Source organism: Humulus lupulus, chromosome X, assembly GCF_963169125.1.
Source record: "Humulus lupulus chromosome X, drHumLupu1.1, whole genome shotgun sequence".
NCBI lineage: Eukaryota > Viridiplantae > Streptophyta > Magnoliopsida > Rosales > Cannabaceae > Humulus > Humulus lupulus.
In genome coordinates this window covers 188,028,160-188,100,248 of record NC_084802.1, presented here as the reverse complement: position 1 = coordinate 188,100,248, position 72,089 = coordinate 188,028,160, and the positions used below count along the sequence as shown (strand labels likewise).

The 72,089-nt window shown below is 35.7% G+C and overlaps 2 protein-coding genes across 2 annotated transcripts; both read left to right on the top strand.

The window, feature by feature from the left end:
- Positions 1-34,379: 34,379 nt before the first annotated feature.
- Positions 34,380-34,721, top strand: LOC133806521 (protein FAR1-RELATED SEQUENCE 5-like). The gene has a single exon (XM_062244612.1). It carries the CDS (start codon positions 34,380-34,382, stop codon positions 34,719-34,721), a length of 342 nt encoding a protein of 113 aa, XP_062100596.1.
- An 11,112-nt stretch (positions 34,722-45,833) lies between these two features.
- Positions 45,834-46,493, top strand: LOC133806520 (secreted RxLR effector protein 161-like). Its single transcript, XM_062244611.1, has one exon. It carries the CDS (start codon positions 45,834-45,836, stop codon positions 46,491-46,493), a length of 660 nt encoding a protein of 219 aa, XP_062100595.1.
- Positions 46,494-72,089: the final 25,596 nt, after the last annotated feature.

The window sequence follows — 72,089 nt, the reverse complement described above, 5'->3', positions numbered from 1 at the left end:
TCCAGCAAGAAAACCCAGAAGCAGATAACATATGCAAAACAAACATGTAGCATATAAACAGGCTATCAATAGGTTAAACACATACGGCCAAGCCGTCCCAGGCGCTTTACCAGGCCCTGGGTTTGCGGTCCACATTGTGAGGATATCCCAGGTATCCTTTAGGATCTTGCCCTGGCAGCTCGCACTCCATGTGCTCAATGCTGCTTCTGGCCCCTTGCCGTACTCGGCCTTGCACTCAACGTGTCCAACGCAGTTCTCGGCCCTTTGCCGTTCCCGGCCCCTACCGACCTCGGCCTGCGCCGTTCCCGGCTCTTGCCGAACATTTACACAATGGCATTCAAAGCATAATAAACATATACAGAACACCAACAAATTCAATCAAAGGGCTATGCCCTGCAACTCAACATATTGGGGCTCAACCCTGCATACAAGCTCTATGGGAACAGTGGTTTTCTTACCTGCGTCCCGAGCTCCCCGAGCACCGATATCCCGAGCACAGTCCTCTAACTTGAGCCTCGTCGAAACCCTAGTCACAACACATTAAAAATATCCATCCATCAAGTTATAATCCATTAAATAACTTTGAGCCATAATTATAATCTCCGGGACATGAATTTCATCAATCCGGGTGACAAAATCCATCCTGAGCCCTAACCTTTGAGTTCCCAAGCCTAAACACCCTTTAAAACCCAAAATGGCACTAAGAGTCGCGGCCCTACCCACAAGCGCCACGGCTAGCCTCGAAACAGAGGCTAGCACCTCCCTGAAGCACGCACGGGCCGCGGCGTGCCTCAAGCATCATGACCTCCCATGGCCGCGCACGCACACGGGCCGTGGCATGCCCCTCCTAAGGCCGCGACCCTCGCCTCCAAACCCATAAATCTCCATCTTTTCCTGCATTTTCCTCAAACCAATTCACCCAAAACCAAACTAGCAATTCCAGATTATCACCACAAAGGTTCTAACACAGTATTATCATCAAAACCCAGTAAAGTCTAGCCCCAAACTCAGCCAAGCATTCAAGAACAAATTTCAAACTTAGCTAACATGCAAACTCAGATATTCAACCTTAAAACCAGCTGATCAATTGACACAATTCAACATATTAGGAACTTACCTTTGCTAGATTATACTTCTGAGCCAATCCTCTAGATTCCAAGCTACAATTCTCCAAAGCCCTAACTTGAAACTCTGAATTTCCTAGCTCCCTTCCTCAAGATTTCCCCTTTAGTGCAGCTTTGGGAATAAAGAGAGAGTATGATAGAGTCTAAGGTCGGTTTCTCCAAGTTTCCCCACAGTTCCTTTATTTTGTTTTATTTAACTTAAATCTATAGGTTACCTCAAGGCCCGGGGTACCAGAAACGTCCCCGAGGGCAAAATGGTAAATTTCCCTAATATTCCTTCCTAGACATTCTAACCTCAAATATATCTCCAAATATTTATTTCCATAACCCAATAACCCCATAACACATCTAATACTCAAAATACCCCTCGACTCACCCTGAGTCGGATTCTCAACCCCGTTGTGACTTCCCGGCTAACCGTTTCCCAGGACTGTCTCGGTTCATGCTGCACAGACAAATCACATACATATCGCATTTATCACATTTATACCCTCAATGGGCTTAAATCATAAACATACCCCTAGTATCCAAACAGGGCCGACATGCATATTTATCACATATTCACATAAATTCACATATTAACATGTTAAATCACTTATTGCCCTCCGGACACGCTAATCAAGGCCTAAGCCCTATTAGCAAATTTGGGTCGTTACAGAGGGAGAGAAAAATCGGGGAGAGAGGTGAGAGGAAATAGGTTTTTTTGATTTTTAATTGATTTAATTATTTTTTTGTTATTTCTTAAATTTTAAATGTCTTTTAATTAATTTTTTCTATATGAAAATCAATTTAAATTTATTTTAAAAAATTATAAGTAGAGCAATCATAATGTTTTACGTATACACCACAGCTTTTACCATATTTGTTAAGGTGGGTAATAGTAGAACTTGACATTTGATACTTTTGTAAAAATAAAAAAAAATTGGATACCAATTTATATATTTTTTAAATATGGGGTACTTTTGCGGCTAATTCCTCTATACATTTTAATTAATTAATTAATTTATTTATATCTTTTTGCCTAATAATTGTATTAAAGATTTAAACTATATATATTTGAAATAAATAGGGGAAGATTAATAATATTAAAAAACTAAGTACCTAAATTTCAAAAGAAATCATAGCTTATTATTATTATTGTTAATTTTTATAATGGCAGCTTTATAAAAGATTAGGTGTGAATATAATGTACCAAAATTAAAGTTAATCTATCTTCAGTTTTATATTAAATTTGTTCTTATATATATATATGAGTGCATTTTTAATAGTTATTATGAATGAATAGTTACTTTAATATTAATCATTAAATTAAGATCAATAATTTATGTTTATAGTTGTTAATTAATATTTCTAAAAATAAAATTTGATTTTTTTAAATTTTTAAAAGGGTTACCTAATGAAAAATATGTATTTATTATGAAAATATAATATTATAAAATTTTCATTTTTCAAATGCATGTCAATTTCTAAATATAGTAACATTAATTATGACAAAAAAATAATAATTAAATTCAAAATTAATCTAGAATTTTTTTTTTTACTTATTGGTGACTTACTATACAAAATTACTATGTTATCACGTTATGATAATTGTTAGTAGATATATATGAGTAGTTACCATTTTAAAAATCAGGAATTTGCAAGGATTCCACGAATATTCTACAAGTAATATGGATTGACCACACTCATTTAAGAGAATAAATTTGACACATGAAGAAGACAGGAACATGATTAGACCACAATAACACTCTTTCTTTCTCGGAGGGAATAATGTTTGGAATAATTGGGTAATAAAATAAAATAACAACGAAAGATTAACAAGGGTCGGGTCGGGTCATTATCTATTAATTCCGTAACGAATGAAAATTTGGCACCAAACGTTTGAAATCATAACGAATTAATACCTAACAGAAGAATTATTGAACACGCGTCACTCTTTTGTACCAAAAAAAAAAAAAAAAGAAGAACAAAAGCAAAACATAAGCTGGTGGTTGGAGAAGCGTGTAAGTAGAAGCATTTTGGTAGTATAAATTTACTACCAATTATATCATTTTAGTATTTTGTTTTAATTCATAATGAAGTGAATTGCTTTGTTTTGATTGATCAAGATTAGTTTGTACTATTTGATATTGATTAGAGTTCAAGGATGTGATGCATTATCTTGGATTTAGACAATGACGTCTCATGCAATTGAATCATCACACTTCTTCAAGTTACAAAAAGAGAAAGACCAAGAAACTTGCTAAATATGTTATGCTTGTACGATCTATTTTTAGAAACGAAATAAAGTTAATACCGCACAGTTGGAGCCATTCAATTGGAGCTCTACTTTCTGCGAGTACAAAACCAAATCAAATCAAATCCTATCTAGAATCTCTTTTCTAATTTATCTTCTTCTTCTTTTTTTTCCTTTGTTTTGGAGCTATGAGAACACTTAAATGGCAGTTGTGTGTGAGTAGAGTAATGACGACAAATTTGATTATGTAGAGTGAATAAATTCAAGTGACTTTTTTTTATAAAGATAAGAGAATATGCAAAGCGGGGGCTTCTAAAGTATATCTATATATTTATATAAATGATAGTTTTGAGGTGGCACTATATTCTCTAATATTTTATTTTCTCATTTTTTTCTAATTTTCTATTAAACATTTATTAAAAGAAATAATTAATTAATAATTAAAAAAAATCTCTAAAGCTTACAAACCATTATGAGTATTATACATTTAGTATATTAATAGAGTATCATTGTATCATTTTAATTTGTCTCAACATTACTACTTTTTTTTCTTCTTATATTAATAATTGATTTAATTTAATCTTGCCCACATACCAAATAGTTATTTTTTTAGTTTATCAAATTTAATATATTATTTATATTATACATATTTAATTTTTGTAGTATATATATTTATATCATTTAAATTAGTAAATTTTATATTATATATTGAAGAAAAAAATGACATTATTTATCTATATTTCTATATCTATATATAAATATATTTAATTAAGAGAAAATATTTATAAAAGAGTAATAATACTATTATAAAATATCTCTAAAAAAATAATGCTATTATTCTTCATCCTAGTCTTCTAATCTTTTCTTTTTTTCTATTTCGTTATTTTTTCTAATTTTTATTTAACATTTATTAAATGAAATAACTAATTAACAATTAAAAACATCTTTATAGTCTTACAAACCATTATAGTATTATACATTTAGTCTATAAATAAAGTATCCTTGAATCACTTTAATTTGTCCAAACATTATTTTTTTTCTTATATGGGTGATTGATTTAATTGAATCTTGTTCAAATACCAAATAGTTATATATTTTTGAGTTTGTCAAATTTAATAAATTATTTATATTTTACATATTTAATTTTTGTAGTATGTGTTTTTATATCATTTAAATTTGTAAATTTTATTTTTTATATATTGAAAATTAAATAACATTATTCATCTATATTTCTAATCTATATATAAATATATTTAATTAAGAGAAAATATCTATTGAAAAGTAATACCACTATTATAAAATATCTATAAAAATAATAATAATACTATTATTCTTCTTGCTATTAATATTAATATTTTTATTGTTTTTTTACAATATGGAAAATAATTTTCTATATCTATATATCTATATAAATGATAGCTTTGAAGAGATGAGGTGACTCCCTTTTCTTCTAATCTTCTATTTTCTCTATTTTGTGATTTTTTTTTCTAATTTTTTATTAAACATTTATTAAAAGAAATAATTAATTAACAATTAAAAAAAAATCTCTATAGTCTACATGGTTTACAAAACCATTATGAGTATTATACATTTAGTTTGTAAACAAAGTATTATTGGATCACTTTGATTTGTCCCGACATTAGTATTTTTTTCTTCTTATATGGGTAATTGATTTAATTTAATCTTCTCCAAATACCAAATAGATATATATTTTTTTAGTTTATCAAATTCAATATATTATTTATATTTTACATATTTAATTTTTGTTGTGTATGTTGTTATATTATTCAAATTTGTAAATTTTATATTATATATTAAAAAATGACATTATCTATTTATATTTCTATATCTATATATAAATGGAAGACTTTTCAATGATTATTACCCATGGATGGTTACCATAAATCACTAAATAAATTTTTGATGATGAATGATTATAATGATGATGAAAATAAATATAAAATATATAAAATCAATAATTTCAAAATCTTTAGATTAATTAGGCAATAAACATTAGTTGGAAAGATAATTGTCACATTAATTATTCCCATTAAATTCCAAAATAATATTTTTTTCTCATGAAATGGATAAAAAAATGAATCAAGAAAGAAGAAAGAATATTAAATAAGATTCTTTTTTTTATTCTTTAATTAATTAATATATGACCGTTATGTCATCACGTAACCCTTCCAAAATTTGAAAAAAATCAAAATTTATTTTTTGAAATATTAATTAACAATTATAAATATTGACTATTGATCTTAATCCAATAGTTTATATTAAAGTAATCATCCATGGTTAGTACCATTAATAGTGCTCTCATATATAAATATATTTAATTTAGATAAAATTTTCATAAAAAAATAATATTGATATTATAAATTATCTATAAAAAACAATAATACTATTATTCTTCCTGCTATTACTATTATAACTTTCATTATTGTTTTTTACAATATGAAAAACAATTATAATAATAGATGATTTCACACTCTAAATTTATTCAAATCTACTCTTTTTTTCATTTTCTCATTTTTTTTTTGTTCTACTTTTTGTTATTTATAATTATTCATTAAGGGAAAAATATCTATAAAAATCTATATCATTATCTATCTATATGATTATTAATATCTATAAAAATAAAAGTTCCAAACGGCCAATTTCTTACTTTTTTTCTAATTTTACTCTATCTCTATTTTTCTATCATTTTTTATTTTACTTTTTCTAATTTATGGTTGATAATAATAATAATAATAATAATAAACAATTTTTCAAATTATTTATGTTTTTTTATTCAAACATAAATAAATTTACAAACATATACCTTAACGCCATATATAATTTAAATTTAAAATTGATTTATTTAAACTTTTTTATTTAAATAATAAATATAACATGTCCATATCTATATATATAAAAAAATTAGAGTCACAGGAGGTGATGTGACACTTTAAAATATCTCCAAACCACTCTATCTATTTTTTTATTTTCTCATTTTTTATTCAACTTTTTCTAATTATAGTTATTAATTAATATTTTATTATAATTTATCTTTTATGGTCAAATAAACTAACTACATAGACAAATTTATTTTGGAAACTATTGGACTTTGAAACGTGCAATTAAAAGTAAAATAAACTTGAGATCATATTACAAGAAAAAGGCTCTACAGCGACGACATCTATTGCAACGACATGTCGTCGCTGTAGGGTCGTCAACAACACACGATGTGGCCCTCCAAAATTCTTGATAGTCGTCGCTATAGAGTTCCAGGAATTTTGGAGGGAACAGGAGCCGGGAACTGACTATACAGCGACGACATGTCGTCGTTGTAGGGTATTCGTAGGAAAAAAAGAGGGAAATATGTTTGTCTATAGCGACGACATGTCGTCATTGTAGGATGCTCAGGGAACTCAACCGCCCATAGTTGGTTGCCTATTTGCACACACTATAGCGACGACATGTCGTCGCTGTAGAGTCCAATATAATCCACTGATCAGTTATTTTGTACTCTACAGCGACGACATGTCGTCGCTGTAGGGTCCAAAATAAAACGTGAGAACGTGAACCACCAAAAAATTTAAGTCAAATTTCACTGCCTACAGCGACGACACTCACCGTTTGAGTGAAATGGTACGTTCAACAATGGTGACGATATTGTATTCCCTATAGCGACGACATGTCGTCGCTATAGGTCCCAGTGTATAAACTCCTAGGCAGAGCCTTTCTTCCTCATTTCTGGCCATTTTTTCTCAAAACAGAGACGATTTCTCTGTTTTCCTCCGCCTCCCAACGCCGCCTAGAGCCATTTTTGGCCTCCTTTTGTTAATGTTAGTACTATTAAACCTTAATGCTTTAGTTTTTTCTTTTAAATTTAGTGTTTTTATGATTTTTTTGTGTATTTTTTATGAGTTAGTTAAATTTTGTATTTTTTTTTTGTTTTCAGATTGTATTGGAGCATTTAGAGCATCTCAAGCTTTTGAGTGTTGTTTTTAATTTTTAATATTTTGTTTTGTTTTGTGATTAATAGTGTTATCCAAAAAATAGACGTGGATGACGTGGCAGACAATTTTTAACACGTGGCTGACACCTGGCAGAGTTCTGTTCGACTACCGACCAGTAAGACACAACAGGTGCGGAGCTGAGTTTTGTCACGACCAGCGTGGTCGTACATTCCAGATATTTCAAGATAATCTTATAGGGATCATCGTCATATCCGAGATTATCTCCCATGATTTACTAAATATCCAATTAATTAGGAAAGAATATCTGTAACTAATTTGTGTAATCTTCCTTGAGCTATAAATAATGAGAAAAGAGCTCAAGGAAAGGACTTTTGGCTTTCTAATTACTGGAGATTAGAGATTTATGAGTGAATTAGAGCTATCACATTCGATATATTGTTTTGTTCTTCAGAGGTTGGTGAAACTCATTGAACCCTAGTTCTTTAATCACTCCTTTGGAATACTATATCAATAACAGTTCAAGTGGACGTAGGTTATTACCAGATTCTGGGGCCGAACCACTATAAATTCTTGTGTGCTTTACTGTTTTTGTCATTATTCTCATTCCAACATATTTGTCCACATCAAGCATTTTTGACTCCGTGTCAGTTGACCAAAATCAGAGTCAACATTCTGGTGCTTTCATTGAGAGCTTGATATAATATTGTTGAAGTATCAATGGCGAAAACCACAAAGAAAACTGGACAGGCGGCTAGCGCGGCGCAATCTCAACCGCATCCTCCTCCTCCAAACGTGGTAGAGAAAGAGCCACATCTGGAATTTGATGAGGAAGAATTGGATTCTGAGACGCTGAGGAATACCTTGGGGGTATTGCAGGATGAACTGGCCAATCTGAGGGCCAGTCAAGAAAATGCTGCTAAGATCATGGCGCGGCAGCAACAAGAGATTGAGAGACAGCACCTGGAGTTGAGCGAAAGGCAGGCGGAGATGGACCGTCGCCAGAGGGAGGCCATGGCAGCCCTCGAAGCAGCCTTACAGTTGGCTAGAAGTCAGGCTGCACCTGCATCACAACCTGATCAACCTGCAAATGGGCCACCCCAAAGGGGTCCCAATCCTAGCTCGCCTATCCAGCCCTCGAGCCCGCAAAGGCCCGAGCAGCCAACAATGCCTCAGGCTGATCTCCCACCGAGGGATCCTGAAGCATAGCCTCCCTCCCAGGCTGGTCGTGGAAATCCCCCGCAGTCAAGGCAGAATAGGACCGGGCAGCAACCCTGCAATCCTAGACGTCATAGGGGCGAAGAGCCGAACCCACCGAGCAGAGGGCAGCGTCCTTCTGGTAACAGAAGGAACTCGAAAATAGGCTCTGCGGTCTGGGGCCCCCCACGGCATGACAATGCACGGGGACCCACCGACCAACGCAGGCCACCCTCTAACGCTTAGGACGTTCCAGCCCGAGGAGGCAACCGAGGGAATAGTCAATCCCACCATGGCCAGTCGAGGTTCAGATATGGCCATGATTATAATGAGGCCGACTCAGGCAGAGGTAACGCCAGTCGAAGGAATGAAGGAAGAGGTGGGGGTAGAAGCCCACCACCTAGGGATGACCAACCCAAAAGACGTGACGCTGGGGGGCAGCTTAGGCAAAATAATGTTTTTAACCGTCTCGGAACTAGCGAGCAACGGAGAAGAGACGAGGATTTAAGAGATGTACTCAACGATCACAGGGAGCGGCATGATGAGTACATTCCTCCAGCGGCAGAGGCCCCAGCGATTCCTAGCGCCGTGCAAGCCCAGAAAGATGCCCTCAACCAGGCAATGCAACAGCTGGTCGGGGGAAGAACGTCTTACATCAATCTCGATAGGAGAAAAGGCACTCCTTTCGTTCAAAGGTTAGCTATGGCAGAAACTCCTAGCAAGTTTAAGATGCCTACGCTTCCAAACTTTGACGGGTATGGTGACCCAGTATCTCATGTCAACAAGTTTGAGATACAAATGGACATTCAGAAAGTGTCCGAAGACGCTCGGTGCAGGATCTTTCCTGCAACACTTTTTGATGCTGCACAGGAGTGGTTTTTCAAATTCCCTCCTGCAAGTATTGTTTCTTGGGAGATGTTCATGAAGGAATTTTATGGACAATTCTATGCGGGTCGTGTGCACCCAACTGAGGAAAATCAGCTGGTCGAAATACGCTAGCAGGACGGAGAACCACTGAAGGATTACGTCCAGCGTTTTATGCGAGTAGCTGCTGGAGCCAAAACAGTGGGAGACGAAGGCAAGATGATGGCCATAACTGCAGGAGTTAAGCGCCGCACGCCTCTTTGGAACAGCCTCAGAAAGCATGGGGTCAGGACTACCTAGGAATTTTTGGATCGAGTTGATCGATACATCAAGCTCAAAGATGCCATAGCCAGTGAAGGAAAGCCCCCAGTCAAGGATAAGGGGATTGCCAAGCCCGCCAAAGCCGCCAATGGGTCAAAACCCAACGACAACGGCAAAGGCAATGGGAACAGCAATGGAAATGGCAAGAATGGGGGGAAACGGCCACATAGTGAGCCTTCCACCTCTGACAATAAACGAGCCAAGGGTAATCGTTATGGACCTCGGTTCACTAACTACACTACCCTTATTGAGTCTCGGGGAGAGGTGTATCAGGCCACCAGTTCTACTGTGCCTTACAAAAAACCTGCTCCCATTCGAAAAGATATTTCGAAGAGAGACACTATCAAGTTCTGTCGTTACCATAACGACTACGAACATGATACAAATGAATGCAACCAGCTGAAGTACGAAATTGAGTTCCTTATTAGACAAGAACACTTGAGAAGATATGTACGGGCCTCGGGAAATTCCCAACGAGAAGCTCCAGGTGGCAACGAGCATGCGTCCACACGCTAACGCTCGCCACCTTTGCAGCCTGACCCCGTAGCTGGTACCTTACTCACCATCTGCGGAGGCCTGCACCTCACGGGAAGCAGTTGAAAGGCAAGGGAACGATATGCTCGGACCCTACGTCATGACCAGGACATCGAGATGATGACTGTGGAGGACAGGGCATCAAAGAAGGCTCGGTCAGAGGACGGTGAGATAACCTTCTCTGATGGCGACGCCCAGCATGTCTGATTCCCACATTCTGATCCGCTGGTCGTGGACGTTCAAATCGTCAACATGATGGTGAAGAGAGTATTGGTCGATACAGGAAGTTCAGTGAACATCCTGTACAAGTCTTCGCTGGAACGCATGAAGTTGTTCGTTAAGGACTTGGAACCTTGCAACCAGACAATTTACGGCTTCTCTGGTGAGGGACTCGCCCCTACGGGGTCAATCAGTCTGCCGATTACAATGGGTACAGCGCCTGCTACCAGGACATTACTCGCTACTTTCGTAGTAGTCGATTGTCCTTCGGCGTACAACGCTGTGATTGGTAGGCCCATATTGGTTGACCTTCGGGCCGTCACCTCAGTATGGCACTTGGCCATGAAATTCCCAACTGACGCAGGGGTAGGACGCGTGTTGGGAAATCAAAGGGAAGCAAGGGAGTGCTACAACGCCTTAGTCACAAAGGCAAAGAAAGGAACATCGAAGAGCACTTCCCCAGATAGGTTGCAAATGGCTATTGATACCCAAGCCCAATCCGGTGATGGAGTTACCAAATAGGGTGTTGCCCAAAGTGAGGCTAGGGATTTAGATCCTCGCTTTGGGGATTTTGAGGAAGATGTTGGACCCGTCGAGGACCTGGAAGAGGTCCAACTTGACGAAAAAGACCCGATCAGAGTTGTAAAGGTCGGGAAAAACTTAGAAGCAACAACGAAGCATGCACTGGTGGAATTTTTGAGAAAGAACCAGGAAGTTTTTGCCTGGTCACACAAAGACATGGCTGGGATAGATCCTGCAGTTATCAGCCATGTCTTGAACGTTGACAAGAGTTTTCCACCCGTGCAACAGAAGAGAAGGCAGCTCGATAAGGATAGATCGAAAGCCTTAAAAGAAGAAGTCAAAAGACTAAAGGAGAATGGGTTCATCAGGGTGGCATTTTATCCATCGTGGGTCTCTAATCCGGTACTGGTTCCCAAGCCTAACGGCAAATGGCGAACCTGTGTGGATTTCACAGACCTCAATAAAGCCTGCCCAAAGGATTGCTTCCCACTCCTAAGGATCGACCAGTTGGTCGATGCAACTGCAGGACATGAGATCCTCTCCTTCATGGATGCATACTCAGGATACAATCAGATCAGTATGCATCCCCCTAACGAGGATCACACTAGCTTTCGGACCGATACAGGGTTATACTGTTATAAAGTAATGCCCTTTGGACTGAAAAACGCTGGTGCGACTTACCAGCGACTGGTCAACCACATGTTTAAGGAGTTGATCGGAGTAAACATGGAGGTGTACGTGGACGACGTGCTGGTAAAGTCGAAAAGAGCAGAAGGACATGTGAAGGATTTACAAGAATGTTTCAACGTTTTGAACAAATATCAGATAAAGTTAAATCCACTCAAATGTTCCTTCGGAGTAGGATCAGGGAAATTTTTGGGGTTCATTGTCAATTCAAGAGGAATCGAGGCCAACCCTGACAAGATAAAAGCCCTGATCGATATGAAATCGCCAATGAGAATCAAGGATGTGCAAAGTTTAACTGGTAGAATTGCCGCACTAAGTAGATTCATTTCCAAGTCGACGGATAAATGCGTCCCTTTCTTCAATCTACTTAGGGGCGACAAGAAATTTGAATGGACAGGAGACTGCGAGCAAGCTTTCCAGGCCTTAAAGGCCCACATGGCACAGCCCCCTGTTTTATCAAAACCCATGGACGGAGAAACTTTGTACATTTACCTGGCGATCACCGAATTTGCTGCCAGTGCGGTGCTAGTGCGAGAGGAAGAAGGCGTACAAAAGGTGATTTACTATGTAAGCAAGAGGTTAATCGGGGCCAAATTGAGGTATCCTCCAATCGAAAGGTTAGCCTATTGTTTGATTCTGGCCTCAAGAAAGTTACGTCCTTACTTCCAAGCCCATCCCATCACAGTTTTAACTGACCAACCCCTTCGGCAAGTTCTGCAAAAGCCAGAGGCAGCTGGACGCTTGTTAAAATGGGCAGTCGAACTCGGGCAGTTCGATATCACATATTCACCGCAAGCAGCAGTAAAAGGACAAGTCTTGGCTGACCTGATCGCTGAATTCACTGAGCTCCCAGACGACGAGCAGTGCAAAGAACCTAGTGCGCCTGAGCCACAAGTCAAAGCTCCTTCGTAGAGGTTATTCACGGACAAATCATCCAACGAATCTCACGCAGGAGCAGGAGTGATATTGATAACGCCAAAAAGGCATCGATTTCACTGCGCTATTAGGTTCGATTTCACCGCATCGAACAATGAGGCCGAATATGAAGCATTCCTCGCAGGACTAAGGTTAGCCAAATACATGAATATAAAAGTGCTTGATATCTACAGTGACTCACAGCTGGTAGTGAATCAAGTCGTAGGGGAGTATCAAGCACGGGGCCTCAAAATGGTGGCCTACTTGAACAAAACTAGAGATATGTTGGCGCAATTTGAGAAGTATACCCTCCAACAAATTCCCTGAGATCAGAATTCAAACGCAGATGCCTTAGCCAAACTCGCAAGTGCGAAAGACGCTGACACTTTGAATATAGTGCCAGTAGAGAGATTATGTGAGCCGAGCATACGAGCAAACGAAACCAGTATGGAAATCTGGATGGAGGATACATGGATGGCAGTATACTTGGAATATCTCACAAATGGTGTACTACCAGCAGATAGAAACAAAGCCAGAACTCTTCAAAGGCAGGCTGCTAGGTATATACTGGTCGATAGTGTCCTTTACCGAAGAGGATACTCCATGCCTTTACTCAGATGCATTACACCGGAAAAGGCTAAAGAAATAATGAGGGAAGTACATGAAGGCTTCTGTGGGGACCACGCTGGGGGGCAGAGCTTGTCAAAAAAGAAACCGAGGCAGGGTTCTTTCTGGCCAACTATGAACGAGGACTCAATGAAGTTTGTGCGAAAATGCGATAAGTGTCAGAGGTTTTCCAAGATTTCGCGTGTAGCTCCCAACGAGTTAAAGCAGATGCAGAGTCCTTGGCCTTTCACAGTATGGGGTATAGACTTGATTGGATCCCTGCCAACAGGGAAGGGTGGAGTAAAATATGCAGTCGTAACCGTCGACTACTTCACCAAATGGGCCGAAGCTGAGCCGCTCGCTACCATAACGACCAAGAAAGTTCTTGACTTTGTCATCAAGAACATTGTTTGCCGATATGGTTTGCCCCGAAAAATTGTCTCAGACAATGGCACCCAGTTTGACAGCGATTTATTCACGGACTTTTGCGAAAGACATGGAATCGTCAAAAGCTTTTCTTCAGTCGCACACCCTCAAGAAAATGGAAAAGTCGAAGCAGTGAACAAAACACTCAAAGATACCCTGAAGAAAAGACTTGAAGACGCTAAAGGAGCATGGCCAGAACAACTACCTGAAGTCCTCTGGTCGTATAGAACTTCTCATCGAACAGCGACAGGTCATACCCCGTTCTCCTTAGCGTACGGGTATGAAGCTATGTTGCCCGTCGAGTTAGATCCGCCCTCACATCGACGAATCACATACGACCAGAACCAGAACAGCGAACTAATGATGGAATCCCTAGACTCACTTGAAGAGAAATGGGAAAAAGCCCAACTCCGAGTAGCTGCGTACTAGGAAAAAGTCGCCTGGTATTTTAACTCAAAGGTAAAAGAAAGAAAATTCAACGTCGGAGATCTAGTACTTCAACGACTTTTCTTAAACACCCGCGACCCAAATGCTGGAGTACTCGGACCAAACTGGGAAGGACCTTACCAAATTGAAGAAGTCCTTCATCCAGGCACCTATAAACTTGCACACTTAAATGTAGATCTCGTTCCATGCTATTGGAATGGAGAACACCTGCGCAAGTATTATCAATGAACAGTCCTTCTTAAAGGACTGGCTTGTATTAATTTTTACTTTTTACAAGTTTCGAAAAAAGGTTAGTCATGTGATATGACTAATCGCTTATAAGTGTAAGATCTTTTTAAGATCACTCGTAAAGACATGTTTAGTCCATTTTAATACGAGAATTATAAGGGACTGTGTGCAGCTAGTTATTCTTGCCAACCTTTGTAAATTTATTTTTACAAGTATTTGTTCATTACGTGTGTTGTTTTGCTGTATTATAAGTGTTGAATTTCCTAACGAGCAGTAATGTTCGCACAGGTCATGGTCAAGGCAAGTGACCAAGGACCTAAAGCTCCTCGATCACTTGGGGGGCATATAAGGTACATCGATAGCAAAGCATACCAAGAGGTATGTAAATACATGAACAAAATAAGTGAAAGTATGCTACGGTACTTAGAGTATTTTTCAAATTTTATATTTTGTTAAATCAAGCCAAAGTACTATGCTAAGTTCGGTCATGCGAACAGATGTTATAATAGGCAAAAATATTATAATATCAAAAGGCATTCTTTTACATCGCGAGCAATACTGCTCGGATGTAATTGTTCAAATAAAAGGAAAGTATGCTGCCCATGCAGCAAAATTAAAAAAGGAAAATTCTGTCTTTATATCACGACCCATGGGTCGTGTAATTAAAGAAAAGAAAAAAGAATAAAAAACTTCAAGGAGCTGGGGGAGCAGGAGGATTTGTTGGAGCAGTTTTATCAGCAGCACCTCCTTCGGCTTCTCCTCCATCCAATTCAGCAGCTGGCTGGACAATTGGGGAAGCAGGGACTCTGGCTCTTTCTTCTTCAGCAGCTAACCGAGCAGCACAGCGCGCTAGCTCAGCCTTTCTAGCCTCTTCTGGAAGGTAGTTGAAGTCGGCACCTTGGTTGTGTCTCCAAAATTCATAGAAACACCGAAGTGTCGCATTCTTATACCTCTCCAGATCCTTGGCGTTGGTTAGCTTAAGCTATTCCACTTGGCTTTCAAGAACAGCGATAGTCTTTTCCTTAGCGAGGTGCTCCTCCTTAAGTCTCTTGACTTCGCGATATTGAACTCGAGTTGATTCTTGATAATCATCCCTCTGCTTCTTCAGAGATGCCTTAGCAGCTTCAGTCTCTGCCAATTTTGCCACCAAGGCATCCTTCTGCTGGGTGACCACCTCCAACTCCCCAGCATGCCGAGCTTCTACAGTCTGAAACTCCTCGATGGCCTTCGCCTGAAACCCCTCGATAGCTTTCGCTCGAGATTGCTCGATGTTAGTAATAGCGCGAGTACGAGCAGCAGTTGCAGTCAGCATGGCCTACAGTCAAAGGATAAAAGTTAGAATCTATTACAAGAAAGAAAAAACAAAAGCCAAAGAAGGAAAAAATGCTTACGCTGGCTATTTCGTTAAGAGCCCTGTTAAGGATCTGGTCGACCCCCATATTCTCCGCCTCAGCCATCACCTCCTTGCAACGGTCGTGCTTCAGGATATGAGCAAGGCGATCCTTTGTTGATCGCAGGGCGCAGTGCGAGAGTTTGGCCCCAAGAAGTTCAGCTTGCTGGGATTGTTCTTTCGTGGCTGCAGGCGAAGGATTCGTAGCAGCGGTGGGGCCTCCTTCTCGATAGGGATGGAGGTTTGAATAGAAGGATGGCCAGAGGGCCCATCCTTAGGAGATTCAGCTGTTTGACCCTTCTTGGCCGAAGGTGCTTGGCTAGACTCACCGTCCTGCCTCCTGGCCGACTTCTTCCGTCGAACCAAGGGAACCTCCTCCTCCTGGGTCTGGTACAGATCGAAAACATTGGGGGAAGCCATCTCTACAGATAAAGAGAAACATGCAGACAATCAGACAAAGGTACATACAAATCATGGCAAATAAGGAAAAAGGTCACAAAGTTTAATACCCGAGCTACAACTACTTGTCGTTACACTACTGACTCTATTAGTCATATACTCACTATCTGGCACGAAGAAGTCTGGCCTTAGATTTGGAGTATACGTAAAATTTCCGTCCTCGTCAAACAAGTGACAGGGAATTGGCAAGCTATTTAAAAGCAAAATTACAGTACCGTTTTCGTCCGAGGACTCGTCCAAGTCTATGACAGCCTCGGTAGCCTTTTGTTTCCCTTTCCCTTCGGGGGCAGCAGGCCTTTCGGCTTGAGGGGCACCAGTTGGTTCCTTGATTGTAACCCCAGTCGGTCTCCTCCGAGGAGGAGACGCCGGGGGTTGCTGCTCGGGAAGCCCCTCGGCAGTGGCATCTGCCACCGCAGGTTCCCTCGTTTCCTGACGAGGAGGTAGAAGGCCATACAGCCTCAAGTTTTCTTCAGTGACCAGGGACTTAACGCTTTTTTCAGCGTTAGCCATCCTGGCCAAGGTATTGGACCTCAACACCATGTCAGGTGTTGGGTTCGGGCGAAGCCATGGTCGTGAAAAATACAAGAAATTTCAGAGAAGTGCAAAGGAACTTGCTAAGAAAAGTAGCGACCAGTGGGAAAGAGCATTTACCTCCTCGAGCGAAGGCCAGGTTGTTCGTAGTCATGTCTGGAGTGAGAAAATACTCCAGGTTGTATTTCCCCACGTTGGAGATGTAGGTGGTGTCAGTCAGGAACGTGCGATTTGTCTCCTGATGACAGAAATGGAAAAAGCTCATCCCATATTGTTGAGGGTTGGACTTAAGGTCAAAGAGAAAATTGACCTCGTGGGGAGTTGGCTCGGGCCAATTTTTTAGTTTATAAAGGATATAGAGTGCAGCAAGCATTCTAAATCCATTTGGGAAAATTTGAAAGGGGGCGACACCAAAGTAGTTTGCCACCCCCTGGTAAAAAGGATGTAGAGGAAGGGTAGCCCCAGCCTCTAATGGAATCGTGACCAAGCGCTATAGACGCCCCCTAGTAGGTTAGCCCTTTGGTTAGCAGTAGGGATCTTAAGGTTAACCCCGGTGAGAGGATACTTCCTAATATAATTGACAAGCATCCGGGAAGTCACTTGGCTAATAGGAGAAAGGTACCACTCGACATCAGGAAGGTTTTGATGCCGAGGGCGAGCCCTGACTTGAATGCGAGGGTTTGGGGCAGCGTTTTCTCGAACACTGGTCGAGGGAACCCTAGCCTGCGAATCAGGCTGGGCAGGAGGACTGGGATTGTTTTCAGGATTTGGTTTTTTCTTGCCTGGAGATTTGGAACGGGCCATTTGAGGTGGTGATGGTTGAGGTCTAGAAGAAGTCCTTGAAAACGGAATCTCGCTAACACGATGAGCCGGCTGTTCTTCGCCTTCGAGCAGCTGTGCGAGAAGATCGTCGTCTATGGGCCGCTCACCTCCCCACAAATCTAGCATGAATATCTGCGAACAGAAGAATAGGGAGGTGAGGAAGGAGAATCTACAAGGTTTGTTAGAATAACGCTGGTCGTGTACAAAAGTCACACTTTTATACAACAGCATTCTAACAAAAAATTACTTTTTTCATACGAACAGTTTGAAAAGCAAATCAAAAAGTGAAAGTAAAAAGATTTTGAAAAAGCTTTTTCAACTCCTTTTAGGGCGGGAAAAACTTAGTTTTTCAACTAGCATAAAATCGAACCTTTACTTCGGTTTTACGTCCTAAAATTGTGATCTCGACTATCAAACTAACTCGTAACTTTTTAATGACCGCAAAACAACATCCTATCTACTATCACCCATTTAATCCCCTACTGTCATGCATCTCAACCCAGGAATATAATAGCTTAACAGTCAGTCCACAGAGACATGCACGGCAAAAATAAAGAGCATAAAGGTTTTGAGACTTACCAGAGAAATGATCGTGAAGGTTTGAAAGAGCTTCGAGCGTCGACGAACTGACGGGTTGAATCTTGAAACGCTGAAAAACGATCTCCAGAAGAAAATGGAAGTTCTGATTTTAGGGTTCTTGAAGAAGAAATGGCTTACGTAAAAAGGAAAAGAAGACTCTGGGAAGCCTATATATATTTTGGTCGTAACATTAAAAAGGAAGTAATCATTAGTTCCTCTTTTTCGAAGCATGGGGAAGGGTGATAGCCGTCAGTAGGTTGCTTGGGAACCGAAAGGCCATGATTGGACAGGAGTAGGTTACTGTTCCCGAAGGTGCAAGAACTCCTCTGACAGGTCTGGCGGGGTAATCGAAGGGTCGTTTCCTTAAAGTTTATTTATTACTGGTTGTAACAAATAAACTTGGGGGGCAAATGTTATCCAAAAAATAGACGCGGATGACGTGGCAGGCAATTTCTAACACGTGGCTGACACCTGGCAGAGTTCTGTTCGACTACCGACCAGTAAAACACAACAGGTGCGGAGCTAAGTTTTGTCACGACTAGCATGGTCGTACATTCCAGATATTTCAAGATAATCTTATAGGGATCATCGTCATATCCGAGATTATCTCCCATGATTTACTGAATATTCGATTAATTAGGAAAGAATATCTGTAACTAATTCGTGTAATCTTCCTTGAGCCTATACATAATGAGAAAATAGATCAAGGAAAGGACTTTTGACTTTCTAATTACTGGAGATTAGTGATTTATGAGTGAATTAGAGCTATCACATTCGATATATTGTTTTGTTCTTCAGAGGTTGGTGAAACTCATTGAACCCTAGTTCTTTGATCACTCCTTTGGAATACTATATCAATAACAGTTCAAGTGGACGTAGGTTATTACCAGATTCTGAGGCCGAACCACTATAAATTCTTGTGTGCTTTACTGTTTTTGTCATTATTCTCATTCCAACATATTTGTCCACATCAAGCATTTTTGACTCCGTGTCAGTTGACCAAAATCAGGGTCAACAAATAGCATGTAGATAATTTTTAAATTAAATTAAATTCTAGTAGTTTTTAAAATAAATTTGTATGTTTTGTTAATTTTATTATATTTGTGATTTTTAATTTTGTTTTATATTAATTTAATTTAATTAAATGTTACGTAATAAAAAAATGTATGATTGGTTAAATATATGTATAAGTATATGTATATAAATGTGAATATGTTTATATGTATATAAATGTGAATATGAAATTTATTTTTAAATTGTGTGATAGGTTAGATTAATATGATTAGATGCTTATTATAATTTTTTGTTTTCAATTAAATATTAGATGATATAAAATATTAGATGTTATAAAAAAATGCATATGATAGGTTTGGATATTAGATGATATAATTTTATTTATTAATATATGTATGTTTATTTTTTTTTATGTGTATATGAATGTATGTATAAAAAATGTGAATATGTTTTTATTATTTAATGTGGATGTGAATATTAGAATTTAAATAATAATTAGATTATTATGTTAGATAAATACAATTAAATGTGTATAATATGATTTATGTTGTTGATATGAGATATAAATATTTGAAATCAATTATATGTATGTTCTGGGACTGGTTTTTTAGTTTTTATGCAGGTTTTAAATTTTGGGATAGGTTAGATTATAGCCGTTATGCTGCCGAAATTTTAGTAGTTTTAGAAATATTAAACATTACATTTTAATTTTTAATTAATTTTAAAACAATGAATTATAAATAAAAAGTACAAATTTTAACAATGTAATTTTAAAATTAGTGTTATTAGAAATTTTATGATTGTAAATTTTAAATCAATTAATTAAAAAATTATAAAGTGAAGATGATTTAGAAAGTACAGATGATGATGTAGGAATCGACATTGATGATGAATAATATTTTCTTATGCATATTCATATTTGTATGTTTAATGTGTATGTTTTAATTTGAAAACTTTTCAATCAATATATGATTTTTCTCAACAATGTTTGTTTTTCAATAGTTTCAACTGCATTACCGAAATTATTTAAGTTATGTAATTACCGAAATTATTTAAGTTATGTAGTTTCAACTGCATTACCGAAATTATTTAAGTTATGTAATTAACCTCCAACTATAACTGGGTTTAAGTTAATAATTATTTAAACTACAAAGATATGTCTGCTACTGTTGCTCTTTCTCATGGCGGTGATGAAGCGGATCCACCTCCTCCTCCAGGTCCCATGCGAGTTCCTACTTCCTGTGAGACAGGTAATAAACTAGTATTAGTCTATCTTTTATCAATAAATGACAAATTGTTATTATTTTATTCAATTTAATTGTATTGTTTAATTAACATATGCAGCGGCTGCCGCAAAAAGAAGAGGTCGGTCTCTATCCAAATATTTGCAGCAGCTCGTCAATGACAATTAAGGTCCGTTGGCTCTACAATTTGATCTGAAGGAGGGAACCTACAAAGCAGTTGGTAATATTGGGACGTTGTTCATGAGACTTATTGGCAACATTATTGGTCACCATGTCCCATTATATTATGACTCGTGGCAGAGTGTTCCGGATGAGCACAAGATTAGATTGATGCAAAAACTTGAGGTAAATTTATCTATTTATTCACGTGTAATGTTTTTTTTTTATAATTTAAAAAATCTCACCATTTTTTTTAAGGAAATTTTCATTCTTCCCAAAGTTCTCCCTAAGTGGCGGCTGATAGAGACTGGGATTGAGCGAGAGTTTCAGGATCGCTACAAGGATAGAAAAGGTCACAAGAAAAGACACTTCGATGAACATGGAGGCTATGTTGATATTGAGACAGCCAGAAAGAATCCACCGGAGGACATTGACAACGAGAGTTGGTAGAAGTTGAATGACCTTTTCACCACTCCACAGTTCATGGCACGCTCAGAGGCAAATGCTGCCAATAAAGCAAAACAGAAGTATCCAAGTCTCTATGGATCGACTTCTTATGCTTCTGCTCGATTTAAGAAAGTAAATAAAAATATATAGATAATTTGAAATATTTTAAGTTATATTAATAATCATTTCAATATTTAACTGAGATTTTGTTAAATTTGTTTTCTAAAAATAAATCTTCAGACCAAGGAACTGCCTAGCATTATCGATACCTTCCATGACATGCACAATCATCCAACACGAGGATGGGTGAACATGAATGCTAATGATGCATATATAAGTACATTTCTAAGTTTTTTATCTATGTATATTATTCAATTAAATTATGTATTAATTGTCTTGTTTCTAAATTGCAGGATGCCTTGGAGCAAGAAGTCCAGACACAATCTCAATCTCAGTCTCAATCTGAATCTGAAGCAGGAAGTGCGAATATCAATGAGACACAAGTCATCTCAAAGGTACTTGGTCAACGTCGTGGCCACAACCGAGGTATTGGACGGAAGTTGAAGGGCACTAGTACATATGCCTCAAGCGCCACCAGATCCTCTTCACAATCAGAGGCATCACCGTTTCCGTCCACCACAATTGGCCCTCCGACGATACCACCTGAGGCTTTCCAGTCCATGATTCAACACTTCAGTCAAGCCTTTATGACCCAGAACAACAACTTCTAGCAAATGCAACAATATTTGCAAACAACAAATCTGAGCATCCAACCTCCACAATTTCAGCCTGTCAACTTAGACATGAATATGATACAGTCCATGATGGCAAGCTTTTAACCACAACAATCACAGCAACCACAACCACCACAACCACCACAACAGCAACCGCAACAGCAACCACCACAACAACCCGACAATAATGACTTTGGAATTGATTTTGATGACATTTAGTTTTATTAAGTTACTATTTTTAAATTATTAATATTTTGTGTTGTTTTTTTATTTTTTATTTTGGAGACAATACTACTTATGTTTTGTTATCATACATTTTGGAGATTATGAATATTGTTAAATTGGTATTATTATTTAATTAATAAATTGGTTTTATTTATTTATTTAATTAATATTTAATAATTTATTAAATAAATTTTAATCAATATAATTAATTATATATATTCTAAAAATTGTATACCTACAGCGATGCATGTTGTTGCTGTATATGGAGCGGTCGACAGGCCTACAGCGACCACATGTCGTCGCTGTAGAATTTTTTTGAAATTCAAATTTTCAAATCTTTGCACCACCAATAGTGACGACATGTCGTCGCAATATCCTAGTCCAACCGAATTTTTTTTTTCCTACTGCGACTGACATGTCGTCGCCGTAGATTGCTACACATACGACCTACAGCGACGCCGGTGTTGCGACGATATGTCGTCGCTGTCTACCTACAGCGACGACTTCTTGGTCTACAGCGACGACAAAAGTCTTCGCTATAGAACCTTTTTCTTGTAGTATAAGAATTAATTATTATTTTTAATATCCATATGTATCTACAAACCGAGTGACATAAAATACCAAATGAATCTTTTGCAAGCATTTTATCATGGGTGAAGATTTAAACTCCCTATCTATATGAATGCGCTTCAAAATTTAGAGTAACAACATGAATTTGCACTATAACACATATTATTGTAAATATTTTTTATCATTGTGGAGTCCAGAAAGTAAAATATCATAAGGTACCCACTATGTAACATTTACATGTAATGTACTAATTTTTGTGTATTTCATTTACCAGTTTACACAATATTTGAATAAAAAATAATCAAATAAATTAGTTTTCAATTAGAGTAATGAGTTAAAAGAGTTGATATAAAAAAACTAATAAAATCAACGATAAAAGATATACTTGTGAGAATTTAGTGGTATTTGTATTTTTTTTTTTTTTGAAAAAAATACATATCTATACAATTCGTGTGAAGCGTGACGCTACTTACTAGTACATATATATATATATATATATTAATATTATTTTGTTCATTGCATTGCACTTGTTGTGTCGAGTATGAGCTGCAAAGTAATGAATTGACTAGGTTTGTTGTCTTTAGAATTCCAATCCCGGCCCTAATCACATTATTAATTTTTTTTTAGAGTTTTGCTAAGAGATCTTAAGGTGCCTAGCATCACTTGATATATGATATATCCCTAATAACGATTTAATATCAGGTCTCACATATCTTATTTTAAATTAAAATATACGAAACCTTGATATTGATTTACACCAATAAATATATATTGCGTCTTGTAGTATTATGCACTTTAAAATACTAAATAATAATACTAAAGAATATGACCCTTTTTTTAGTTTACCGAATGTGTAGTATTTCAATTGTTTAGCAACTCTACTCTAAAACTTAAAATAATTTAACTTTAATTTTCACTAATTTACCAAAAAAGTATATGGTATAATTCAAAACTAATTTACTTTAAATTGAGTTTGAAATGTACTTTTATACTGTTTGATTAAATATAAAAATATAAATAAACAAATGTAAGTATAGGTAATATCTATAAATAGTATATTTGTAAGCATAGTTTGTTGGCTAGAGGCTTACTAGTGAGATTATTAACATTATTAGATCAGGGCAACTAAATCATAAAGCAAATTATGTTTTTTTTTAAAAAAAAAAAAATCATACAGCAAATTAGGTCCAAACTTATTGTTATTTAATTATTTTTTTGGAAGAAGACCTCAAAAGATCTTTTAAGAATAAGGCCTGTCATAATTTTTAAAAGAGTACTTTACACAAATATGAAAAAAATAAGCTACTTTCTATATCTATAGCTATAAAATTTATGCCACAAAATATGATAACTCTGACAAAAAATAAAATAAAATCTGAGAATCTCCACAAAATACTATAAATTTAACAAAAATACACCATCTCTCTCTTACTTACCTATCTTCTCCACGTATCTTTCACCCACTCTCTTTTTTTTATCTCACAACAATAGCATCCAACCATTTCCTCTCACGATAATGGGAGCTCTATCACATTGGCAACCAAAAACGGACGTCATACCTTCGGTCACCGCTGACACCATCTTTGGTTAATCTTCTTCTTCTTCTTCCTCACATTCTATTTTCTTCTTCTTCTTCTTCTTCTTTTTCTTCTTCTTTGTCTTCTTGGTTGTTTTAGATCTGATTTTTTTTTTTCCAGATCTGGTTTTTTCCCAGATCTGTCTAAGTTACTAGTTACTTTATTCAATCTCATTCTTCATGGTTGTTTTTAAATCTAATTTTGTTTTTCAGATACAATTTTCGTTTTAAAACTACCTAAGTAACCAGTTACCTTCTTCGAACTTCTTCTTCTTGGTTATTTTCATATATGATTTTGCTTTTCAGATGGATTTTTTTTTTTAAGAATTGGCTAAGTAATCAATTACCATTCAATTATTATTTTGATAGGGATAATCAGTTACCACCTTCTTCTTCTTCTTCTTCTTCTTCTTCTTCTTCTTCTTCTTCTTCTTCTTCTCAGATCAATATTTTCTTTTTCAGGTTTTTTTTAGGTCTATCTTAGTAATCAATTATCAATCAGTTGTTATTTTGATAAGGGTAACCGGTTACCACCACCACCTTCTTCTTCTTCTTCTTCTTTAGTTGTTATATTCTAATATGTTTTTTTTTTTCTAGATCTGACAGTAATTAGTTACAATTCACTTGAGTACTTGCCATGACAATTAAAAATTGATCGTGGTAACCGGTTACCGCTACATTACTAAAAAATTAAAAATTATTTTTATAGTGGTAACCAATTATTATTTAAAATGAAATTAAATGTCATATATGCAAGCCCAAAAATCACTACTACAAAATACACTTTACGGGACACCTTTTTAGGACACGCATTGAAAATCCTAAAAAATCACATTTTATCTAGATCATACATATGTATAATGAACGTAACTCAAACATCATCATCATCACCACCATCAATTAAAGCCAACCCCATTGCTTCAGATTTGTATGTACATATAAAAATAATATAATAACAACAATAATATATGTATATATATTTGTATATTGTTTTATAATCGAATATATTATTATGTACATATAAAAACAATAATAACAATAACATATGTATATATAAATGAGGAAAGTATATTGTTATATATATATGATTAATTATATATATATGTATACGTAGTGTCCAAAACTCCTAATGAGATTTAGTACCTTAATAGCATGCATTGAGGGCATGAGTGGAATTTATTGTGAATTATATTAATATATAATTAAATATGTTTGATTATGTGAATTAAATGTGTTTAAAGACTCGCTCATGGTGAGAACAGACATGTACGCCCTAAAATTCAGCACGAGTCGTTTAGTCAGCTCGGATACATCTGGCTAGCCAAGAACTGTAATAGATGATCCACAAGTCCATATTTCCTCTGTAAAGGCAGCACGATTCCCCAGGTCAATAGCACGAGCTGGTGAATACAAAGCAATAGGCACAAACTGGAAACGTTTATAAAGCATAACATTCGAGACACGAGCTGGCGCTGCACTCATCTCGGGGTACGTTAGAGATCTGCCGCACCTTGGATCTTTATAAACTTAGATACGTTATATAGACGTGCATGGTCAGACATAACATTTCTGCAAATCCCTGAAATTCCGGACACGTAATATAATTATGTATGATCAGACATCGCATGTCTGATTATCCTTGAGGACCCATGATCAGTTTTACCTAATGATTAGACCATACCTTAGGATAAATTGTAATATTTATAATTAGTGTGAGACAGGTCACACTAGGGGTTTTGATTCGCATGATAACCCCAATGCCTATCCATGAATTTTCTCTATAAATACTAAGACCTTGGATAGGGAGAGGGGTGTTGTGTTTCTGTAATACAAAAACTTTGTCGAAATTTAGAGAGAAAAATAGTAATAATACAGACTCGTGGACTAGGTGGATTTTAACCTCCGAACTACGTAAAAAGACGAGTGTTCTTAATATTTCTTTTCTAGTGTTTTGAAGCATCATTTTTCTTATTGCGGTTTATCATTAAGCACTAATCCATCCCAACTATTTTCATAATTCACTGTTGGCGAAAAACCGCGTCAACAATTTGGTGCTCTCATTGAGAGCTGCAGATTAGTGCTATTGTAAAAGATTCAGATCAAAGTTCATCATGGTGGTTACTCACTCGAGACACGAGAATGAAATGGAACAGCCTGGTGGACATGAGGCCCACCATACCGCTGTCTTTGATGAGCATGTCTCGGAAGTCCAACAAAGATCGGGAAAGCAACCGGCGGGCCATGGCGATACTAGGTGTTCAGCGTCCCTGCCACCAAATCCGAACCCCGATTACTTGACCGTCGTAGAAATGGAAAAAATGCAGTTAAGGAGCCATCTGGCCAAAGCAAACAAACAAATCGAGGAGGTTCTGGCTCGGATACCCCCTTTTGCAACCGACGTTAACGTCGGAAAGAGGCAAGGTGGAACTCATAAGTGTCGCCGGGATAGTCGACCCAGACCAAGTCAGTCGGTTAGAACCTCGACCCCGAGGTTTGCACCCATAGGGCAAGATTACCAAGAAATTCTGTTTGATGGCCTTCCCAGGGGCCGTCGGCAAGTCAGCTGGTCGGTTAGGACCTCGACCCCAAGTTCAGTACCACCGTCGAATGCGCCTGGAAACGCCCATGGCAACCCACGAGGAAGGTCTTAGGAAAACTTGCAAAGATGGCATGTTCCAGCCGACCCCTCTGCATCACGATTAGATCGCCAGACACAGAGAGTTAGAAATGGCGGGACAGAGCAACCGCGGGCTAATTTGGTTCATCCTGACGGGACAAGAATTTCCTCGCCAGTTAGGCATCCCCCGTCGCCCATAAGGCATCCACCACCACCACTACTGTATCGCTGTCCATTCCAATAGGATCTGGTAGCTGATTGTTGTTTTGACTAAGTATGTTTTGTTGAGATTTATATTATTGTATGTTGTGCTTGAAGTTCTCTTGCTGGGCCTCGACTCACGGGTGCTCTGTGGTGCAGGTAAGAGCAAGGAAATTGGGTCGAACAACCATGAGTTGGAGGGCATGAAGCGATGTGTACATGTTTGGCCTACCTGGGCGCCACGACTGGGGTCGTTTTAAGAAACACATGGTAAATGTTCGCTTTTGTTGCTTAGGTCGACTGTACCATATTTTTGGATTGTAAATGTATTTTAAAACAGTATTTTGGGATCCTAATGTAACATTTTTATGAATTTTAATGAATGACCAACTCTTTTTATTTAATAATCATTAAATGGGTCCCTAATTTTATTTAATCACACTTTTTAACCTAAAACCTCGATTAGCGAGCTAATGACACATTTATATATCACATGTTAACAGCTCTAAGGAAGTAGGGCGTTACAATTATAATAATGCTATTTTATAATATTTGAATTTATATTAATATAATTGATAAATATCTATTTTAAAGTTAGTTTTAAAGGTATATTCCGTTAAATATTTAGAATATTTCTAAAGTTAACAAAACAAACCGTTAAAACCAAGAATTTCCGTTATCTACACATTTTTTAGATAGAAGAGATATGGAGAAATTTTCAACGATAACGTAACCATGGTAGTTACATTTTTAGTGACCTCCTATAATAGCTTTTAAGAGGTTAACATTAAAAAAATTATATTTTAAGAATTAAATTAATTATTTATTAATATACTAATTATATAATTAATAAATTACATAATTGTGGTTTGAGTGCTTAATGCTTTGGATAAGAAGATCAATAAATGTATAAAAAGACTCAATGACACTTGATAGGCTTCAAGAAGTAAAAGTTCATGTTCTTGTATGTTTATATGTTATATATAAATATATTGTATATTTATATATTTGTTACATGATTAATAATATTGTATGTTAATGTTTATGGATTGTTTTCTTGTTCATATAAATTGTTTATATGAGTGATGATTTTATTTTTATTGTTGTTGTTCCTCTAAACAATGGGTCCACCACACCAATTTCCCCGCGTGCTCTGAATGTTTTTCCAACAGTTACCACATATATCATGCCATGTGAAGGGCTAAGATTCGCTGTGTGGATCAATCATCCCTTATTTGACACCTAAAACTAGAAGTTGTGGTCTCCCAAGACTGGAACTCTTATCCGATCTATAGCAGAATGGTGTTATCCTGCCAAGTGAAGGGCTAAGATTCACTGTGTGGATCAGTCATCCCTTATTTGACACCTAAAACTAGAAGTTGCAGTCTCCCAGGACTGGAACCCTTATCTTGTCCATACCAGAATGGTGTTACCACATATATCGTGCCATGTGAAGGGCTAAGATTCACTGTGTGGATCAAGCATCCCTTATTTGAAACTTAAAACTGGAAGTTGCTGTCTCCCAGGACCGGAACCCTTATTTGGTCTATATTGGAATGGTGTTACCACATATATCGTGCCCTGTGAAGGGCTAAGATTCATTGTGTGGATCAGACATTCTTTATTTGACACCTAAAATTTGAAGTTGCGATTTCTCAAGACCAGAACCCTTATCCGTGAAAGGCTAAGATTCATTGTGTGGATCAAGCATACATTATTTGACATGTAACCTGGAAGTTGCAAGCTCCAGTACCATAACCCTTCTGGTTCACATCGGAATGGTGTTACCACATATATTATGCCATGTCAAGGGCTAAAATTCACTGTGTGGATCAAGCATCCTTTATTTGACACCTAAATCTGGAAGTTGTGTGGTCTCCCAAGACTGAAACCCTTATCTGTTCTATACTGGAATGGTGTTACCACATATATCGTGCCATGCGAAGGGTTTAGATTCGCAGTGTGGATCATGCATCACTTATTTGTCACCTAAAACTGAAAGTTTCATAATAATGTTAAATAAATTTTCAATTAAATTTAAATTTTACGAACAATGTAAATATAAAAAATTATTTAAAACTAGAAATATAAAAAATATTTGCAAAATAATTTTAACAAAAAAGAGTAATTAAATTTAAGGAAGTTTAAAAGATAATTTCAATGTAAGTAAATTAAAATTCACCCTTATTGTAAAAAAAAGTTACTACCTTATGGATAAGGAATTTAACTTAATCAATACTATATTATTAGTATTTTGTACATGATATATTATATAAGTCGAGATGAAAAAAACATGATTTCTTAGCTGTAATAATTAATGTGAAAATACATGTGAAGATATTATGCTTTCTTTTTTTACCAAGCTGTAAAAATACATGTGAAGATAATTGCTTGTTATGTTTTTTTTTTTTTTTTTAAATGACTGTTTATGTATTTCTATTTGTACCTTTTGTTCTCCATTTTTAGTTGTCAAATGTATGATGTGTCAGGGTAATTGTACCATTTTTTCTAATTGTACTAATCTATATCATTTGCACCCTACTCTTCCACTATGTACTTCTATTTTGATTTATGTGTATTTTGAACAATGTTTTATTGACTTTTTGTGATGCATGGTTGATTATCCCTCTTTTGGTTCGTTGCATTGTACTCTTCTCATCATGAAAGCTATCATGCAATATGTTGAAGTAGTACTAATATATTTTAATGAATCTAAGTTCAATGTCTATTAAATTTTGTATTTTTGTGCCTTTAAATCTACTTAAATGTTTACTAAATAACAATCTGATAATGTTGTATTCTGATAACACAATTTGATACATATATGATACCTATATGCTACTTAATTTGATAACAAAATAGAAATCTAGTTAATATTGTTGAAGTATCACTTTGTGGAAGTCAAAACTTAAATGTCTAATAAATAGCAATCTGAGTTACAGTGGTGCTCCTTCTCGTTGAACATGCTTGTATTCTGATAACACAATAAGGCTTTTTTTAAATCAATCCCCTAAATCTAAGAACATGAAGGCTTCCCAATTATTGGTCGGTGGGCTTCTTTATGTATTCTAACAATATTGGGCCCGTGTGCTTCTGTATGTATTCAAATCCTGCGTAAGGTAACTAGTTACTTGATTGATATTTGACAGTTATGTAAAAAAAATCCTAGAGCCAGGTTAAATAACATGCACCAGGAGAGGTAACTAGTTATCCTGAGATGAGTAACTTTTTGTTATAAGAGGGGTAACTAGTTACCTACGAGGGGTGGCGAGTTACTCATATTAAATATGAAAGTAAACATCAAATTTGAAGGAAAAAATAGAAGAACACTTCATTAAAAAAAGGAAGAAGAAGTAACTATGATTTTAGTAACATAGGTAACCAATTACCATAAAGAAACTATAAATATACACACACCAGAACGTGAAGGTAACTAGTTACCCCCAGAAATATACACACAAAGAACGTGAAGGTAACCAGTTACCTATTCACGTTTTTATATTTTTATTAGTTTTCTTTCTAAATTTTGGTATTCCTATAAGTGCTACAGTAAAAAGAAATTGCTGAAAAAATTGATTTGATTTGTTTTTTACATATAGTGGATAAAACTATAAAAAATTACAATAATAAAAGATAATAAATAAAAAATTAGTAAAATAATTATGTAATATTAAAATATATGTGTGAAAAAAATGGAATGAGAAAAAAATAAGTACAAAAATAAAAAAAAATACGAGAGAAAAAACAAAAAAAATGATGAATGAAATAAATAAGAATGAAAAGAAGAAGAAGAAAAATAATGGAAAAATAAAAAGAAAAAAAATATGAATGAAAGAATGGAAGAAGAAAAAAAGAAAAAAAAAGCTCATATGTGTGAAAAAATAAAAAAAAATGGAAAGAGAAAATAATAAATACAAAAATGAAGAAAAATAGAATGAAAAAAAAATTAAAAAAAAATGAAAAAAAAAATAAAACAATACAAATGAAAGAAAAAAAATAGATAAATGAATAAAAATGAAAAAAAAAGAAGAAGAAGAATAGAAAATTGAAAGAAAAAAAGATGAAGGAAAGAATTGGTAGGAAAAAAAAGAAAAAAAAATAAGTAAGGAAAAAAAGGAAAGAAAAAATAACTGAAAAAACAATAAAAAAATAAAGGAAAAAATAAAAAAAATAAAATTACGTTCAAAATAAAAAAAAACATAATTATGATAAAAAAATGTGACATTTTCATATTTTAGTTAGCTACTAATTGTGTTTCTCATATTTTAATTTTTTTTTTAATAAATTTTCCCATACAAATTAAAAAAAGTATAATTCTTATATTTTTGCATATTGATAGTATAAAAGCCCTATTTTTTAAAAATTCCATTCTAAGAAATGAATGCTTTCCAATTAATGGTTGATGGGCTTCTTTATGTAATCTAATAATATTGGGCTTGTGGGCTGCTTTATGTATTCTAAGATATTAAGAGGACCAGTTAATTGATGTTTGGGCTTTCCGTATTCATTGGGCCTACTTACAAAAGCATTTACTAATTGGTACCATTCAGTTCGAGTATGGTAGAAATAACCATGCATTTAGGATTAAAAATTGGGATCATGTCACAATAAATAAGATATCTATCGCTCTATCTACCATCTTATTCATAATAAAATAACTTGTATGAGCTCGCTAATTCAAAGGACCAAGAGAAGTACTATAGCCTCTTCACTTACGGATTCTTTGACAACCCATGTTCATTTGATTTAAAGGTAAAGTTATGTATTTTCTACATGGTATCTTAGTTGATTTGTTGATTTTGTGTAATAATTTTCATAACATTGTGGTTGTATATATAACATGCATACTCTTTACACGACCAGTGCACCAAAATATATTTAACATGTGTAATCTTTGCTTTCACTCTAAGAAAAGTGCATGTTGTTTAATGGATTCATTATGATCTAATCTACTTACGAATTGCTTACAAAATTTGAAAAACCAATGACAGTAAAAACTTGTACAAGGTTTTATTTTAGCACCTGATTCTCGTATTGCATAAATATGTTTAATCGTTGGCAACCTGTTTATTAAGTAAACAGCTGAGACAAAAGCATCCCACCAGAAAATCAAGGGTAGTTTGGCTTGTGCTAATAGAGTAAGTCCCATTTCTGTAACATGTCTATGTTTTCTTTCCACTCTCCCTTGTTGTGGGTGTGTATGAGGGCAGGGGTGCCTAAAAATGATACCTAGTTGTTGTAGAAGAGGTTGTAATTTTCGAAACTCCCCACCCCAATCTGTTTGTAGGCCTTTTAAGGGTAAGTCTAATTGTTTTTCAACTAATGTTTTGAACTGAATAAAGATAGAGTAGGCCTGAGATTTTAGTTTCATAGGATAAATCCAAGAAAACTTTGTAAAATCATCCACAAACAGGAGATAATAAAGGTACCCTTCGGTGGAGGCATGAGGTGATGGACCCCATACATCCGCATGAATCAATTCTAAAGGAGAGGTGGTTTTTATTTGAGAGCTTGAAAAATGCATAAGAGAATTTTTGCCATATTGACATGCATCACAGAAATTAAACTCAGATTTGGGACAAGAAATAGACATTTTATTCAAGACTTTTGAAAGAACATTAGAGGCTGGATGACCAAGCCTTTGATGCCACAAACTAACTTTTGAAGTAAAATTTGTAGAAACATTAGATGAAACACAATTGTTACATTTATTGGAGACTGACGAGGGAGAAATTGAAGCTGGAAAAGCGCTGGGAGGGACTGATGCACATGGCTTTATTCTGGAAGACGAATTTGAAGAAGGCAGCACCAGCTGATATAGTCCATTTTTAAGTATTCCCTGAAGTAGAACCTGGTTCGTAACAGTGTCCTTAACAAAACAAAAGTTAGATGTAAATTCTATAGAAACATTATTATCACAGGTTAGCTTAGAAATGCTTATCAGATTTTTCTTTATGGCTGGAACATGAAGAACATTCTTAAGATGCATAGATCTACTAGCAGTTATATGAGCATCACCAATATTTTTAATGAAAAGTTGAGATCCATTACCAACAAGTAGCTTCTCCTTCCCTTTGTATGTAGTAGGGGTGTTGATAGCTGCTGTGGTCGAGGCAACATGGTGAGATGCTCCGCTGTCCATGTACCAGTTTGGATCAGCAACTGTATTTGGATGAGCAAGATTGGCTTGCGGAGGAGGCTCAGTAGATTCAGTTTCAGTTCCAGAGGAGGTGTTCTCTCCTTGATAGCTTAGGTCGAATCGATGATAGCACTTTAAGGCTATGTGACCTTGTTTGCCACAGACTTGGCAAATCGGACGAGTGGAGTTTGTATTACCACGATTGAAGTTGTGACGGCCACCACGACCTCGGAAACCACGGCCACGGAAGCCTGGATTATTGTTATTGCGGCTGGCTCGTCCGGAATTGGTAGAAACAGCAAGATTAGCTGATGGATTTTGCAGATCCACTGTTGCAATGGCATTTTGTTGTTCAAGCCTCATCTCATGATTCTGAAGTGCAAATTGCAATTCAGGCAGAGTAACATTGTCTCTCGAAGTGAGGTTGACCACTACTGAATCAAATTCTGGTCCAAGACCCCCAAGTATATACAGAATGAGCTCCTCATCACTAATCATGTGACCTGCAGACATTAAGGAATCAGCAATGCAACGCATTTTAAGAACATACTCATCAATAGGAGTGGCTCCTTTTCTTGTCAGTTGAAGGTGCGTTCGAAGCTGAAGGATCCTGGCCTTTGAAGTATTGGAGAAAATCTGAGCAAGCTCTTGCCAGATCTGAGCGGAAGAATTGCAGCGAGCAACAAGGCCAAGCATGTTTTCAGAGATTGAGTTGAGAAGCCAACTCATCAGAAATTGATCCAAGCGAATCCAGGAGTTGAAGTCCGGATTTGGAACCAGGCGAGTAGGATCGACAGAATCAGGAACAGTAGCCGGAGGTCGAAGACGCGCACCAGTAAGAAAACCTTCAAGATCATGAGCTCGAACAGTCGGTAGAACTTGAGAACGCCAGTAAGTGTAGTTCGTGCGAGTGAGTCGAAGATTGAGTGCAGCAATCTGAGCAGGGATAATCATCGCTGGAGCTGGATTCAGTGGAGCAACTTGAGAAGAACGAGCATTGGGGGAATCATTCACAGGAGGATCATTGGAGGAAGAGGACGCCATTGCAGGTATTCAAGAACTTAGAGGAGAGAAAAATGTATGGCTCGTGATACCAGTTGAGAAGTGAGAGACTGAGATTTGAAAAATGTTCTCTGTACATTTCATTGAATGCTTTTGAGTATATATGCATATTACAGAACAGGGAAAATGGAAAAGTTTGTTACAACTGAATTGGTTATAACAGAATACCAATTCGGACAGCATTGACAAAATAAAGAAATTACTGTAACTAACTGGAATCAGTTATCGTGGTTCTAACAATAATTTATTCAAAATGAGCATGCACAAAGTTGGGATGAGATATGTTTAATCATTTTATTTCCATGCATTTGAAGGAGGAGATATGATAGATGTTGATCTAGCCTCCAACCCACAATGGGAAGAAATTCTAAACAACCTTCAATTATTCAAAACGATAGCTGAAATAGATACTCGCGATATTCTAAGCAAGGAGATGGATTCACTAGAAAAATGGGAGGCTTTCTACAAAACTTACTTGAAATTGAGTGCATTCGACATTAGGATTGACAACACCAAATACAAAGATGGGGTTATTAGCATCCGTAGGTGGGTCTGTTCAAACGAAGGGTTTCGAAGTGAAAATTTTCTGAACTTGCCAAACCAGAAGAAGCGTCCAAAGGAAATAACAAGAACTGGCTGCCAAGCTACAATACGACTGCTTTGAATGAGAGACACCAATCTTTGGAGGGCTAAAGAATTTGTACCTATTCATAATCATGAATGGGCGAGTATCTCACAATGAAAATTCATACGTTCACACTGTGAGGTTTTAGACGCAGTAGCTGCCCAAGTAATGAGCTTGGGCAAAGTTGGGATCAAAACTTCATCTACCGTGGAACTTCTTGCCCTACAAGCAGGTGGATACTATACTCTCCCTTTGCAATTGAGAGATGTGTACAACAAAGTGGCCAGTGTTACACCAAAATTTAGAGGATGAATAAATGAACCTCTAAATGCAGGCTCGTAAAGTATAAACTCAAAAATAACAAGCAGTAGTTGAATACTTGTATAAATATGCATGATTCTTGACCTGTTGTTGTTAGAGATTGAGGACAAGTTTAATGGTTCGAGCTTAAGCTTCAACCTCGAGAGAAAGAATCTTTTTCGACGAATATGGGTGTTATTCAAGCTTTAGTTGGAACTCGAAGGTATTGGTCTTCGAAGATTGAGTTCGATGAAACCACCAATTGAGGAAGAGGTGATCAAAATAGCAAGCTCAAATGTATGTCGATCTTGAAAGCGCCTTAACCTTGCATTCGAGATCAGCAACACATTTTGCGCATGACAGTTGTTAGGAAATCCCTATTCTTTAGGGATTCGTTGTTATCAGATATTAAATCTCAATTATCATACTGTAAATTATTCGAAATTTTCTGAAAATTTGCAGGATGCTATAAATAGCTACAATATACACGGTTATCTAAAAAAGTCGCACCGAAAACTGTTCACAGGTCGAGAAACACTAAAAGCTCTACCGATAATGTTTAAAGTGAGGTCTTATAGAAGAATTCTCATACATATTTATATATATAAACTCTGGGAGAACTTCAAAAGGGAACTAATAATAACTACACTAATTATTAGGAAAAGTAATCACAGTTAATATATAAAATACAAACGGAACTACACGTACCTACGTGAATGATCCAAATCATTTTTGAATAATATTAATTGACCTAAAAAGAAATTGGTCTTTTTTCCAACTAGCAAAGCAATTGTATTATATTACGTTACGTATGCAGCAAACGTAATTGAGAGATGTCATGCTTATGTTATATATGTGTTTGTATATATGTGGTTGGAGATGACATGTGATATAAAGAGATCATTTCACGAGTGGGAAATATTATTTGCTTGACTTAAAACAAAGTTCAGTCTCCCGCGTACAAGATATTTTATCCATTCCATATGTGGACATAATGTTGGGTGGGAAGAGTCTATATATTCATGGGAAATTTGATAGGAGGGTTCCCATTTAGATCCTATCTGGTATATTATTTTATAAATAATATAATATTTTGATTAAATGAATAAATATTATTTTGTTAAATGTAACATATATCCAATTCATAAGTGAACATAGAGTTGGGTGAGAAGAGTCTACATATTTATGGGAAATTTGATAGTAGGGTGCCAATTTAGATAATTTCTGTAGGAATTTTTGTGTTTCTAACATTAAAGAAAAATTATAACTCAAATTTTTTTATACGATGTTGTATATTAATTGTAGTCATAGTTGTCACCCTACTAGTTTTAAAAAAATTATAAATACTTTACAATGTCGAAAACTAATGTTCAAAATAATTAGTTGCACGCATATATAAAAAAGAACACGTGTACAATTGACTATTTGAGTTAAATTGTCACTCTTATTTCTCTTATATTAATAAACACCACTCATTATGTTTTAAAAAAAAAAATAAAGCATTACTCATTGGTCATTGTACACGTGTTCTTTATATATATATATATATGATAATTTTTGTACAGGGGCTTTACTTTAAACTCTACTGGTGAGATTCTCAGTGTTTTTTGACCCGCGAATAATTTTCGGCGCGATTTTTTTTTATGATCGTGTATATTGTAACTATATATTGCAGCTATTTAGAGCATTATGTACATTTTTTCTGAAGACTAATAATAATAATATTAATTATCTTACTGTATCTTAATATATACGGTAAATATACTTTTCAAAGGTGTAATTATAAGTTCACATACATTGTTTTGCTGAGAAAAAAATTGTAAAGTATGGAGAAAATGAAATCGTCACATCAAAACTAAGAAAAACGTTGCATTCACATTATATATTTATATGTACCATGAATTGAAAAATTGATAGAAATTTTTATACTTTATGTCTGGTGATGATCTCTAATAAAGAATTCTCTTTGTTTTCCAAGATTTCTTTTATGCTTTGCTATGCTCCACGCGCACCTTCGTTTGTTGTTGTTATATATTAAATATAGTATGCTCGTCATCATTAATATTATTAAACTTAAATAAATTCATGATGATATTACGTACGCAGTGGAAGTTTGAAATATTATTAAAATTCAACGAAAAGTAGTAGTGTTTTCTTAGCAACTTCGCGTGAAAAAGAAAGAGCCAAAGAGTTCATTTGAGTGACGATACACATTCAAAAGGGGATGACGATAAGGTCTCTTACATCATGTGCTGACATGAAGCTGTGCACACAGAATCCACACGGAGTTGGGAATTTTGATTTATTTAATAAATATATATTTCTTCCATCTTAAATATTTTAGTGTTGTTATTTGACATTGTGTTTGGTATAAGGTTTGGGTTTGAGGGAGTAGAGTTAGAAATTGTTTAGATAGAATGTGAAACTCAAGTGTCTAATGGGCTGTTTGGTATGGGGGTTTGGTTTGGTAAGAATGAGAATGTCAAATCTAACCCATGTTTGGTAAATTTATTTTTAATGGCTTGGGGGTTTGTGTTTCCAAGTGGGTCCCATTTTTTAGCTTGATTTGAGGGTAATCTTAACCCTTTTGGGCGAGTAGAGTTAGAAGTGGTTTAGATTAAGAGAATGTGAAACTTAAGTGTCTAAAGGGGTTAAGATTACCCTCAAATCAAGCTAAAAAATGGGACACACTTGGAAATACAAATCCCCAAACCATTAAAAATAAATTTAACAAACATGGGTTAGATTTGACATTCTCATTCCCACCAAACCAAACATCCATACCAATCAGCCGCTAAATATTTATATCAAAATATAATAGGGAAATCGTGTTGGAAATTGGGAATGGAAACTAATATTGACATCAAGTAAACATCATGGTACGTGGGCCATGTACAAGATTCTTATTTTTTTATATTTTAGGTGCCTATATTTTAAATCCGAATGGTTTTTTATCTTATGCAATGATAATGGAAAACAAACCCAGATCTCAAAACTCTCTCTCACTATTTCTCATTTTCCTCAACCATTTTCCTGTTTTTTTTTCTTTTCAATTATTACATTTCCTTTTTTATTTTATGTTTTTAATTTGAGATTTTTTTTTTTCATAACAAAAAATTAAACTGAGTTTACAAGTTTTTATAAAAGACTAAGAGATTCATTTAAAAATATATATGACAGAGATAGCTTTCTTTCTTCAACTGTTTTAGATTATTTTTTATTTTTTGCTTTGGCTACAAATGCACTTTTGCATGAAATATGTGTAAAAACTCACTCCAATGCAACACCAAAAGTATCATCAAATTGATGTAAATACACTATTCACTATCAACAATGGTGTGAGTACCATAGCTTTGAGGGAGAGGAAAAAGACACATATACCCTTATATTGTAAGCATATACACATATATATATATCCTTTTTAAATATTTTTGTCATAAGATTTGAAAATATTATACCAACATTTTTAAAAACAAATAAAATATATAACACAAATACGTCTTTCTCACTATATTCTGCAGTGGAGGGTGTAGAATAGGAAACTGAGGTGAGTAATAGCACACGTAACAGAGTTCAAATGAAGGATGATCATGTGGTGCTTGTCCCAATTAGAACACTAACTCCAATAAAAACATTATAATTTGTGATAAGTTCAAAGAAATAGTATCTACAACACAGAGATTTCTAGTGTTCGAAACATCAATAGTAATATCTTCGCAGTTAATGAGGTAGGACTGTATGTCCTCTGTGTGGATGTGACCTATACTCAACATGACGATGAAAATTGGACAATCACAAGAACAAGTAAGCAAATGTGATATCTTTGAAGGGAAACTCCTCTTCTCACCAAACATTTCATCAAGTGATACCAACATCATTGTGTCGTCAACGAATGACCGACCATTCTAGTATCGCAAATGTCTTTACTCGATACATCCACTAAGGTCTCCAATATCATTTTCATCTTCATGGAACCCTATCATATAACTTACACTACTTAGTTACTATTTTTTTCATAATTTCTAGACAATTTCTCTTTATTTCACGAACCTAATGCATGCTATGTGTTATTCAACACTTATATATTCATTATCAAATATTTTATTTCATAAAACTTCATTATATATTCACTACTACACAATGCTTATAAAATATTTCTCAACTCCTAAGAATTTTTATAAATGCATGAAGTATATCATTTCCAACCGATCACTAGATGAAATAAATCCAATATTCTATAAAAAGACACCAAAATGGTTACTACTTTCAAAGTAATTAAAGATATTGTGCATCTTAGTTAAAAAATTATGTAAAATAATTTAACACTTTGTGCTTTACAACGTTTTCATTGTGCTTTGTTGTTTGACGTTTGCATGAAATGCATACACAATCATATATTAGCTAGGGAACTAGCTATTACCCCATAAAATTGACTCCAAACCAAATTGTCGCATATTACCCTTATTTAGACTGAATTTTATTATAAGCTGAAATAATAGAACCGGTCATCATCTATCTCTACCGGCAATAACAATTTTTCTTTCATTATTTATCTTTTTCATGGGCCCTCACCCTACAACAAGCATAATATTATATAAACATATTTTATATTAAAATAGTTTGAGCGTTACTCGTTCCGTCGCCGTACTGGAAGGGATGACATTCAAGCCCTTCCTTCCATATGAACTTATATATTGAGAATAGACCATTTTTATTAGGCAGCCAAAAATAGGCAAAAGACTTGATCTGACCAAACCCAAGACTAACCCATAGATACCCTATAATATTGTACTGTGTACAATACAAGTATGACCCGGTCTTATATATTCTAAACGGAAATGTTAATTTCCTCCAATTTGTACAGCATGCATATGATATGATTCGTAAATATTGTGGAAAAGGTTTCGGTTACTATATCACATCATATATATAATAAATATATAGTCAACCTTTTTACAAAGGTCGTGTTTAACTGCATGGCATTGGATGGGTATATTTTACCAAATATATATAATTTTACATGCATCGTTGATCATTATTAAGTTTGATCTTTATGCGTAGTTTAAATTCAACATAATTGGTATAAATACAAATAAGTTTGATCTCAATTTACTTCTAATGTGTTAAGGTTTAAGGTCTATAATAAATCAACACTATCATATAAATATATACTAGATATAAATAACGTACAATGTACAAGTTTTGCTTAGTTTTATTTATAGAATTTATTAATTATTTTTTTTAAATTTATATTAATGTCATATAAGTTTCAAATAAATATCTTATTTAAATTAAATAATTTATTTATTTTTGTTTAAGTTTATGTTTGTTATAGTTTTTGAATTTGGGAATGACAACAAAATATTATATATTATATATTTAATATAGTATTAAATATTATACGTGGATTTTAAATTTAAGTTTCTTGCTAGTTTTAAAAAAAAAACAATTTGTGTTGCTAATTTACAGTAAATTATATTATATGTTTAATATGATATTATTCTAATAAGTGAGCTTAAGTTTAATTAAATTAAATTTTATTTAGTTATAAAACGTATGATTTTATTATTTTTAAATAATTATTATTGTAAAATATCTCAAAAATATCATATTTTAATTTGTTTAATTATTTATTATTTTAAAATAATTATTATTGTAAAATATCTCAAAAATATCCTATTTTAATTTTTGTAATTATTTATTTTATTTTATTTAAGTTTAAGGGTTTACAAACTACAATTAAATATAAGAATATTCTGTTAAATATAATAATATTCCGTTAAAGTTAATATTAAAAAAAATAAAAAACCGTTAAAACCAAGAATTTCCGTTATCTACACACTTATTATATAGAAGAGATAATGAGATATGAGATTAGGTTATTTATAATACATTATTAATATATAAGGCGTGGTTTTTTAGTATGTAATTCTTTTGGGGATAGTTGTTGGATTAAAATCATATTTTATGGGCACATATGTATAATGTATAATGTTATTATAAAGTGTGATGGATCTAATGTGTACAAACAGGAAAGTAAAATTTTAATTTTATAATGGGAAAAATTGGAAATCACTAATTATAAATTAGGGTTGTGGTCCCCTATATATATGTATCATTCTATTATGACTTTTCTCTATAGAGATACATATTATATAGGAAAATTTAAACCTTATATGCAATCTCGAACAATTGTCTCAGTTTAGTGCTTCCGCTCTCATGTTTCATCTTCTTCCTTGATTTAGCAAATAATCTATAAAAATATGATTTATGATTTTATATTGAAACAATTTTAGTAACATGATTAGGATTTGAGATTATATATTGAAATATTGATATTTATGCATGTTGCTTGAGTGTTTCATAAATATCAACAATTGGTACTAGAGCCACCTTTGTTGAATTTATTAAAGATTTGATGATTTTAATCAAGAAATTTAAGGTTTTGATATTTCCTCGTATTTTTGTTTTTTGGTTTCTATTGATAATATATGCAGTCAAGATTTATATTCGGCGATGTCAAAGTTTATGTTTGATGTTTGACTAATTGATTATTGCAGTAAAAGTTAGGCTATTTGTTTCTTGATTCATGAAGAAATCAATTTATGCATAATTCCAGCATATATGATATATGTATATACTGGTACATAAGTTTAGTTATAAAATCATGTTTATTGTTTTATATTATATTGTCGAATACCAGTTTGCTGCTTTTCATTTGGTTCAAATTTATATATGTTTCAGTTTACTAAAGTTTTTCATATATAATATATGATGGTTTTGTTAACAAAATATATATATATATATATATATATATATATTCATATATGATTCCTTCGTGGAAAAGAAAGAATTTGGTCCAATTTTTTTTTTTTCCTTTTTTAAGTCGTATTCATATATATATATATATATATATATATATATATAACACTTTTATTTTATATGTATATATATTTATATCCAGATTTAATTTGATAATTTTGTGTAGATTTTTCAATTTAGTTTATATTTACTTAAAAAAAAGTTAAGGATTGATAATTTTTAAGAAACAATTAAATTTAAATTTTGGTTTTTGAAAATTTCTTAAGGATGTCCATTATTTTGAATAGATTAATTGAAACAATATGTTTCTAAAGTGACATTTTTTGTGTATATTAATTTATTTAAAATATCAAGATGCTTGTGTGTTTGTAATTTATGCATATATTAACTAACCCAAAGGTAAATGAATATTTCGTTGAATTTCATACACACCTGTGGTGATAAATGTGTGACAATTATAAGGTATTTTGTGTGAGCAATATGTTAGTCTAAAGATTGACTTATTGTTTGACATAATTTATTGTTAGTGTTCGATTGCTACAACAAGAGTATCGCTTACATTTAATATTATTGTCCAAAGACTTAATATTAATGTTGTGCTTTGTTTCTTGAGATGGGATTAACCAATTTTTGAATTTATTGTTTGATTATGCATATTGATGTGAGCTTGTTTTGTTCTATATTCACCTAGTTCATCTTTTGATGCCTCAATATCTGCTAATATTAATTCTATTCCTATGCTTAATGGGACCAATTTCAAGGATTGAAAAATGAACTTACTTATATTTCTGGGATGCATGGATTTAGACCATGCATTAAGGAATGAACAACCTGCACCTCTCACTAAGGAAAGCATCCGTGATGAGAAAGCAGATTTTGAAAGGTGGGATTGTTCAAATTGCATGAGTTTAATGATTATGAAATACAACATCCCAGAAGCCTTTTGGGGCATAGAATCTGAAGGGATTACTAAGGCCAAGAATTTCCTTGAACAAATTGAGGAACGTTTTCCTAAAAACGATAAGGTTGAAATGATAACACTTCTAGGTTATTTGATAACCATGAAGTATAAGGGTTAAGGAAATGTAAGGGCGTACATTATGGAAATGCATCATATTGTCTCATGGCTTAAGACACTTAAGATTGAGCTTTCTGATGATGTGTTTGTGCTTATGGTTTTGTTAACGCTTCCTGCACAGTTTAACCAATTTAAAATTAGTTACAACTATCAAAAGGATAAATAGACACTCAATGAGCTCATTTCCCACTGTGTGCAAGAGGAAAAAAGGTTAAAAAATGACAAGACTGAAAGTGTTCACTTGGCCACTAAGGGTAAGAAAAAGAAATTTGAGAATGAAGCTGCTAAGGGTCCAGCCCAGAAGAAACAACAGAAGGATTCAAAAGGTTGTTTCTTTTGCAACAAACTTGGTTGTGCCAAGTATCACGAATGGCGTGCAAAGAAAGGTATGATTCTTACTTTGGTCTGTTTTGAGGTTAATTTAGCTTCAGTACCTAGGAACACTTGGTGGATAGATTCTGGTGTTACTACTCACATACGTGTTTCTATGCAGGGTTACTTGAGCTACAGAAAGCCAAGTGATGGTGAAAGACACATCTTCGTGGGCGATGGAAAATTGGTGGAAGTGGAAGCAATTGGGCATTTTAGGTTGTTGTTAGGAACTGGTTTTTATTTGGATTTGAAAGACACTTTTGTTGTACCGTCTTTTAGGCGGAATTTAGTTTCTGTTTATTTGTTGGACAAATTTGGATATTGTTGTTCTCTTGGAAACAATCAGTTTAGTTGTCTTTAAATTCAAATATTGTTGGAACTGATTACTTGAATGCTTATGACAACCTTTATTTGCTAGAATCAATTGCATCCGATAATGAAACCTTGCATGTAGAATCACATGGTACTAAATGCAAATTAAATAAGGACAATTCAGCGTCATAATGACATAAGCGCTTAGGTCATATCTCAAAAGGTAGAGTTGAGCGCCTTGTGTCTGATGGCATTTTAGAATCTCTTGACTTCACAGACTTTGATGTTTGTGTCAATTGTATCAAGAGAAAACATACCAAAACTAAGAGATTAGGTGCCAACAGATCTTCAGATGTCTTAGAATTGATTCATATAGAAATTTGTGGGTCATTCCCTACAGCATCATGGAATGGTCAACAATATTTCATATCATTCAAAGACGATTACTCACGTTATGGGTACCTATATCTCATTCATGAAAAGTCTCAGTCTCTGGATGTGTTCAAAGCTTATAAAGTTGAAGTTGAGAATCAACTCAACAAAAGGATTAAAAATATCAAATCTGATCATGGTGGTGAGTACTATAGTAGATATGATGGCTCAGGCGAACAACGTCTCAGGCTAAATTCCTAGAGGAATGCGGTATTGTCCCACAGTACACCATGCCAGGATCACCTAGCATGAATGGTGTTACTGAAAGACGCAATAGGACTCTTAAGGATATGGTAAGAAGTATGATTGCTCATTCTCCCTTACCTGAGTCCCTCTGGGGAGAAGCATTAAAGACAACAACTTACATTCTGAATAGAGTACCAACTAAAGCAGTTGCAAAAACTCCTTATGAGCTTTGGACAGGTCGAAAGCCTAGTCTAAAACACTTTCACATTTGGGGATGTCCAGCTGAGACAAGGCCTTATAAGCCACATGAAAAGAAATTGGACTCCAAAATAGTGAGCAGCTACTTTATTGGTTATTCTGAGCGATCTAGGGGCTATAAGTTTTATGATCCCACAATTAAGAATATTTTTGAGACGGGAACTGCAACATTTTTTGAGGATGTTGAGTTTGGGGGGAGAAATAATGTTAGGGACATTGCTTTTGAGGATGAATTGAATTTAAACTCAGTTCCTACTATCATTTTTGATAATGTCCAGGCTTCTACACCTGTCATTGTTCAATAAATGAATCCAGAACCTCAACAAGACAATGTTGAACAACCCCCAATTCAAGATGAGGTAATTGTTCCAGAAGAGCAAACTCAACAACCAAAGCCATTAAGAAGGTCCACAAGAGAAAGAAGAAATGCTATTTCGAATGATTATGTTGTATTTCTTCAAGAACATGAGGATGACAATGGAATGATGGAAGATGATCCAATCAATTTTCATCAGGCCATTAAAAGTTCTATCTCTCAAAAGTTTATTGATGCCAGGAAAGAAGAGTATAAGTCTATGCAAGATAATAAAGTTTGGGAACTTGTCCCATTACCAAACGGTGCAAAACCAATTGGTTGTAAATGGATATTTAAAACCAAGAGGGGTGCAAATGGTAATGTGGAGAGGTATAAAGCGCGTCTTGTAGCTAAAGGCTATACTAAAAAAGAAGACATTGATTATACAAAGACTTTCTCTCTAGTTTCATCAAAAGATTCTTTTAGAACAATAATGGCACTTATTGCTCACCTTGATCTTGAGCTACATCGGATGGATGTTAAAACAATGTTTCTCAATGGAGACATTGACGAGACAATTTATATGGTGCAACTAGAAAACTTTGTGTTAGGAGACCCAAAGAACACAGTTTGCAAATTGACAAAATCCATCTATGGACTCGAGTAAGCTTCTCGTCAATGGTATCACAAATTTCACCAAGTAATTATCTCATTCGTTTTTGAGAATAAGTTCAGTGGGAGTAAGTATATATTCCTGGTTCTATATGTCGATGACATATTACTTGCCACTAATGATATAGGCTTATTCCATGAAACCAAGAGATTTCTATCTAAGCATTTTGAGATGAAAGATCTTGGGGACACCTCTTTTGTATTAGGAATTCGGATACATCGAGATCGTTCTCAAGGTATTCTTGGATTATCACAAAAGAGCTATACCGATAAAGTACTCAAAAGATTGGGCATGCGAGATTGTAAACCAGGTGATACCCCTGTTGCTAAAGGAGACAAATTCAATCTTATTTAGTGCCCTAAAAGTAAACTTGAAATTCAGGAAATGCAAAAGATTCCCTATGCATCAATTGTTGGGAGTCTGATGTATGCTCAAGTTTGTACACGCCTGGATATTGCGTACATTGTTGGAATGTTAGGTAGATATTTAAGCAACCCTAGTACGGACCATTGGATAGTAGCCAAGAGGGTTATAAGGTATCTTCAGAGAACAAAAGATTACATGCTCACATATAAGAAATCAGATCCTTTGGAGGTCGTAGGGTATTCTAATTCTGATTTCGCTGGGTGCCAAGAAAGCAGAAAGTCTGCATTAGGCTATATTTACATGTTAGCTGGAGGAGCTATTTCTTGGAAAAGTGCCAAACAGACACTTGTAGCTTCTTCCACTATGGCAGTAGAATTTGTAGCATGCTATGAGGCATCGAATCATGGAATATGGCTGCGAAACTTTGTCACTGGGCTGCGCATTTTCGAGAATGTAGAAAGACCACTCAAGTTATTTTGTGACAATAATTTAGCAGTATTGTATTCCAACAACAACAGGAGCTCATCCAAGTCAAAGCATACTGACATAAAGTTCCTAGTTGTGAAAGAAAGAGTGCAGAGTGGACAAATATCCATAGAGCACATTGGGACACACTCCATGATAGCGGATCCGCTCACAAAGGGATTACCACCCAAGGTCTTTCATGAGCACGTTGCTCATATAGGTGTGGTATTGTTTGAGGATATCATGATTTAGTGGGAGTTTGTATTTTATTTGCTTTATGTTTATTTCAGACATTTATGTATTTGGTTATTTTTTGATCAGAAATGAAGTTTTTAAGTTCATTCACTTTGTTTTTTGTTATGATTCTGACTTCACTAAAGTTTAAGGAGGATCAGTTGGAAATAGGCATGTTTGGTTCACATTGCATGTAATTTCCATACTGCATCCATGATTGATCTATGTCAATTGACTGTATTTGTATATGTGACCATTGATGGATTTAGTCATGATTAATATGACAAAGATTGGTTTGATCCTATATGGATATAGTTGTTGGATGAGATTGTTAAAGAATACCTTTATATGATAGCAAATTTTGAGCTCATAAGGTTGTACATTTATAAGGAAACGCATGTTTCCCAAGTGGGAGATTGCTGGATTAAATCCTATTTTATGGGCACATACGTATAATGTATAATGTAACGCCCTACTTCCTTAGAGTTGTTACTAAGTAAGTTTAAAATGTGTTAATCACTCGCTAATCGAGGTTTAGGTTAAAAGTGTAGCTAAGTTGAGACAAAACCCATTTTCAGTCATTAAATACAAAATATTTGGAGATTCATTGAAAATGTCAGAAAGTTTCATAGTTGGGATCCCAAAACAGTGTTTAGAAAATATTTAAAACTCAAAATATAACTAAGGTCGACTAGGCGACAAAATTCAGATTAATACAACACATTTCCCAAAAAAATACCCCTGGTCGTGGCAGCTAGACAAGCCAAACATGTACGCGTCGCTTCACGCTCTCCGTACTCATGGTTGGTCAAACTTTCCCTTTCCCTTACCTGCACCATAGAACACCCGTGAGCCGAAGCCCAGCAAGAAAACTTAACACAAACAGTCAAACATATGCATGTCCATCAAACATCATATAACAAAGCAGCCAACAGGCTAAACACATAGCGACCATGTCGTCCTAGGTGCTTTACCAGGCCCTGGGTTCGTGGTCTACACTGTGAGGATGACTCAAGCATCCGAGAAGGGTCTCACCCTAACGGCTTGCACTCCGCGTGCTCAATGCCGCTCCCGACCCCTTGCCGTACTCGGCCTTGCACTCCACGTGCTTATCGTCGTTCTTGGCCCCTTGCCGTACCGGCCTTCGTCGTTCATTCACAAGTATGCAATACATAACATATAATCAAGAAATACTTAAACAAATACAAATCATAGACAATAGGGCTAGGCCCTGCAATTCAATCACATAGGGTCGTGCCTTGCAATACAAACTATAAGGCCACACCCTGATCTACGGGTACAACAATTTTCTTACCTGTCTCAAGCTTCTTGAGCACCGCTATCCCATGCACAGTCCTCTAGTCTGAGCCTCGCTGAAAACCTAGTCACAACTCATTGACGAAAGCTATCCATTAAGCTCTAATTCATTAAATAACTTTGGGATATAATTTTAGTTCTCGGGTCCTTGGATTCTATCAATCGTGGTGGCAAATTCCATCCCGAGCCCTAACTTTTAGGTTCCCAAGTAAAAAACTTCCAAACAACCAACTTGGTTAACGATAATTGTAGTTTTTCCAATATTTGCGGGTTCCCTAATTTTCTTTCACTTTGAACTAAGGCCGCAGCCCGGCCCCTTAAAGGCCACGACATGCCTCAAAATAAAGGCAAAATGTCTCCCTGCTAGGAGACACGAGTCGCGGCATGCCCTTCCTAGGGCCGCGGCGCGCCTCAAGAACAGAGGCCTCCCCAGGCCTCCACGCACACACGGGCCACGACATACCCAACCTTGGGCCGCGACTCGAACCTCCAAACCCAGAAAACACCATGCATTCCACGAGCTAACCTCCCTGAATTTTGCCATTTTCGAGCCTTAATCCTAGAATTCTGCCTAGGACTCAATTCCAAACAACAAAACCAATTTATTCACCTAGAAACTCCAACAACAAATCTCAAAAACACTTCAATTCCATCACTTAAGTTCTAACTCCCAAACTCTAAAAACAGAGAAAACTAAACAGAAGTCAAGCTTAAATCCTTACCTCTGAATTAGTTTTGGCCTGAGCTTGACTCTAGTTGCCCTAACTTCACTTCACTCCAAGCTCAGCATACAAGAAGTTTGAATTCCTAGGCTTGATTCCTCTAAAAACTTCAACCGCCAAAGAGAGAGATGGAGAGAGAACCAATTTTTGTGAGAGAGAACAGTTGAGAGACTTCTATTTCTGTTCCAGTGGTTTCCCAAGGCTCTAAGTGTATATCCACTTGCCAAAAAGACTAAATTGCCCCTAAGCCTAACCTCAACCCCTTTAATGTCACCAAGGGCATTTCAATCATTTGCCAAATCCCGCTAAGTCCTCGAGTATTCCTATAAATCCCCATTTAATCCTGACCTGCCCAAATAACTGCCAAATCACTACTCGTTACTCGATAAATCCCAAACACATATTATATACTCAAAATACTCCTAGGCTCCTCCCGAGCCGGGTATTGGACCCCGTTGTGACTTTCCAGCTAAACCGCTCCCTAGGACTGTCTCGGTTCGTGCATCACAAATATATTACCACTCACACGTGGTGTCAATCACAATATACACAAATATTGCATTTATGGCCCTCAGCGGGCTAAAATTATAAATATGCCCCTAACAACCAAATGAGGTCCACATGCATATTTAATTCACCTAAACACGCATTTCTATTCACATACTCATCAAATTCACATATTAATACAATAAATCAATTATTACCCTCCAGGCACGCTAATCAAGGCCCTAAGCCTTATTAGCAAATTTGGGACACTACATATAATGCTATTATAAAGTGTGATATAAAATTAAGTGACCAATTATGTTATAAGTATCATAGGATATTAAAGTGTCATGGATTTAATGTGTAGAAACAGGAAAATTAATTTTTAATTTTATAATGGGCAAAATTTGAAATCACTAATTATAAATTAGGGTTGTGGTCTCCTATATATATGTATCATTCTATTATGTCTGTCATCTTATTAACAGAAAAAAAAGAGAGATTTTTCTCTCATAGAAATACATATTATATAGAAAGATCTAAACTATTTGTGCAATCTCCAACAATGATCTCAGGGTAGTGCTTCTGCTCTCTTGTTCATCTTCTTCCTTGATTTAGCAAATGATATATAGAAATATGATTTCAAATTTTATATTGAAACAATTTTAGTAACATAATTAGAATCTAAAATTATATATTAAAATATTGATATTTATGCATGTTCCTTGAATTTTTCTTAAACAAGAACAATAGTCTCATGAAATAGGGCCTTGGAATAATGTTAATCTATTACTAATTAAAAAAGGTGAGAAACTGTGTAAATCTAACCGACCATGCATGAAAATCAAGTTCTTCCAATGAGACCAAAAATCCATTATCTAACTCTTTTGTCATATTATATGTCCATACCAGAAAATTTTGACAACTCATTAGTACTTATTGTTTTAAAAAAAATTCTATTAATAACTTTACTACTGTTTTTTTAAATAAATAAAAAATATAAATTATCTTTCACACTTTTCGGGAGACTTTTTTCCTCTAACGATCATTTTCAAGAAAAACATTATTATTTTTTTGAATGAAAAAGAACAATCATATGATTAAGATAATTGCTTGACCTAAACAATTAAGTCTTTGGTTGTATATACGATGGAACAAAAAAAAAGAAAAAAATCAATGGAATTTTCCAACAAAATGTCCAAAATATTGTACGGCTCTATTTCTCAAGCCATAAATTCAAGATATGATATCTAATCAATTTAAAATACGTACCATATACATGTGTATGTCTTTCTCATAAAGTAAAAGCCATATGAAAAATGTTTTCTCCGAAATTATTCAGTTTCTTTCCAGTAATAATATACTAATAACTTATTATATAGATTCTTTTTCTTGTACCACGTTCACATTGCGAATAGTTTCAAATGAAATTTGCCGTTGATCACATAATTTACAATTATCTTAATATTTTAATATAATGAAATCATTGTTGTTAGAGAATATATTATATTTAATAGAAATAGAAAAAATCAAAATATAACTTATGCAAAAAAAATACAATAGATAAAGCAATTGACTAAAGAAATATTGTAATTCAATTGCACAAAATACAAGTAAATAGAAAGATGTAGAAGAAGAAGATTACAAACTCAAAATAATGATAATACAAGTAAAATAAGAAGAAAAGAAATAACACAAACTCTCACACAACCAAAGTGTAGAGTAGTGGAGATCACTAACTTGAATAAGGTTCAAGACATTTGTCCAAAAACTTATTTTTCTCTATTCTCTAAGCACTAAGGATCTCACAAGGAAATAACTCTCTGAATTATCAAACTTCTTTGGTGTATTTTACAGCCAAGTGTTTTGTGGATGGAAAATTGTATGTCTTATAAGAGCATTAGACTCCTATTTATAGAGTTTGAGATACCATTTGAATTTCAAATTCCACCAACCCTCATGACTGTTACCAATGTTTAATTGGATGTATGGAATTAAAATGAAGATTTTGAAGTTACACTACAACATTTAATGGCATTAGCGGCGGTAAGCTTCGCTGCTACTAAGCCTCCCCTTCGTCGTTATTAACAATTGCCGGCGACGATCCGCCGCTACTTCCCCGCCAGTAATAAGTTGACGCTAATAAGAGTTATTAGCAGCGGACTGACAACCCGTCGCTAATATATGTGCCATAACCAATTAATAAAATTAATTAGCGGCGGTTATTAGTCGCGGGGTCCACCGTTAATGATTTTTACATTGTTTTTTATTATTATACTTTTTAATATTAATTTAAAATAAATTAATATTCATCAAATTTAAATATTTTTAATACTAATTCATAATAAATTTTAATAAAATAATCAATTAATTAATTTAAACATAACTAACATTAAAATTAATATATAATTTTAATATTTATCAAACAAACTAACTAATACCGATATTGTCATAATAAATAGTTATACTGTTAATTTAATCAAAATACATAAACTGATAACTAATAACCCAGATTTAAAAAATAAATAAATTCATTCATTATTCAAAATCAACAAAATTAGTGCAACCAAATTCTGTAATATACAACTTAGAAATGTAAAAGCAATAATACATTATCAAAACTTCATTAACAACAAAAGCAACAATTTACAAGTCATTAACACACACAAAAAAAAAAAAAAAATTTAAACAATCAACCAAACTTCCTTTACAAATTTTTATAAACTTAGCTACAAAAATTCAGAACAAAATTACAATAATGTTGAGACCCAATCTTTCCAAGCCACCACCACCACTACTCGCCACCACCTGAGTTATCTGAAGAACCACCACCACCACCACCACCAATAACCTCTTGCAAAGTGAAACCCAAGTAGAGGCAAAAAAAAATGTTAACAGTACTAAAACTATCAAGAACATGATTGAAAAAAAAAAAACAGAAAAATAGCCCCTCATCCTCATCACCCAAACCCCCGAGCCCATCACCTAACCCCAACCCTAAGCCCTATCACCCAACCCCAACCCCGAGCCCCCTGTCCTCATAGCCCAGACCCAAACCCCCTAAGCCCCATGACTCCCCGACCTCACAACATACAAAGATAGAGAAAGAGAGATTAAGAGAGACGTACCTAGAGTCCTAAGCCCCTGTTGTAAGTCCTGAGCCATCGCCAAGACGTACACTGGATGAGTCTCGTTCACGTTGGTTCGGAGAAGCTACAAAAACATATTTAGGAGAAGAGAAGAGAAGAGAGGCGAGCCAAATGAGGGGTTGTGCAAAAAAATTTCCATATACATAAGTATTAGCGGCGAATAGTCTGCCTCTAATAATACTAATTATCCGTCGCTAATAATTCTAAATAATAAAGCCCGAGAATTTTCCCGGGTATTTACTCCTAAGCATTAGTTATGGACAATCTGCCTCTAATAATTATAGCTTCGCCACTAATAATATTTTATATATTTTTTTAATTCAAACATTGTTAGCGGTGAACCCCCTAGTCTGCCGCTAATAATCTTAACATTACAGGTGGATTCAGCCCGCCTCTAATTATACCTCCTCTAATATTAATTTTTCTTGTAGTGACTTGGGGTGTGGAATCGTTCAAATTGGAAAAAATTGAATAAAGAAATTGGCTATCAGCACCCCTCTCCACGACCAGAAGTATCAGTGGCCGCGACCACTGACCTTTGTTGTAACACCCTACTTCCTTAAAGCCGTTACTAAGTGAGTTTAAAAACGTGCTTTCAACTCGCTAATCGAGGTTTTAGGTCAAATAGTGTAATTAAGCCATAAACAGAGGAAAAGTTTTAGAAATAATAATTTCCATAGAAAATCTAAAAGTTTTACACTTGGAATCCCAAAACACAGTTTAGAAACATTTACAATATATAAACTGAACCAAGTCGACTAAACGACAAAATCTAAGTTTATTTACAACCATCTCCCAAAACATCCTCTGACTGTGGCAGCCAGGCTGGCCCAACATGTACACGCCGCCTCACGCTTGCTACACTCATGGTTGGTTGGCCTTCTCTTTACCTTTACCTGCACCACAGAGCATCTGTGAGCCGAATCCCAGCAAGAAAACCCACAAATAGATAACAAATGCAACACATATATCAAGCATATAAACAGGCCACCAATGGCTAAACACATACGGCCTAGTCGTCCCAGGCGTTTACCAAGCCCTAGGTTCGCGGTTCACACCATAAGGATATCCCAGGTATCCTTTTAGGGACTCGCCCTGGCAACTCGCACTCCACGTGCTCAACGCTGCTCCCAACCCCTTGCCGTACTCGGCCTTGCACTCAATGTGCCTAACGCTGTTCCCGACCCTTTGCCATTTCCAGCCCCTGTCGACTTCGGCCTACACCGTTCCCGGCTCTTGCCGATCATTCACATAATAGCATTCATAGCATAACAAGCAAATACATAATTCTAGCAAATTCAGTCAAAGGGCTACGCCCTACAGTTTAAACATATTGGGCTCAGCCCTGCATACCAGTTCTATTCAAACACGTTGGGCTCAGCCTTGCATACAAGCTCTATGGGAACAAGGGTTTTCTTATCTGAGTCCCGAGCTTTCCGAGCACCGATGTCCCGATCACAGTCCTCTAACTTGAGCCTCGCCAAAACCCTAGTCACAACACATTAACAATATCCATCCATCAAGTTCTATTCCATTAAATAACTTCTAGCCATAACTCTAACCTCCGAGACCTTGAATTCTATCAATCCGGGTGATAAAATCCATCCCGAGCCTTTACAATCGAGTTCCCAAGCCTAAACACCCTTAAAAACACTAACTGACACTAAGAGTCGCGGCCCCATCCTCAAGCGCCGCTGCTAGCCTCGAAACAGAGTCTAGCACCTCACTGACCCCCACACGGGCCGCGACACATGCACCAAGCGCCGCGGCGTGCATGAACTTCTCGGCCATCCATGGCTGCGCGCACACACGGGTCGCGGCGCGCCCCTCACCTCCAAACCCAGTTTTCTTCACCATCTTTCCACACCTTTCCTTAAGCCAATACACCGAAAACTTAGCTAACAATCCTAGATAATCAACACAGTCATTCCAGCTCAATATCAGCATCAAAACCCATTAAAAACCTGCTCCAAAACTCAACCAGAACACCCAAAAACAGATCAAACTTAACTAACATGCAAACTCCAACAAACCAGCAGCAATTAAAAACATAACCTCTACAATTAAAGCTTACCTTTGCTAAGCTTAGTGCCTGAGTTTGATCCTTAATCCTCAAGCTTTAAGCTCCTAAGATTTCTTAGCCAAATCCTTGCTTTAACTAGCTCCCTTCAGAATTTCCTTGAGTTTTTCTTAGAGAATGAAAGAGAGAAAAGGATAAGAATTGTCTTCTGCTAGGAGAAAAAGCTAATGTCGGTTTCTTAAGTTTCTAAATGTTTCCTTCCTTTGTTTTATTTAACTTAGTCTATGTGGTTACCTCAAGGCTCGGGGTACCAAAACGTCCCCGAGGGCAAAATGGTCAATTTCCCAAATATTCCCTCCTAGACATTCTATCCTCAAATATATCTCCAAATATTTATTTTCACAACCCGATAACCCCATAACACATCTAAAACCTGAACTACCCCACGACTCGCCCCGAGTCGGAATCTCAACCCTGTTGTGATTTCTTGGCTAACCGCTCCCCAGGACTGTCTCGGATTGTGCTACACAGATATATCACATATATATATAACATTTATCACATCTACCACATTTATACCTCTAATATCCAGACGGGGTCCACATGCACATTTAACTCAACTAAACATGCATCATAATCATATATTCACATAAATCCACATATTAGCATATTAAATCATTTATTGCCCTCCAGGCACACTAATCAAGACCCTAAGCCCGATTAGAAAATCCGGGTCGTTATATCTGTCCCCCGGGCCACGGTCACAGTTCATTTTCAGCTTCCAGTTTTCAGTTTTTCCAAAATCGTCCAATCTCTTCCCACATGATTTTGTATCCTCCATACACCTAATGGGAGTTAAAAACATGTCTTCAACAACCATTTCACTTATGGCTTTGATGAATTCAAATAAAAATGTGTAACATAAAATCTAAACATTATTGGGTGATATTTGGTAGTTGCAAATTTGTAATTGATTTTGTAACTCCAAAAATATGTTACATTTGGGCACACACATGTGTCCAATTTTGTAACTCTCAATAATATGTTACAAGGTATAACAAATCACATTTTATCACATTATTTAATCTAACATTTTATTATTTAAAATAATATAACAATCGTTTCATGAGATTTTATCTTGCGAACAAATTCATCATCATGAAACTTAAATTTATCAAAATTAAAATTAGAAAAAAAACCAAAAAATATTATTTAAAAATTATTACAAATTATGTCATCAATTTTAAAATTTATGAAAAATTCAAATTAATTATGTAGAATTGTTACTCTAATATTTTTTATTATTTTAATCTAAATTTAGAGTTTTTATTTTTTACTCTAAAGCATATTCATTTATATTAGTTTTTGACAATGATATATATGGGAAGCTAGGGAGAATAAACATCATCACTGCATAAATTAGTGGTACTAGCGATAACAATTGTCGTTGGTAGAACCTTATTTTTCGTCGCTAGAGGTTCTAGCGATGACAATGTCGCTGTTAGTAGTCGTCACTAGAAAGTATTTTTAGCGACGAAATGTAACATGTCATCACTGGAGGTATTAGCAACAACATATGTAGCTGCTATACACATAGTTTTCGTTATTAGAAGCATCCTAATTTTGAATATTTGGGGGCTTCTAGCGACGATGTATACCATTTTTAGCAACAACTTCATTTTTTTTTTCATTTTATATTAATAATAATAATTAAAACAATATTATAAATATATAATAAAAATTAGATTAAAACATAAATATGTATTGATCTTTAAAGTTTACAAAATTTGTTAATCAAACTAATAATAATCATCAAAAATTAAAATACATAAATAAAAATCCCACTGGCTAGGTGTTGTAGGATCCCGATCATCGAATGGAGGTGGTGGTTGCTGAGAAGATCCAAATTCCGAGGTTCCAACTAGCCTAGTGACATACTCCTATATGGTTTCTATGCAGTCCATCATTCCTCCTATAAAGTCTCAGCCATAGGCGGAGGTAGAGGAAGTACAATTGTCGCTGCATGTTGCGTCTTCAAACCAATCCTATGACCAAGGACAACGCTCGTAGTTGACGAGCTCGTGAAAGACTGTGACTACTGTGTGTCACGCAACAAGATCAACTTGTTCTGTATCATACAATTTTTGAAGTTGCTAGACCAACTAAAAAATTGCCAAAAGAGCGATGTATGTTTTGGGGAATTTTCTTTTATAAAAATATCAATAAGCATAGAACGTAAATATAATAAGTAATTGCCAAGTGTTTAATTGTTATATTTATGTTAGTATTATGTTTTAAGAGTATTTTTTAGTCGAAATAGGATAAAATTAAATTTTTGGACAGTTCGATAAGAATAAAATATTTTACTTGTTTTTCGATACATATTAACACTACAAGAAATACATTCTTTAGCGGCGAGAAAGCTTGGTCGCTGATGATATCAGACTGGGTAATATTTTTTTATCAAAAATATTATTAGCGGCGACATTTTTAATATCAGCGGAGCGGTGACATATGTTGCTGCCAATAAATTCAAAATACCCTGAAAAAGAAGTGGGAAAATTTCCACCAACATGAATATATAAGATTATTAGTGGCGACACCACCCGCACCATGAATACCCCTATTAGGGGTAACACATGTCGCGCGCTAATAAATTCAAAATACCCTAAAAAAGAAGTGGGAAAATTTCCACCAACGTGAATATATAAGACTATTAGCGCGCGACACGTGTCGCCGCTAATAGTCGCTGGAATGATGACTGACCCTACAAACCAATACGAGCATTTCCAGCATGATTTGTCCTCACTCGTACACTTCCTGAGAAAACTTCCCAGGAGGTCACCCATCTTGAGATTACTCAAAGTCAAGCACGCTTAACTTTGGAGTTCTCAAGTGATGGGCTACCGAAAAGAAGATGCATCTTGTTGATATAGGTAGTACCCATCAATCCATTTAAGCGCTCTTCAACTTTGTAGTCCCATACCTACACAGTCTTAGAATCATCGCACTTAACCTTCCCCAGGCGATGTGGGATTGCACAGCTTTACCCAGCCTTTCCCCTTACGGATCACGGGATTTTGACTGTCACAGTCACCACGTCAATTAAAAAAATATCAGCAGCGACTATTTACGATGACATGTGTCGCCGCTAATAGTCGCCACTAGGCATGGGTATTTTCGTTAGTGGGCCGACCAAGCTTATAACATCATAACCCTAAAACTAAAATTTTATGTCGCCGCTGCCTATCTATCTCTCTCTACTCTCTCTTCTCTACAATAACAACTACGCAGCACCAGGCGAAGGCAGGTGGAGAGGCAGCTTCAGGCGCGGTGAGGTACTCCCGGCTTCAGTCGAAGCTTTCAAGTCTCCAGTCAGTCTCAGTCGTGACTCTCGGACTCAGCTCCAAGTGACAAGCGAAGGGCTCTCGTGGTTGACGCAGCTCTTGGCTTAAGGCACGGTGAGGTACTGTCAGTGGTTGACCTAGCTCCTGACCCTGTGGCTCGATCACGTGATTGACGCAGCTCCTGGTGTGATGTCCCTAAGGTAGGTTACATCCGCCACATACTCATAATTTCAGGGTTTACAAGTATGTTAGGCACTTGACCAAATGAATTAAATAAAAAGATACTAAGACATACATAAAAATTTAAAACTTTTATATAAACTTATTAATATAAATTATTACACGTATGAATACTTTAAATTTAATGTAGCCATATGAAAACCCTAAACCACTATTGCATTGCTACTGAGTCCGTGCTCTACAAGTTGCTCAACATCTAAAGCCACACCTGGAAAAATGTTGGAAAATAACATAATGAGCTAACACTCAGCAAGCAAATCTCATGCATACACATACACATGAATGTAGTGAGTTTGTAGTGCACATATACTAATATGCTGACTTATATACTTATGCATTTCATTTATTGCTCATGCACTTTCAAACTTTACTTTTATGCTATTTCTTTTACTTTCACATTTTTATGGGCCCGATTTCACTTGTGCATACTGTTTGATTCGGCCAATGCCTACAGGGCTTGTTACACATATCATATAAAATCCCATGGGTTCTCCTCCGGCTAGCCATCATCACAGCTAGGCTCATCATAACACTCATTTCATCGTTGCCATAGCTGCCATACTTATTACACATATGGAGGAGAAAGACGAGAACATGGCAAACATATCTGAATGGTCAACTCTAACCTAGCCCACACTAGTGGGCCGCCACTATAAGTCTTATAGACCTCCGTCTTCTTCATTGCACTTACTTAATTGCTTCATCGAAACAATGGCACCCTTTTTAAACATCTTATTATTACTTTGCTTAAGCCTTCTGTCATTAAAATGTTTAACTTTACATAAGACTTTTCAAAGCATTTCATAACTTTTCTCATATTCATATGCATGGTCTTATATCACATAAAAATGATTCACATAACTATACATGCCATGCATACATGTAGATGCTGAAATGCCAATGTTCATGTTCATGATTCATGTTTGATGGTATTCAATCAAGGCATTGTATCATATCTCATATAACTCAAAACATCTTTAGTCATAATACATGAAGCTTTGGGTTGGTGGCGTTGTTATACTTTAACGTAGAGCTATGGCTCAGGTCTAAGGTTTCAAGCCTAAAAACTTAAATGCTTCATATATCATAACATATAACACAATCATGAACATAAAAGTAATCCACATATTCATCAACATAAGAACACATACTTGCACATAATTCATATCGATCTTAACCAAGTAAGAAAGCTTTCTCATATCACATAATTCATCAATTATATATCACACAACACCATTATGATATTCATATAACCATTATTCACATACTTATCATATGCATCATCATTATCCCATACTTAACTCATCAAATATACACAATCAATGTAGTCATGCATCTTACACTTAAGAACAAAATGTAAGATTTACTTACCTTAGGCCCTTAGCTTATTTTAAAACTGCTCACCAAGAGTCAATCAATCAAATCCATACAAATCTTATTCAAGGCACATCATTTATTAAATTATATCAAAATCATAAATATACACTATTGATAGTGTATATTAACAATACCAGAAACTATATAAATGATAATAATAATTATTATCATCGTAATGTAAATAATTCTTCATATAAAACCATGCTTTAAACCTTGCTCATAAGATAATGTACTCTTATGATAATAACAACAATAACAACAACAACAACAACAACAATAATAATAATAATCACAACAAAAATAATAATTATCGTTTATAATTAAACTTATTTCAATATTAATAACAAAATACTTCAATAACAATACGTATATGAATGTATATATTCAAATAGTCATTTTATAAAAGAAATCATATTTTTAACATAAAATTGTAATAATCGATATACTGATAATAATATAAATATTTATATTATTATTAATTAGTCATAATATCAATTCTAGTGATATAATAAATATATTTTCTCCAAAATTCACTGGTCTTACAAATATCAATAACTGTAAGAAACTAATATGTGATATTATTTTAATATTCAAATATTAACAAAATATTAATATATAAGAATAATTGTTAAATAATAGGTTTACTATAAATCACACTTTTCATATACATATATATATATATATATGAAACTATATTCTTGATTTACTTAACAAAATAATAACAATAATAATTAAAATTAATTAATCATAATCATTTCCATATTAATAGAAAATCAATTAAATATGTATTTTTATAATTTATTTAATATATAATATTTTCTAGAAAATTGGACAGCACAACGGCTATAAAATGGACAAACCCAAAATCAAAACCTGTATCAGAAATACATATAATCCCAGACAGCCAGTATAATTACAAAAAAATATTCAATATATCAAGAATATATAAATATATACTATAGATATACATAATAACAATTACTCTAATCAATCACAATTAAATCACAATATATAGGTCAAAGAAATTATACCAAAATGATTGGGTTTCACAACAAGTCAAACGATGATTTTCTGAAACTCAAAACGAACTCCGGAACCTCGAACACTAAGTTTTGACCGTCGGTCTACGGTGGATCGCGGTGGCTCATGGTGGGCCCACCACCCAACTATGGTAGATGTAGGAAAATGTTTTTTGGGTTTTGAAGCCCACGACACGAGGAACACGATGGTGGTGACAGATCGGCAAACGGATGCCCGAGGTAGCCGAATTGCAACTTTGAAGTTGTGGAGTGGCCGAACTTAAATCGACCGGTTGAGGTGTTTAATAAGCGAGTGAGCTCTAGATTCCCGCGTGGTCGATAGTTCGGAGGCCTTTGAATCCAATGGTCCGGCGCGTGGCTATATGTGGTGGCCGGAAAGTATTCGTACGTCGTCAGCAACAGTAGCACGCAAAGAGGAGAAAGAGAGAGAAAGAAAGAAGAAGAGAAGGAGAGAGAAATAGAAGAATTTTTTTTCTGAGGAGTGAGAGAGGGGCTCGGTTAAAAGGCTGATGCCTTTTTTTTTTGAAATTACACTTGGACCCGAAATATTAAAATTCTTTTCAAATAAGTCCTTTAGCAAAACTTTCTTAATTTTATAAAAATCTCAAATTAAAATTATATGACATTTGGGTCCAATACTTGACTACTCAAGTTTCTCTCTATTTAATCTCGTTAATAACATAAAATCATATTTTAAACACTATTTTTCCATAACTATTTCTTAAATTTGTAACATAAAATCATAACTATTTTTCCTATATTCTATTACATCTTATTAATTATAGGACAATTCTTCTATAGGGGCTTCACTTTAAGCCCTACCGGTAGGGCTCTCAGTGTTTCTCGACCTGTGAACAGTTTTCGGTGCGACTTTTTTTTATGACCGTGTATATTGTAGCTATTTAGAGCATCCTGCAAATTTTTAGAAAATTTCGAATAGTTTACAGTACCGAAAACTAGGTTCAAACATGTTGATTTCCACGCGTATAAAAAAAATTAGTCACATGTGCAACAACATGTTTGAACCTAGATTTCGGTACTGTAAACTATTCGGAATTTTCTGAAAATTTGCAGGATGCTTTAAATAGCTACAATATACACGGTTATAAAAAAAATTTGTGCCAAAAACTGTTCACGGGTTGTAAACACTGAGAGCCCTACCGGTAGGGCTTAAAGTGAAGCCCTGTAAGAGAATTCCCCATTAATTATATATATAATATAACAAGGTTATAAGAGTACATTTAGAAAAAAAGCAAGTCAGAAATATTTTATATGCAACTTTTTTCCTGTATATTTATAAATAATATACAAATACATATATTTTATTCACATATATATGTATAAAAGTTATTCATTTAATTTTTTACAGTAGGAAAATAGAATCCGATTGGCAATTTCAAAGTTTCTACGGTGACAAACTTTTCTATTATCTGCCAATTGATTTGATTTTGTAATATTGTTAATTGTATTTTATATTATTGTTAAATTATGCTATATTTGTATCTTATTTATACTCTATATGTTCTGTTATATACTCTATTAGTTGATATTGGTTGATAATTTTTGTATTTTATATTCTGTGTGTGTGGTAAATTTTGTTGATAATTGTTTTTTTTTCTTTAATAAATTTAATAATGTTTGTTTCTTTAATTGTAGAGGCCGAACAAAGAGGTAAATGAGAAAACCTAGAAAATTATTGATTGATAAATTCATCTTTTTTTTTTATTTCACTTAAACTTTTTTAATATCTTTAGTACTTATGTTTAATATGTTTCTTATGACTTATGTTTGATAGTTTGATTGAATATATGTTTACAAATTTTCAAATTTCTTAATTAGGTTGAAGGGTCAAAGTATGCGTGTGTGACCATGTGTGTGTGTATGTGTATGTGTGTGTTTATTTATATATATATGTATATGTGTATATTTATGTGTGTGTATGTATAAGTATATAGATATACATGTGTGTGATGTGTATATATATATATATTTTATGTATTTATTTTATATGTGTTATAGATTTTTTTTTGTTTTACTAACTTTCTTTTCTATTTAGGAGAAAATAAATTGGTGTAATTTTTGGAACATTTTATTTTGGAGCATTTTATTAATTGGGATGTGTCTTTTTTTTTTTTTATTATTATTATTTACTATTGTTAGATGAGTTTGAATATCCTAAATATTTAGTGAAGTAGGTTCTATGAAATTTTTATGTTTTGCAGAGATATAAGGAAGAAACTTATAGTGTGTTGTTTGAATTGTTTTTTGTTACGTGAATACAAATGGCTAGGTCATTAGTATAGGGGATATGCTGCCCAATTTTTTGTAGATTTATAGGGTCGAGGGTCCGGATAGAGTCTTTATAGGGTTGTGAGTCGGGATAGGGTCTTTATAGGGTCGTGGGTCGAGATAGGGTCAGGGGGTCGGGATAGGGTCTTTATAGGGCCAGGATAGGGTCGGGGTCGGGATAGGGTCTTTATAGGGTCAGGATAGGGTTCATAGGGCCGGGGGTCGAGATAGGGATTTTATAGGGTCGGGATTCAGAGGGTCGAGATAAGGTCGGGGTCGAGAAAGCATTCATAGGGTCGGGGTCGGGATAGGGTCTTTATAGGATCTGTATAGGGTCGGGGGTCGGGGGTCGGAATATGGTCTTTATAGGATCGGGATAGGGTTCATAGGGTCGAGATAATGTCGGGGGTCGGGATATGATCTTTATAGTGTCAGGGGTTGGGATAGGGTCATTATAGGGTCAGGATGGGGACGGGGGTCGGCGGTCGGGGTCAGGATATGGTCTTTATAAGGTTAGAATAGGGTTCATAGGGTTGGGATAAGGTCTTTATAGGGTCGGGATAGGGTTCATAGGGTTGGGATAATTTCGGGGGTCGGGATAGGATCTTTATAGTGTCGGGGGTCGAAATAGGGTCTTTATTGGGTCAGGGGTTGGGGGTCGGGATAGGATATGATGGTTATTATTGTTATTATTTCTAATAACAAAAAAATTATTATTATTTCTTATAACACAAAAATTGTAATTATTTATAATAACAAAAAGTCATAGACATAGACCTAGTGGATTCCTTGAGGGCAGTAATCCGAGTCAATGTATTCATCTAGTATTCCTTATTTTTTTCAAGATATTTCTTCAAATATCTTGAAAAAGTGGGGAGTACTAGATGTCTGCTTACTATCGCCAAGGGATCCACAAGGTCGAGATAAGAGTATTAGATATAATTTTGTTGATAATTTTATTTTATTTCATTTTAACTTTTTTTTTATAAAAGAAAACAAAATTGGTAAACATGCTCACAGACCAAGTCAACCAATTGACTTAATTAATATTTTAAAATTGTATGTTCTTATATTTATCGTGGATGGCGATTAATAAGAGTTGAACAAAATTGAGAAATCGTGCCTGTGATGCTTATTGGTTTGGTCTCCGAAATTTCATGAATATGGCGTCACAACACAAAGATTGTGATAGGAGAATAATATGTCCATGCGTCAGATGCATGAATCTTAGACTGCAAACTTTGGATGTCGTTCAGGCACAAATATTCGGTCGGGGTTTCCAACAGAGTTATGAACAGTGGATTCACCACGGGGAAGTCAAGGAAGATGTTGATTATGAAGGGATGGATGAGAATGAGCCTGCAGATGAGATTCGAGACGTCGTTGACGATTTCCTTTTACCGAACAATGCCGAAGAAGCTAACAATGGAATGGGTCAGTACTATGACGAGATATTCAACGAAATTTAAGCTGAGTTGTATTTGAGTTGTGATTGGATATCATCGCTGAACTTTTTAGCTAAGTTGATGCACTTGAAAGTAAGGGGGAAGATACCGAACAACCCATTTGATGAATTGTTAAAGTTTTTAAAGTTTGCATTTCCGAAGGAAAACAAAATTCCAGTATCCCACTACGAGGCTAAAAAAAACTTAATAAATTTGGGTTGGGAAACCAATCAATACTTATGTGTAGATATAATTGTTGCTTATTTTATAATGAGCATGCATCTAAAGATTCTTGTCCGGTGTGTGGGAGTAGCAGGTGGATACATGATAAAAATAAAAGGAAAAAGGTTCCGCATAAAGTGATGCGTTATTTTCCGTTGATTCCTCGATTAAAAAGATTGTATAGTTCAAGACATACAGCCGAAGAGATGCTACGTCATCATATTGGGAGATCGAAAGAAGATGGGATGATGCGTCATCTGGTTGATGGGTTAGCGTGGAGGGATTTTGACGCCAGACATCTTGGTTTTGCTAGAGATCCTAGAAATGTTCGTCTGGGCTTGGTTGCCGATGGGTTTAATCCATTTGGCAACATGATTTTATCGTACAACATGTGGCCTGTTATGTTAACGAACTATAATCTGTCACCCTGGCTTTGTAAGAAGGACCATTATTTCATGCTGACTCTACTTATTCCCAGGCCAAAATCACCAGGTAAGGACATGGATGTATTTTTGAGGCCATTGATGGACGAGTTGAAAGAGCTGTGGATTAATAAGGTGGAAACAAGGGATGGTAGAAACAACAACATGTTTAAGATGCATGCGACCCTTTTGTGGATGGTGAACGATTTTCCTGCTTGAAGTAGTTTGTCTAGATGGAGTGGTTAGGGTTGCAAGGCTTGTCCTACATACAATGAAGACACATCCTCTATCCGAGTGATTGCTGAAACATCTTATGTTGGTCATAGAAGATTCTTGGCCAGTAATCATCGGTGGAGAAAGGATACTCAATTCGATGAAAAAGTTGAGAGAAGACGTCCTCCAACAAAGTTGACTTGTCAGGACATCTTAGATTAAGTTAATGCCCTACCACCTTAAATCCCTGGGAAACATGAGAGGTTTGGAGGTTTAAAACGAAAAATAGGTGCGGAGGATAGTAATTGGAGGTAAAAAACATCTTTTATGAACTTGAATACTGGAGTACGAACAAGTTAAAACCCAACATAGATGTTATGCATGTTGAGAAGAATTTATGTGACAGTGTCTTTGGTACTTTCTTGGATATCAATAAGTCCAAAGACACTACTATTGCAAGACATAGTCTGAAGAATATGAGAGTTAGGGATGCATTGTGGATATATGAAGATCGTAATAAAAAGTTAATGAAACCACATGCTCCTTACGAGTTGACTCTTGAAGATAGGCGAGAATTTCTTCAATTTCTAAAAGGTGTTAAGCTGGCAGATGATTTTTGTTCGAACTTGAAGAAGAAAGTGACTGATAATGACCCCAATATCATGGGATTGAAGTCACACAACTGTCATGTGATAACGCAACTTTTACTTCCAGTGGGTATCAGCAAGTTTCTACCAGAATCTATATATCAGGCACTATAATGGAACTATGCAATTTCTTCAGAAAATTATGTTCGTGGACCTTAAATGTAAATGATATGGAGAAAGCTCAAAGGGAGGTCATTCACATCTTATGAAAAATGAAGTTGATTTTTTCCCCCAGCTTTTTTTGACATGATGATATATTTGGTCTTGCATTTTCCAGAAGAGGCTTTATTGGGTGGGCCAGTATTTATGAGATGGATGTATCTATTTGAAAGATACATGAAAAAATTAAAATATTTCGCTAGGAATAAAGCTCGTTCTGAAGGGTCCATAGCTGAAGGATATGTGCCAGATGAGGCTTTAACATTTTGTTCCATGTATTTCAAAGGCGTGGAAACCAAACTTAATCACTCAGATCAAAATGTGGATAGAGTTTATGTTCCACGCCACCTTTCAGTGTTTCAATCTCAATGTCTTCCATTGAGTAAGGGATTTCAAGTGCCTCTCGACGAAAAAACTCATAATATATCTGAGTGGTTCATACTAGAGAATTTTTCGGAAATTGAAGTCTATATGGAGTAGGTTAATTTAACTATCTTTATTTTTTTTTATGTTGTTTTTAATGTAACATATTTCAACTGTAATGGTAACAATATGTTAATCAATAGCGAACACCTTCGTGAGATCAAACAGAGGGATTCATTGGGTGATCATAACCTTTTGCACAAAAAAGGGTTTCGTTCTTGGTTTCACGAGAAAGTAATCTATAACTAGGACATTCTTTTTTGTTAGATTGAAATATAAGTTTCTTATTATGTTGACTGTGATTTTAGCCAACAACGTAAGAACGTCAAATATGACAAGCCTTCAAGAGAATTATAAACGACAACAGACAGTTTTTATCAATGAAAGTAAATAACACGAGATTTTATAGTGGTTCAACCCCGATAATCGGTAATAGCCTAATCCACTTAGAGATTTTATTACTGTATTCACACTCAAGATCAGATGAACCAGTGTTAACTGAGTTTCTTCAGTGCGAATATTCCAGAATACAATAAGGGGTTCTCTCAGGAAAAACACACTTTCTCTCTCTAGAACACAGATTAACTCTCAATTTGCCAAAAGTCCCTTTACGATCCTCCCAACCCTCTATTTATAGACCTGGGATTCTCAACTGATATCCCCTTTAGATAGGGATATTTTATTATTCACCTTATATTTATATTACAATAAATGTTTAAAATACAACTGATCCCTAAATTCGAGTGAGGAGTGAGAGATTCCCGGATGCCTAGACCAATTCTCACTGAAGTCGTTTCAGGAAGTTTGACGTAGTCTCACATGCATGTTGATTACTCCTTCAAGCTTTCCGTGGGTCAAAGGTGGTATATGCATGGCTCTCCTCGGACCAAAGATCATATAAGTTTGGCTCTCCTCGGACCAAGGTGGTCCGAGCCCACCTCCTTTGCTCCTTACCTCGGGCAAGTCCGAGGTAAGCTCCTCCATGACTTGTCCGATCGGACACAATGGTTTTCTCCTTGGCTTAAGGTGGTCCGAACCACCCTCTTTGGCATCTCACCTCGGTCAAGCCCGAGCCCATTTCCTTCAATCAAGGTCCGATCGGACCTTGTAGTTTTCTCCTCGGACCAAGGTGGTCTGAGCCATCTTTTCGATACCATCTCCTCGGACCAAAATGGTCCAAGGCACCTCTCCCATGGGCATGTCCGATCGGACATGATGCCCTTCTCCTCGGACCAAAGTGGTCCGAGCCTTTCTTTTTCAACCAAGGTCCGATCGGACCTTGTAATCTTCTCCTCGGACCAAGGTGGTCCGAGCCTACCTTCCTCCTCCTTCTTCTCACCTTGTACAAGCCCAAGCATACCTCTTCCATGGCATATCCGATCGGCCATTATGTGACCTTCCCCTTGACTAAAACTTAAGTCTTAGTCATTCTCTTCGGACACGTCCAAGCCAATACTTAGGAAACCTCGAGAGGTTTACCTCGGACACACTCGAGCCAAAATATCAAGAGGCTCCTCAAGCTTAGGTCCGATCGGACCTGTTGCTTTTATCCCTTGAACCAAAATCCAAATCTCTCCTTCAATCTTCTTGGACTTGGCTTCAAATCAATTACTAGAGTCTTCAAACTGGGGTCTGAGCCAAGCAACCCTTAGACCAAATATTCTCTTCGGTCGGGTGTATTTGACTTGACTATCTGTCCAATTTCTTAACTGGTGTATTGTAGAGTCCAAGAACTTTACTTAGCTAATTGTTTAGTAGTATTATAGTATGTTTAGTGTTATCATTGTTACTTTGGATTTTTGGTTCAGACCGGGAGTTATTTGGACACTCATAGTAGTACTTATAGATTTCTAAGTTTAACCTATAGTTTAAGAATATTAAGTATAACCTAAGGTTTGATTAATGTGTCTGATATTAAGGAATATATTATTATATTATAAGGTTTAGACATCAACCAATAGGATTTTAAGCACATGTTTTGAATGGTAATTAAGGATTTAGTATTTTTGAGGATTAAATTAAATAAGGGTAAAAGTTTGAATGTATAGGGTCAGTCAGCAGCTTTGAGCACGTTGAGGGCTTAGTCAAGGCTGTTTACTCCATTCAAACTCAGCTAAAAATGTGTAAATTCGTGTTTAAATATTCAGCGTATGCCGATATATCGCAGCTATAGGGGGCGATATGTCGCAGCACGTAGATACGGAAAACACGAATCGATGCACGGTCGCCTCGGGAACAAAGGTCCAGGCGATATATCGCCTATAGGGGGCGATATATCGCCTCCACCAGCATGAATTCAAATACATTTGAATTCTTTTCCCTTCAGCCATTCAAACTCCTTCAACAGTCCAGCATCTTCTGAACGAGTCTTCAGCCTCTGCTGAACGATTATTCAAATGATTTTCACCTAAAAAGCCATTATTTTTATTCAAGTAAAATTAAGATATTTTCATTCCCAAACTCTATAAATAGGACCTAGTACCCAACCATTATTCACCATTTGCTCTAAGTTCAGAGGCTGCTAGTGTTAAGTGAGTGAGAGAGTGTAAACACTTGGTTTGGGGAAAAACTATAAGCTTAAACATCATAAGCTTATCAAACACTTGGGAAGTAAGTGAGTGCTATAGTATTTCGGTGGATGTTAGATTGATCTTGCAATCTTTGAGGTAAACCCAAAACTCTAGTCCTTTCTGTATTCTATGTTATTTCTTTTCTCAAAACCTTCTACTTAGTCCCCTAACCTTATTCTTATTTTTGGTTAGGGAATCCAAGTTCTTAAGCACTTAAGTGGTGGTAAGCATATTTTCGTTTAATGGTTTAGTCTTCCTATTCTCTTTCATTTCATCTCCTTTCTTTAGACTCACCCTTGTTCATTGTGGTTTTAGGAGTGTTCCAAAAGTCCTAACTCAGTCCATTTTATCCCGGTAACTTTGGTAAGGAAAATAGGCTAGAATTAATATGTTATGTGCTTATGTTATCTATATGTTTATGTTATTAAAAGTGTTATGATATGTATATGTGTATGTAGGCTTGGGCATATGACCCATATGACTAACAAGACCCCAAATGGGTTATGGGCATATGACCTACTTAGCTAGTAGGACCCCATTAACCCCATGGGCATATGCTTGTTTAGTCTATGGGACCCCAAGTAATAATGGCCATTATAATAAGTGTATGTTATATGTATTATGTTAAGTCTTTATGTTTTCTTATGAAATTGTGTATATGACTATGTGTTAGGTTTTTCCTTGCTGGGCATTAGGCTCACTCCTTTCTGTTTATGTGCAGGAAAATAAGCTTAGAGGCGGTAAGATTCGTGATGCTTGGGAGGATGTGTATCGATGATGAATGGAGTCAAGGGGCCGAGCGTTATCGATTCGAGGATGTAGTCTCCTTTTTTATGGTTTTACATGTATTTTCCGCATTATTATGTAATGTCTTTTATTTTAAATCTTATTTTGTTTTAAAGACAATGGGATCCCAAAATCCTTCTTAGTATTCTGTTTCTTTGTAAATAACTCTTATTTTCAAGTTACTCAATAAATTATGGTATTTTCGTAAAATGTAAGTTTTTGTGTATAGTTTCGATAATGGTCCAATTAGTCTAGATTAGTGGGTCATTACAGTTGGTATCAGAGCAAACGGTTCCTTCGCATGAAGTTCTCCTCGATACACATGCTCAAAGCTCCGAATCGGACCGCCAAGTAAGTGTTTAAGTTACAAGTTACAAGTTACTTTGTCTATGTGTATAGCTAACAACTTTAGTGTTTATGTTTCAGTTAAAAATGAATGGAGCTTTAACCTACCAAGATATCCGAGCCATTAAGGCCTTAAAAAGAATAAGGGAGCCAAGAAACACCGTAGGAGCCTTAGAAAGGATTACACGAAGGTTGCTTTTGTTTCACCAAGCAACAGGTGGCCTTCAAGAGGCTAAACAAATAATGCTAAGATCAACAGAACAATATGTATTAGTGATTAGGTTGTTTAAAGATTTCCATCCTGTAATAGCAGCCTTAGAAGAAATATGGGAAGAAATGAATGATGAGGATGAATCACCATTAGCAATGAGATACTATTTCCTCTTAGTTAGGTTCACCGCAAAATTTGAATTTCAATTCACCAAGGAGCAAAAGAATAGGATTCTCACAAACCTTCCTAGAGGGCATTTTGATGCTCATGATAATGATGACTATGAGGCTATAGATGATGATATGTTAGATGACGGATCGGAGGTAGAAGATCCCGATTTTTAGATTAGTAGTTTTTATTTGTTTTATTTACTTTTATGTTATGATTGTAATAAGTGAAATTGTTTTCCAAATGAATAAACATGCTATTTGAATATCATGTGTGAGTTTGAAATTTTTTTCACAATCATAATAAATACTAAATAAAATGAATAATGACTGAGTTCGGTGAGGGTGGATACGAATCAATGAACCTGGTTTCCTTGTTGAGAGTTAGGGGGCCTTAGTAGTGGGAACGATTTTACTGATCCCAGCCCTCCCTCAATATGGTTAACTTTGGAACAAAGATAAGTTTCGAGCCTGAGAATTAAGTCATATAGGATGATTAGAAACACACTTAGAAAATAAATATGACTTGTTTTTCTAAGTATAGAAACCCACTCTAATAATAAATAAAGACCTATATAATTTTTCATAAAAAGTCATAATAAATAGGTCCGAGATATGTTTGTTTTAGAATAAGTTTTTGCCTTAGAGCCTATTAGGAAAAAGTTCTAACATGTTTCTTTTAACTGTTAGAACTCTGCTACGATGTCTCTCCGAAGATCTGCTCGCACCAACGGGAACGCTTCCAACGATGTTCCAGCGACCAATGCGGTCCCTACCGTTCGCCGAAGGAGAGTACGTGTTACTGCTCGCCGCAACGCACCGGCACAGCCAGCTGACAACACTGCAGAGATTGCCAGACTACGACAGCAAGTCGAGGAACTTCTGCAGCAACAACGCCAACAGGCTCAATCTCAGCCTCAGCCTCCGCCACAGCCGCAGCCGCAGCCACAGCCAATGGCCCCAGCACCCCAACAAGTTGGTCCGTATGGGGGATGGCCTATGACGAACTACGCTCCTTATCCTGTTCAGCACATGGAGCCAGTGTACGAGAGGTTCCGCAAGCAGCACGCTCCGAACTTCGAAGGGACTACGGACCCCTTTGAAGCAGAAGAATGGCTAAGGAATGTGGAGCCGATCCTAGCCCACATGAACCTTAGTAATGCAGACCGCATATCCTGCGTCTCATCTTTGCTCAAGAAAGATGCCAGGATATGGTGGGACTTGGTCCAGCAATCCCACGATGCTGCCACCATGACGTGGACCCGATTTGTGGAGCTCTTCCACAAGAAGTACTACAATTCAGCAGTGCTTGCTACGAGAGTTGAGGAGTTCACCAATCTGAAGCAAGGGAATTTAACAGTGGCGGAATATGCTCGTCAGTTCGATCGCTTAGCGAAGTTCGCAGCAGAGTTGGTTCCAACCGACTATCTAAGGGTGAACAAGTTTGTTAGAGGACTTCGCCCGAAGATCGAGATGGGGGTTAAACTAGCAAACCCGGGAAACACTTCATATGCCGACGTTCTTGAGACGACAATTGAAGTAGAAAGGTTGCAAGCCAACGTGAGCAAAGAAGAAGCCAGCAAGCCGGAACCTAGGCAGCAGAGCCAACCTCAGGCCAGTCGGAACAACAATCAGTCCAGCAACAGTCAGTCCAACAACAACGGTAACGGACAGAAGAGAAGGCATCCTGACAACAAGCAAGCCGACAACAATAAAAGGGCACGACCAAGTAATGGGGGAAATAGGTCGGGCTACGTGGAATACCCGCCATGTGCCAAATGTCAGAAGAAGCACCCCGGAGAATGCCGTGCCAACACCAAGGAGTGTTTCAACTGTGGTCAAGAAGGGCATCGTAAAAGAGACTGTCCTCAGCAAAAGCCGGAAGGAAAGAAGGACGAAAAGATGGTTCCTGCTCGGGTTTTTGCTTTAACCCAAGGAGAGGCGGATGCTAGCAACAAGGTGGTCACAGGTCAGGTTTCCATCCTCAATAAATTATGTCATGTATTATTTGATTCGG

Bases quoted from the DNA above. Each gene is read 5' to 3' on its own strand.
- LOC133806521 (XM_062244612.1), top strand. From the start codon at position 34,380: ATGATAGATGTTGATCTAGCCTCCAACCCACAATGGGAAGAAATTCTA.
- LOC133806520 (XM_062244611.1), top strand. From the start codon at position 45,834: ATGTATGCTCAAGTTTGTACACGCCTGGATATTGCGTACATTGTTGGA.